The sequence below is a fragment of the Dreissena polymorpha genome, chromosome 9 (genome assembly GCF_020536995.1).
Source record: "Dreissena polymorpha isolate Duluth1 chromosome 9, UMN_Dpol_1.0, whole genome shotgun sequence".
Taxonomy (NCBI): domain Eukaryota; kingdom Metazoa; phylum Mollusca; class Bivalvia; order Myida; family Dreissenidae; genus Dreissena; species Dreissena polymorpha.
Window position 1 is genome coordinate 71770303 of NC_068363.1, and position 72089 is coordinate 71842391.

General features: G+C 34.7%; 2 protein-coding genes and 1 long non-coding RNA gene across 3 annotated transcripts in view; 1 reads left to right on the plus strand and 2 right to left on the minus strand.

Annotated features, from left to right (window-relative positions):
* Nucleotides 1-23106: 23106 nt before the first annotated feature.
* On the minus strand, nt 23107-34606 carry LOC127846418 (uncharacterized; the record flags this gene model as incomplete). The annotated part of the gene is made up of 4 exons (XM_052377644.1): nt 23107-24603; nt 24900-25118; nt 25770-25989; nt 34589-34606. Coding segments are annotated over 4 exons (720 nt in total), but the record flags the coding sequence as incomplete, so codon positions are not given.
* Nucleotides 34607-48581: 13975 nt separating this feature from the next.
* Nucleotides 48582-58575, minus strand: LOC127846157 (uncharacterized). Its single transcript, XM_052377333.1, has 11 exons — nt 58473-58575; nt 57444-57676; nt 54944-55057; nt 52581-52748; nt 51984-52120; nt 51239-51347; nt 50704-50787; nt 49797-49977; nt 49335-49424; nt 48875-48946; nt 48582-48713 (listed from the first exon to the last, which is right to left on the minus strand). Exons 1-11 carry the CDS (start codon nt 58573-58575, stop codon nt 48640-48642), a joined length of 1365 nt encoding a protein of 454 aa, XP_052233293.1. The 3' UTR covers nt 48582-48639.
* A 10789-nt stretch (nt 58576-69364) lies between these two features.
* Nucleotides 69365-72089, plus strand: part of LOC127846419 (uncharacterized) — a 10313-nt gene continuing 7588 nt past the window's right edge. Inside the window, exon 1 of the long non-coding RNA XR_008033504.1 lies at nt 69365-69521. This is a non-coding gene — a long non-coding RNA (uncharacterized LOC127846419). The remainder of the gene's footprint in view (nt 69522-72089) is intronic.

Genomic DNA, 72089 nt, shown 5'->3' on the forward strand with positions numbered 1-72089 from the left:
CTAAGTCAAACCAATATGATAAGATAAACTCTTGTGGTTAGTTTTATTGCAAAAAATCCTGTGTCAATGCCCTGTTTTTGGGGGAATCAATCTCCGACCGTGGAGCTCTTGTCATTTTCTTATATCTTGGGTCATGTTGTCTTTTTATTCAGTAGAAACAAGATATTGGTGAAGGCAAAAGTGGAAGGGGAAAACACGCTATTTACAAATAATATATTGGATGGCAGCACTTTTCAAATGAAAAGTACAGAGTCGTCACTGAGACAAAAGGAGGAGATGTACGAAGAATGGATTACAATGCAAAAGAAGATCTAACTGTGGAAACAATTATTGAAAGAGGTGTAAAGAAATATTTCCCAGAGGGAAAGAGTCAGTTAGGTTACTTGAAGGACATGGATTTGTCGCTAGGCAGTTTTGCTGGTGAAAATTTAGACGGATTTACAGAAGGAAATGCATGTTCTTTTCAAGAATACCAGAAATCTCGCGGGTTCTTCTCCTCACAGTACCATTTGTATATTAGAACAAAGCCAAAACAACAAAATTCATCATGTACTATGGAGGTTCAACAATCAGCTGGAAGTGTAGATGAGAGTGATGAAGAGGAATTGAATGTGGAAGGGACAGTGACAGATGAAGCAGATGAAAATGCTGAAGAAGACACAGCAAGAGTGTTTTTTGTTAACAACGCTATGCCTGGCAATATGAACCTTAAGTACAAAAGGAACATACTATCTAGATATGACAATAGTGAGTGTACAATTTCCTATGGCTCTATGAGACAATGTTATAATTCATCAGCGCATGAAATTGCATATGCAGATTATAACTGTATCACAGATGATGGATTTTTACTAGTGCATGTTGAACTAAGCTATTGTCAAGCAAAATTGTCCCCTACCGGCTCCACCATTGTCAGAAATTCCACCATTTTCAGAATTTGTTTTTTGGTTGCCATAGCAACCACAATTTTTGACGTAGGAACGAAATGAAATGACGTGCATAATGTCCATATTGCCGTCTATCCATGTTGCAAGTTTCATAAAAAATATTAAGAACTTTTAAAGTGATCACAGGATCCAGAAAACCACCATTTTCAGCAGTATTTCTAGTCTTTTTGTTGCCATAGCAACCAGAATTTTTGACGTAGGAACAAAATGAAATGACGTGCATAATGTCCATATTGCCATCTATCCATGTTTCAAGTTTCATGAAAAAATATTAAGAACTTTGAAATGTATTGCAGGATCCAGAAAAGTGTGACGGAGGGACGGACGGACGGACTCACGGACGGACTGACAGACGCAGCGCAAACCATATTTCCCCTCCGGTGAAACCGGTAGGGGACAAAAAAAATGATCGGATGTATTTAACTGAATTTAATGACGGGTCGTACCAATATTGCAGTTACACATCTTCTGCTAATCCAGAAATAATAATGCGGGGTCCAAATGAAATACATGGACTGAATGGTGGTGATTTAATGTTGGGATTGATAACACCATTGCACACCAGAAATTTACAGTATCAGTGGATTAAGGATGGCAGTCTTTTTCTTGAAGGGATGAATGCATCAGTTTTGAAAGTAACATGTACTGGAAAATATTCTGTTGAAATAATTATAGGTGAGCAGTTGTACACCTTTGATGCTGGGTGTAATGTAACAGAACAGTTTAATACAATGAAAACACTGACAAAATCAACCCAGTCATTGGCTACTTCACAGACAGTTGACATATAGTCATATACATTGAACACTCAACCACAGACAGGGAACACTCCACCACAGACATTTAACACTCAATCCCAGACAGGAAACCAACACAAAATTGAATACTCAGCCACAGACATTGAGCGCTCCACCACAGGCATTAGACACTCTACCTCAGACATTGAACACTCAACCACAGGCATTGAATATTCAACCTCGATCATTAAACAATCCAGCGCAGACAATGAACAGCCAGTCTCAGGAATGCAGCACTCAGCCACAGACATTTAACACCCAAACACAGAGATTATGCACATCAACACAGTCATTGGCCACTCCACGGACAGTTGACATACAATCATATACATTGAACACTCAACCACAGACAGGGAACACTCCACCACTGTCATTGGACACTCCAGCACAGACATTGAATAGCCAATCACAGGAATGCAACACTCAGCCACAGACATTAAACACCCAAACATCTTGCACAGTATCAAGAAAAAATTTGGCTGACATAAACTAAGGTAAAGAAATTGGAAGAGGGGGGTTTGGTATTGTGTATGAAGGATCATGGATAGGCACAAATGTGGCTATCAAAGAGATCAAGATCAAGCGGATGAAGATCGCAAAACAAATTGTTGATCGAGAACTCTGCGTCCATTCACAACTAAGGCATCCAAATATTGTCATGCTGATGGCGTTCGCTATTGAAAGTGATCGATTATACTTGATTTCTGAACTCATTAATGGTGTTACATTAGACAGCAGTCTATTTGGTATTGATGTACCATCTATGAGCATGTCTTTGAAGCTAAATGTTTGCTTGAAGATATCCCAAGCTGTTGCATATCTGCAAAACCCCATGCTCATACATAGAGACATCAAACCTGAAAATGTACTTGTTGCAAACGGGTTTCATGTGGTGAAATTTTGTGATATGGGTCTCAGTAAACTTAGACAACAAACAATATTATGACAACTGTGGCTGGGATTTGTTTATAGCCTGGAACCCCTGCATATCAGGCACCAGAGATCCTTCTTGAAAGACAAAGTGCACATGAAATGACAGACATTTGGAGCCTTGCATGTACTTCAGTGGAAGTATTTACTGAAATGCCTATCTGGAACAGCTCTGATGATTCAGTGCAGTACATAATGAGTAGAATGAAACTGAAGGCCAAACCAGATGCTCCAGAGTTACTTGCCTCATTGGCAAATACTGACTCTGAAAACGTTGAGAGTAAAATCTACAGGATCTTAATTAAGGGACTGAGCTACAGTAATGATGGTAGACCTCATGCTTTCCAAATAGTTAGCTATTTTCATGACCTGTTAGGCGACAAGGTCATTGGGCGATAAACTGAACTCTGACGTGCCCTTCAGTTAAACGTTGAGAGTATAATCTACAGGATCTTATATACGGGTCTGACCTACATTTATGGTGGTAGAACTCATGCTCTCCAAATAGTTAGCTATTTTCATGACCTGTTTGGCGACAAGGTCATTGGGCAATAAACTGAACTCTAACGTGAACTTCAGCTAAATAATGCCTTTTTTATGTCCCCCACCCACTATAGTGGGTGACATATTGTTTTTGCCCTGTCTGTTGGTCTGTATGTTGGTCTGTTGGTCTGTTTGCTCCAACTTTAACATTTGCAATACATTTTTCAATATTCAAGATAATAACTTGATATTTGGCATGCATGTGTATCTCATGGAGCTGCACATTTTGAGTGATGAAAGGTCAAGGTCATCCTTCAAGGTCAGAGGTCAAATATATGTGGCCAAAATCGCTCATTTTATGAATACTTTTGCAATATTAAAGAGAGCAACTTGATATTTGGCATGCATGTGTATCTCATGGTGCCGCACATTTTGAGTGGTGAAAGGTCAAGGTCAAGATCATCCTTAAAGGGATCTTTTCACGCTTTGGTAAATTGACAAAATTGAAAAAAGTTGTTTCAGATTCGCAAATTTTCGTTTTGGTTATGATATTTGTGAGGAAACAGTAATACTGAACATTTACCATGCTCTAATATAGCCATTATATGCATCTTTTGACGATTTTAAAACCTACAAATTATAAAGCGTTGCAACGCGAAACGATTGAATAATTTGGAGAGTTCTGTTTTTGTCGTTAAATTTTGTGAAACTACGAAGATTGCTTATATAAGGTATAAAATACGTTCAGCATGTGTACCCGGCGGAATAGCTCAGTAGGTTAAAGCGTTTTTACTTCAGGACTCTGGCAGGACTCCAGGGGTCACTGGTTCGAAACCTGCTCCGGGCAATGTTCTGTTCCTTTTTTTAATTTTATTCTTGATTTTTTACTGGGGCTTTAACGATTCAATGTTTTACATTTATCAATATAACGCATTCAATGAAAAAGTTAAAAAAATGCCAAAATCTGTGAAAAGGCCCCTTTAAAGGTCAGAGGTCAAATATATGTGGCCAAAATCGCTCATATTGAAGATACCAACTTGATATTTGGCATGCATGTGTATCTCATGGAGACGCACATTTTGAATGGTGAAAGGTCAAGGTCATCCTTCAAGGTCAGAGGTCAAGTATATGTGGCCAAAATCGCTCATTTTATGAATACTTTGGCAATATTGAAGATAGACAAGGTCATCCTTCAAGTTCAAAGGTAAAAAAAAAATTCAAAGCGGCGCAGAAGGGGACATAGTGTTTCTGACAAACACATTTTTAAAAAACATCATGTTATAAATTACCCCACCCCACATTATACCCCCTCTCAGCCCCCACCCACCCTACCCCCCCCCCAATTTTTTTAAACATCATCTAATAAATTACCACACCCCACATTATACACCCCTCTCACCCCCTACCCCCCCATTTTTTTTATTTCTCCTTTTTTATTTTTGAAAGATCGTCCAATAAATGAAGACAACCTACATTATACCCCCTGTCAACCCCCCCCCAAAAAAAAAACACCAATTTTTTTATGTCCCCCACTTCTTTAGTGGGGACATATTGTTTTTGACCTGTCTGTTGGTTTGTTGGTTTGTGTGTTTGCGTCAAACTTTAACATTTGCCATAACTTTTGCAATATTGAAGATAGCAACTTGATATTTGGCATGCATGTGTATCTCATGGAGCTGCACATTTTAAGTGGTAAAGGGTCAAGGTCAAGGTCATCCTTCAAGGTCAAAGGTTAAATATAAATCTTCAAAGCGGCGCAAAAGGGGACATAGTGTTTCGGACAAACACATATCTTGTTTCAAATAACCATTACATGGTCGGTTGATAATTGTACACATTTTACTGAGATGAACATGCTATTAGTATGACAAATCTGTTGTTTGTAAATCTACTTTTTTCATTAATTACCATGTTTGACATTAACATAGACTTCATTTACATTTTTGTGCATAACATTGGTAATATAATGTTATTTTTTTTGTTTAAATGGTTCAAGAAAAATATCTAGCAAGTTAAATGCATATACAATACATAGTATAATATAAATATTTCTTGATTTTGTAATTGTTAGTACTTTGCGGTTGACATTTTAAACATAAAGGAGTTCTAATACTTTATTTATTTTCATGTTAACTATAAAAGTTTTCATTATAATAAGTATACAATTAAAAACGTGATTGTATACTTTTTGTCGATAAAACCAAGAAAGGCCATTTCTTTGCTTAATTTTTTGTCATTGTTCACGTCTTTCAGAAAGTATTGCAGAAGAGGATCCATTTTTGATTATTTGTTTCATATTTGTTTTACATAAGGGTAATTTCTGCGGCGCAAAAGGGGACATAGTGAGAGAGAGAGAGAGAGAGAGAGACAGAGAGAGGAGAAGAGAGAGAGAGAGAGAGAAGAGTAGAGATAGACGAGAGAGAGAGATCTCGCGAGAGATGGATATAGACTCTGCGATAGCTCTGCTTCGCTATATCTCTAGTCTGCCACGCGATATGCGCGCTCGCGTCGAGCTCTCGCTCGCCGCTCGCTCCGATACATAGAGAACTAGATAGAGAATATACAGATACGACAGATAGATACAAGCGAGATACATAAGAGATAGAGATAGAGAGAGGAGACAGATAATCCATAGAGAGAATAGAGCTAATAAAGACTGAGAGAGATAGAGAGAGAGGAGAGAAGAGAGAGACAGAGAGAGAGACTGTGTATACAGTACAGATCACAGTTTCAATCCAATCTTTATGAACTTTGGTCAGAATGTTTATCTTGATGAAATCTGGGTTGGGATTGTATTTGGATCTTCTGGGGTCAAAAACTTGGTCACTAGGTCAAATAATAGAACAACCTTGTGTAGACAATAGAGGTCACAGTTTTCATCAAATATGTATTAAATTAAGTCAGAATATTTATCTTGATGAAATCTGGGTTGGGATTGTATTTGAGTCATCTGGGGTCAAAAAGTAGGTCACTAGGTCAAATAATAGAAAAACCTTGTGTAGGCAATAGAGGTCACAGTTTTCATATGAAATTTGGTCAGAATGTTTATTTTGATGAAATCTGGGTTGGGACTGTATTTGGGTCATCTGGGGTCTAAAACTAGGTCACTAGGTAAAATAATAGAAAAACCTTATGTAGACAAAACAAGTCACAGTTTTCATCCAATCTTGATAAAATTTGGTCAGAATGTTTATCTTGATGAAATCTGGATTGGGATTGTATTTGGGTTATCTGGGGTAAGAAACTAGGTCAAATCAACAACGACGGGAAAGACACCCTCGGACCAAAAGTTTCGGTTCGAGGGTGGGGAGGTGGCGAGGTGTCACTCCTTAATGTGGCTTCCTGTGAACGCTTTGTTCTCAGGGAACGGTCCAAACCCCGTGTAAACACAGATGGGGGAGAACACAATTTTTTTTAGTAGGAATATAAACATACTAATGCAACATTCCCAATCAATGTTTAAATTTAGCATTTGTTATGCGTTATTTTGCCATTTACAGGCGACTTTTCACCCAAGAAGAACTACATCGCAGTCCGCGCACCGGGGAAAAGGCCTGGTAAATTGCCCAAATATCAGCCACAGCGTAGTTCCTTATCCTGTTGTTCTTCTTAACTTTTATTTTAATTGATATTGAAATATATGTATTATATATAATATGTTTTTTTTACACATTTTATATTAAGTCCTAAATATTTAACAAAATCGTATAATCTCGCTTGAAAATTCTTATTGTTGTTAGTTTCAAAATTATTAAGCAGTTTTAAAGTTGTTTTGTTATGTTCTGTTGACTCAAGTTGATGGTATTTCTCCAACTGATGAGTCCCGGAAACACGTACGAGTCAACAAAACATTCACGGTAAGTAAAGTTTGTAACTTCTGGTCATAAGCATTATTTCAATATGACCTTCTGTCAGAGAAAGACGTATGGGAAGCTTTTAATGCTCCCAAAGGGTGGCATATAGTTTTTGAACTGTCCGTATGTCTGTCAGTCTATCTGTCCGTCCGAAAACTTTAACATTGGTCATAATTTTTGCAATATTGAAGATAGCAACTTGATATATGGCATGCATGTCTATCTCATGGACCTGCACATTTTGACTGGTGAAAGGTCAAGGTCATTCTTCTAGGTCAAAAGAAAATATATGGCTTCAAAGTGGCGCAGAAGGGGCATTGTGTTTCTGACAAACGCATCTCTTGTTATAACCTACTTAAAAGCAATTATTAATTAATGTATTTTTTTGCTAGAACCAGAACTTCACAAGTTTACTTTTTGTTATATTGGACAGTCTGCAAAATTAACCCATAGCCTGATAGCCAATGCGATGAAATCTCGGCTATGGCGACAGAAAAATTGAATATAGATTTAATGAATTGCGATGGAAAAAAAATCAGAGCAAATAAACCAATTTTTAATCAATTAAGGCATTTCAGGTGTAAATTCTTACAGTGACAAAGCTTGATTACTTCCCTTCGTTTTGTATCATTAGTGATCCCCCATATATGTTATAGAGATTGTAACGTCTGGCTCGTGTATTTAAAATGTAATACTTTTGGTTAACTGAACTTGCATTCTACTCAGATAAATGAAATAATAGTGCGAGGGTTTTGATAAATTAAGTAAACTGGTTGATTGTCATTATTAATAGCTTTGAAATAATGAAATAACAGAAACAGTGTTTATCATTCATATGATTAATAATGAAAATAAAATTTGCAAAATAGTGTAAAAAAAAAACTCTCAGTCAGATGTGATGGAATAAAAGTTTGAAACTTGGAATACTGATTTGTTTACCATCTAACCCCCCAATTGCAATTTATATTTAACGACTGTTGTCGTCCGTGCATGATAATGTCACTGTCAATTAATTTTTCTGGCTATGAAAACTTTCCTCTGGCTATTACAATTTCAAAGTTACATAGCCACATTGGCTATAAAGACAAAAAAACTTAGTTTTGCAGACTGATATCGGGACAAAACACACCAGACGTTCGGGTCCGTATATATTTTCAAAATCCGCAAATCTAGTTAATACACAAATTTACTAAATGTTTTCCAAAATTTAGCCATAATAAATGTTAAATCATGAATTTGGTGAGTGTCTGGGGAGTCTTGGAGAGTACTTTTTGGTCAATAAGATAATAGAGCCAATGTTGGCACTATTGGTTTTATTTTCCATATGTATACACTGATGAAATTGAACACTAATCATAACTTATGGTTATATAATTATTTTGTAGGTTGTTTAAAAAAATGAGGTATACAGTATGATGATCATATTAAGTCATAAGACAATTATTTCTAACAAAATAAAAAAGATGACATTATGTGTTTCGCTGTAAAAATATTTTACAGAGAAAATGGACTTCAGCTCAATGTCACCAATATGTGAAAGGGCATTTAAACATCATACATGCGTGATATACATGCTGGCGAATTCGACTGTACAGACATCTTCGATTCAAGATTTAAATATCTTGCTTATTTTGCATTTTTCTACACATGTTTCTCTTAACATTTATTTTATTTTGAATTTATAATATTTTTTTACACATTTGATCTAAATTCATAAATATTTGTCAGATTCATATCATCTCGCTTTAAAATTCTTATTGTTGTTAGTTTCAAAGTTATTAAGCAGTTTTAAAGTTGTTTTGTTATGTTCTGTTGACTCAAGTTGAAGGTGTTTTTTCAACTGACGAGTCCCGGAAACACCGTACGGGTAAAAAAAAACATTCACGGCAAGTAAAGTTTGTAACTTCTGGTGATAGGCATTATTTCAATATGACCTTCTGTCAGAGAAAGACGTATGGGAACCTTTGTTTGCCCCCAAAAGGTGTTATATAGTTTTTGAACTATCCGTCTGTGCGTCCGTCCGAAAACTTTAACATTGGTCATAACTTTTGCAATATTGAAGATAGCATCTTGATATTTGGCATGCATGTCTATCTCATAGACCTGCACATTTTGAGTGGTCAAGGTCATTCTTCTAGGTCAAAGGTAAAATATATGGCTTCAAAGCGGCGCAGACGGGGGCATTGTGTTTCGAGAGACACATCTCTTGTTATACCCTACTTAAAAGCAATTATTAATTAATGTAATTTTTTTTGCTTGAACCAGAAGTTAACATGTTTACTTTCTATGATATTGGGACGAAACACACCAGACGTTCGGGTCCATTATTTCCAAAATCCTGAAATATCAACTAGTTAATACACAAATTTACTAAAGGTTTTCCAAAATTGAGCAATTATAAATGTTAAATAATGAATTTGTTGAGTGTCTGGGGTGTCTTGGAGAGTACTTTCTGGTCAATAAGATAATAGAGCCAATGTTTGCACTATTCATTTTATTTCCCATTTGTACACACTGATGAAATTGAACACTTATCATAACTTATGGTTATATATTTTGTAGGTTGTTTAAAAAAAGAGATAAACAGTGTAATAATCATATAAGGTCATAAGACACTTATTTCTATAAAAAAAGGATGGCATTATGTGTGTTCGCTGTAAAAAAAATATTACAGAGAAAATAGACTTCAGCTCAATGTCACCAGAGTTGTTTAAGGGCATTTTGATGGTATTGCCCTTGACTTTTGCCCGTTTTGAAACAATGTCCTATTTGGAGAGGTTATTCTGAATTGAGTTCATTTCCAAGGGCAAAGTAAGGCCTTAATAAATAAATATTACCAAACTGAAGATTGTTACACTGTCGCTAATTTTAATGACATTTGATTGTTTAAGGCTTTAAAAAGCTAATTACCTGGCCGGAATAACAACACCTGGAATTAAGTTGTTTAGGCTAAAATATAAACAATCTCTGCAACAAGTACTGTATAGTTGCAATCATCAAATGCACAGAAAAAAATCGTTTTTCAAATTCATTTGAACTCCTCACTCGTTCCATCACGCGAAACCCTTAAGGTGTCGCAATACTGGTTATGATACACAATTAGAGGTTTGTCGATAGGTGCTGACAATTAATGGCAAAATACTAGTCAGCTCCATTCCGCCAGTGGCCGTTTTCTTTAAATGAGCCGTGCTCTGTGAAAAGGGGGTTAAATGCATATGCGTAGAGTGTCGTCCCAGATGTATAATCAGGGACGAACCTTTCCACTTTTATGATATATATAGTTTCAAGAAAATCTCTTTATAGCAAAAATCAAGATTAGGCGGAAAGTGTCGTTCTTGATTAGCCTGTGCGGACTGCACAGGCTTATCTGGGACGACACTTTACGCACATGGGTTAAACTCCCTTTTCACAGAGCACGGCCCATATTCATTATCTGCTTCAACATTTTGAGATTTCGTGTGAAGCTAACACATGACTATAGACTTTTCAGAAAATATATATTAATATTCCTATGGCGATGTATTGCAAATCTATTGGAAATCCTAGATAGGAGCGGACGTAAGATTGTAGCAAGTCCGCAGAATATATTGACATGCTCGGAAGTCGATAAATTAGATTTTCGCTCAAAAATAAATTATTTTTGACGCAACCATTTACTGTTTTTAGTTGGTCGCGCTAGCGAGCAATTAATGTAGAGTGAGTTGTGCAAGTCAGTCTGCTCTTAACTACGCTAGGAACGATAACCTTCGCATCTTCCTGTTTCTACCACTGGTACACTGCAGACAGCGAGTGTGTGTATGTAATCAATAGTGTTAAACAGTTTGTGCGACGACATTGGTCAGTCTAGTTTTTAACAGCTTGTGCGACGACATTGGCCAGTTTATCATTGAAATCTGTACATATTGGCTGCTTTCAAGGACAACAGGGCTTAATGCATGTCAAATAAATTATCCGCTGCACACTGATTAGCCTGTGCGATGCGCAAAAGAGGGTCTCTGGTACTGGGATGACAATTAATACATATGCATTAAGCCGTGTTATCCCAAAATGAAGCTTAAATTATCCTTTTTTTAATGATTTGAATACAAAAAGTGATAATAACGTCAAATACACCTCGCTGAGAAGGCAAATAAACAAAATCACTTTTAACTCAAATAAACAACCGATGAGTTCTAAATTTTTACCTTGTACCATTTTAGTAAACATCTTAAAGGGACCTTTTCGTAGTTTGTCCTTAAATGCTTAATATTGATAAATGTAAACATTGGATCTGTAAAAGCTCAATTAAAAGAAACAAGAATAAAATTAAAGAAACAAAAAAGTTAGCCTCAACTTAGCTCGAGCCACTGACCCATGGACTAAAAGTCTATCGTTTAGACCACTCGGCCATCCTTTCTCATACAATGAGAGATGTATTTTATACTTAATATGTATAAGCAATCATCGTAGTATGAAAAAAAATAGCGACAACAACAGAACTCTCCAAATTATAAAATCGTTTTATATTGTCATTTTTACCAAAACGTGAAAAGGTCGCTTTAATGTCCTCAGACTTGCAAATGAAATGAGTTCACTACACTGTCAGATCTTACAGCATGAATAACTTACAGGTTTAGTGGATGCTTGTTAGACTGGGGCCAGTAGATTTAAGCCCAGGAAACTCAAAAGGTGTTTACAGTTGGGCTAAAAAGCAGGGCAACTAGCTTTTTAAAAGCTTAAACAACTCAATCCAAATAAACAGAGAATACAAATTTGCGACTGTGGATCAATTGACCAGTCACCAAATACGCGATCGCTCCGCCCACTAAGTTGTGTTTTCATAAAACGCCTATTCCATTACTCCGACAGTCTTTGTTTGTCGGACCATGTAGCGGCAATAAACAACGAAATCTGATTGATTATAACGTGAGTTTGATTGACAGCTGGCGAGTGGTCAACTAGACCTCAAAACAAGACACGATATTAAAAGGCTGTCATGTCGGCAAAATTGTTGCTCAATTATTTAAAGAAATTAGATAAAGTATTAGATACACATAACAGAACATGTACATGATTCTAGGCTTGTTATTCTTTAGCAAGGCAACAAAAATTAGAATGATGGTTGCCAGTGCAGCAACAAATTGCGAAAAAAAGACATATTGTTGATATTTTGTCTAATTTACCCCTTTAACATAAATATGAGGATAAACAGTGCACACATATCTCGGCCTGTGCTTTTAGACACACTCTTATATATTTGAATGGGATGTGAACATTTGAAACTTGCGATATTAAAATTTATAACATAATTTTGAAAACAGAGTTGCGTCTAAGATTATGCAATAGCGAACAACTTCAGTGCCTTCAGCGCTTTGATTGAAACTGTGATAGATCACGGAAAGCTGGTGACATATTCCCTAGTGTGAGTTTTACTTTAACGTTTATATTTAGAGTTGGTGTTTATTTATGAATTCTACAAAAATGGCAACGGCTCATAACTGCAGTAATGCGTTCTCAAAAATGCGTCGGAAATAAAATTTCGTAGCGTCCTTTAAATCATTTAACAAATTAATAAAAACATATTGATCAAAATACAAATGCATGATGCTTGTAAAAAACGAACAACTCCCATGGATTGACTGCTGGGTTTCATCTCAAACAAGTTTGAAGTTTAGTTGTGTTTTAACGCAAAATGTATGTAGGTCAACGAACAATAATTTAAGATATGAAAACCATTCTTTCATTGAGGCAAACTTCGTGTTGCTCATTCACACACACTGAAGAATTCGAAGAAATTAGTCACTCTACATTTCAAAGTTAACTCGCCGAACAAATAACTCTCATCTCTTATATTGAAGGTAAGCTTAATACGTATGCATTATTTTCTAAACACCAAAATTAATTGTCTATCGAGTTGTAAGCGCACATATGTTATTTTGTGTGCTGCAATGATCTACAAACATTCAGCACACATAGTTTTCAGCATTGCATTTTTATGATTCTGTTTATTTTACAAGGCTATTAAAAAATAAACGCGGGAAAAGAAATTCAGACCTGTTTGTCATACACATACGTTGTTTGTCATATCAAGTATCTTCGGTCGTGATGTTGAGATAAAACAACAACTAAAATATTTATGTACTCGACGTAACTAGGCATAGCGATGTTAATAGTCCCCCAATACAATACGCAACACAATATTTTCTGGCGAGTGATGATGAATGCTGGAACGGGTAATTCATGGGAGCTTTGTTTTGTTGAATGGAAACAGTCGATGCAGTATACATATTTCATTTACTTCGAATTTTCAAACAATAATAAATAACCCTATAACGTCATACGACACACTACATATTAGTTTTGAAAACTATCAACTGTCATCGAGCTGCATTTTTAAGAGCGATCAAATTTCACATTATCACGATTCATACATTGGCAAAACCTCATCTATCTTGTTTCAATTAACTACTTCAGACGTTTTAATTCTTTTACAATCATGCATGGTGCTTTTGAATTGTTACTTTGACAGCCGCTTGGTTTGTCATTACATGTTTACAATGCCAATACCCAAACACTAACATTTACATTACTATTATGTAAATATGCAACATCATTGTAAAAACAATTGTGTCCAAGCACACAAATAGTTTACTCATTTGAAAAGGCTTTTTGTTTTTATTAAAGCTTCATAAATTTCGTTCAATGTTTATTGTATATTAATGTCATACATCAGTTACAGGTACACAATATGAATGTGCCGGTGGTATGTCCATTTAACTAGTGTACTATTTATGATAGGACATCATTTTGAACTATATTGAACGTTGTTTGAAAATTAAGACAATGTGAACAGCAAAAATCCATATGCTCGCCCATTGCGGTTAATTGAATATTTTACCAGAAGTGTAATGCTAAATCGGTCATTTATTAATAACAAAAATAAATGATTAAATATACATCGAGTTTATCATTTAAACATGAAGTAATAAAAACTCCGAAAATGTGTTTTAGTTATAACGGCATATGAAAGCCATAACGTGGCGTTATGCAAATAACGTTTCGTTATGCAAATAATGCTATGTTATGTTAAAAACGTTTAGTTATGCAAATGACAACTTTCAGCTTCAATTTTATTTGTGACAGGAACGGTTGCTGTTATGGCATGTTTCTATTATTCATTTGCAGTTAATTTTAAATTAAATTTTAAACGCAAATGACATTGCCGTATTGATGTAAAACAACCACACAGAACGACCGCAAATGTAATACCCCGGTTTGATTTAGGATAGGAACGCTCACATTGTAAGATTTATAAATAAAATATGAATGTTTCCTCGTGGGACTAAAACAAGATTATTCAACAGTATTTTCTGACAATTCCTGTAGCTCAATGAACGTAAATTCGAATCGTTATGCTTGGCTACAACCACTTGTATTGTCCTAACTATATGTATCTCCGTTAAACGCTCACATTTACTAACAATAATTTAATAATAACAATGCCATCGGGCATTTAATACAAATGTCATGCTTATTTTGCTGTCATTAACTACGGCCCGTGCAAAACTTTAAATCATAAAAGGCGCTTCTAAATATTTAAAGCAACAATAATCAAAACACATTATTTCAACTAATGTTGTGTGTAGTTGCAACTCCACACTAAGCAATTTCTACATACATGTACAATAAAACGGTCGGTAAAATTGACGATACAAGATTCGGTTGATATAACGACACTTTCCGCCAAAAATTGCTTTTTGCTCAGAAAAGACTTTCTCCAAACGTAAAACATCATAAAAGCGGAAACTGTCGTCCCTTATTAGCTTGTGTGGACTGCACAGGCTAATCTGGGACGACACTTTACGCACATTCATTAAACCCCCTTTAATCGGAGCACGGCTCATGTGCATTTTACGCAAATTGTTTTGATGGAGACGCAATGTGACAATGGAACTTCAGTAGCGAATGTTTTCATTAACAGAGCTGATCTATCTGGCGGTGTGAAGTGAGGCATTCAACAAAACCGATATTTAAACAATACTTTAAACAATACGATTGGGTTTCTTTTTCACGTATGACCTTGTTATATATTATAAATGTCATGCATTGTTCGTGGTTTGCAAACATTCAAATGTATGAAGTTTATTGTGGCAACACCAAGGCTGTATACAAATCTGGGTCACGTGGATAAATAACTAGGTCACCAGGTTATATATATATATATATATATATATATATATATATATATATATATATATATATATATATATATATATATATATATATATATATATATATATATATATATATATATATATATATATATATATAATTCGATGAGAAAAGTTAATTTTAGTTATATTCCCACCAGCTTCCATTGCCATTTGGGCTTCCGATTGTTAACGAAGGCGAATTTTGCAAAATCGGGATGTTTGAGTATCTTTAGGTCGATTAGGGACCAGACACATTCTGTGACCATCGGCATCATTCCACGTCTAATCCGGCTCATTCGGTTTTGTATCGGGCTGTTTACCGCAATGTATCTTAAATGACTCTGTGAAGATGTGCATAACATGAGTACACTTTCAAGATCCGCACGTTTTATATTGAGAGATCCCCGAAATAGCATTTTTTTTATCGGCAACCCAAACACAAGGCATCGTGGTTGAGGTGGACAACATCATTAACAGATATGCTTTAGCACGAAGACAAATAATGAACTTGATTCTATCGTTAAAGCTGTACGTGTTTATTATTATTAAATAATAACGTCGAACGATTGCCATCGAATTTTCTGAGAATTGGTTGAAAATATTTGACAGTTTATTAAGAAGGTGATTTACTGACACGGAATATAGCATAAGTATAAAATGTACGTAAATGTTCTATGTGCTGAAATGATATTTGTATGGTGATGTTGATGTTGATGTTCAGATCAACCATTGCATTTTGGAGTGGTTGAGTGTCAATAAACATTTGACAGTAACATTATAGAAAAATGTAAATATGATACTTGACGTTAAAAAACATTGGTTGTTTTCATTGCAAAAAAAAAATCACAGTTAATGCATAGCATGATGAAAATATTTGCAGAAATGTATCAGGATGCAAACGACAAAGTTGACAAAAAGGCTCAATATTTGTCAACCAATTCCATGTAATATTCATGATGTTCATGAAAGAACATTATATTATACAATGCCAGTACGTCAATGCGAACACATAAATCATATTTTATTCGTAGGATACAATGATCCAATTCAAAGTTGATGTTAAATTATTGAAGCAATGGACAAAGCACGTCAGTATATCCTAGTCTCTTTTAAACATAAATAACACATCTGGTTTGCCTCTTTTATTCCTACGCTGTTTCGTTTGTGTATTTTTAAATAAGTGTAAGGACACACTTTTAAGTATTCAGTGGAACTTTTGTAGATAGAGACCGAATGGCGGATGTATACATGATGACGGTGTGAATGCACGAAAACACATTAATTGTACATGCCAGGAAAGAGCTTCTTCATTCCTTGTTATAACGATAAGCAATATTTTGTCAATTTTAAAAATAAGACTTATAATATAGCAAAGCACTACATGGTGATTCATTCGTGAATTAACAGTGCGTTGAATTGCTCCAACCTAATGCTGAGAACCATGTTATAACTATAAAAACACATCACATAAATCTAATTGCTACGAAAATGTTACAAGAACACGAAGAGCAGCAGAAAAAAAAGAACTTGAAACGGTCGGTACAGCAACAACAGTAACCAACACAACAACAACAACAACAACAACAAAGCCAACTACTACTACTACTATTATTACTACTACCACTACTACTACTACTACTACTACTACTACTACTACTACTACTACTACTACTACTACTACTACTACTAATAATAATAATAATACTACTACTACTACTACTACTACTACTACTACTACTACTACTACTACTACTTCTACTACTACTACTACTACTACTACTACTACTGCTACTACTACTACTACTGCTACTACTATTACTACTACTACTACTACTACTACTACTACTACTACTACTACTACTACTACTACTACTACTACTAGATAGAAATGGTAAAACTTCCTGAAATACATTTATTATGTATAACATCAACATGTACATGTGTTAAATATACATGTACACTATACGCGTTCATCTCACTACACGTGATTAAAATGTAATTAAAGTTTCTTGTCAATGACCTGTTTTGTCGTTTTTGCTATTTTATCCAGATGAGTGCACATATTATTGGAGTTCAAAGACACAATTCGCTTTAAATGACATTTTTTTAATGTTGTGTCTATATATATATATATATATATATATATATATATATATATATATAGTAGTAGTATAATACTACTACTACTACTACTACTAATAATAATAATAATAATAATAATAATAATAATAATAATAATAATACTGCTACTACTTCTACTACTACTACTACTACTACTACTACTACTACTGCTACTACTACTACTACTACTACTACTACTGCTACTACTTATATACTTATATATATAATATCCATGATGTAACACTAGTTCCATGAATGTTTAAAAAATATCTCCACTGGCTCGGATGTGCATACATTGCAAAGTTCGAGGAAAAGTGTGAATACCACTTGACACGCCTCCTTTTCAAAATTTACATTTTAACACAATTTAATCATATTTGCATTGTGTGGACAGATATTATTGAGAAGAAGAACAGTGTACAAGAACTTGAACTCTGGTTCAAATATTACTTAGGTCATTGCCCTTAATTTACGTTCATTCTTTACTATTGTAAAGGCCATATTTCGTACTTGAAAGTTATTATGTAATAGATTTTATTGGGAAGAAGTGCACTGTCAAGAACTGTTAATATGCACATAATCTACCTTTTATTTTGATAAGTTCAACTTCTAAAACACCGTTAGCTTCAGTTCAAATGCATCTTCACACGAGGGAAATCTAGCTCGATGCTGTTTAAGGCGGTAACGAGGCTCTCCCGAGAGCTAGATTTTCCTGGTATGTACCGCAAAGTAGTGTTTGCTTGCTTTTCTTGCATATCGTTAAAAAAAGGATTTCAATCCTAAATTTTCATTTGACGTCATAAACGTGAGATACGTATCGTCATAAAATATTTATGAATAAAAAAACAACGTCATTTAACGCACAATAGTATTCTAACAACAGCGGGGTGTAAGATGGGGTTTTCTAGCACTAGTGAAAACGGCAGATTGCCCGGTCTGACATTCAAGAAATATTCGTTCTTTGCGACACATCCGACTCACGGAGGTCATTTTTGTTGGTTTCAGATCACCCGGTCACATGCATCATCCATCGGTAATCCAGAGTTAATAATTACATGTACATATGAATGATAAAATGTAGGAACGGGATGCAGAAGCACATTGGCTGCACTTGGTATTGTGAAGTGATTTTTTTCCATAATTTTCTCCGCCCATCGCCCACACACACGCACGTAAATGATTCAATGGTCTGGAGAGGTTAGAGGTACGAACCCGGCTAGTCTAAGAATCAATGTCGGTCAAAAGTTTATGTTCGTTGTAAATTTAAAAAAAAATGTTGCAGTCTAGCCGTACGGGAGTGCCGTATGGAGACTGACTGGCCGTACGGGATTCATTAATAAACCAGATATTAAGATAAATTATTTTTCGCATTCACACCGGTGCTGACAAATAATTTCATTTGTTTACTAGTTTCAATTGATTATCAAACAAAATAGCTTCTTTCGGATAACTTTTAATAGCATTATTCTGCGACTGTAACCGTCAATGCATCCATGGATACAGAAGCCAGAAGCTTATCATACCCGCCAACGTGTCACAAATAATTAGGCCCCTTGACTGTATATATCCTTCGTTGTAACCTATGTGCTTTTCGTTCTTCCGTGGCATTTGGGCTTAGATGCTTCATTATTTGCATGAGTTCAGTTCTTTTTACGGAAAGCCCATGATCCTTTGTGAGTCTTGTCCACATGGTCCTATAACCTATACACCCTCCACTAACCTTCATCTCCTGTTTTACTATATTTATTGTATCCCGCACCGAAGATAAATGAGTAGGGCGTCTCTGAAGATTAAAACTTCGTAAGATACGCTTTAAATGACGAACACTTATTTTGATGTTGTGGTGGCAGAACAAAAACAGGACTATTTCCATGTATTTTAGTCCTTCCATAAAGTATATTTTAATAAGTTCATTTCTTATGAGACCATTCGCAGAATTTGGAATATTTGACGGAACTACGCCCTCTACGCATAAAACTGTAGATGTATATAGAAACAGCTTGATGAATATAGCATTTGCCATTCTTTTAGTTTTAAGCAGCAGCACTGAACAGTTTCTCACCCTTTTGGATACGCTTGCACTCAACTATGTGATGATCTCTGAAAACAAACATGCATCATATTTTAACATCTTCACATTTTACACATCTTGAACGTACCACGATCAAACACTTGAGTAAGGTAATTATTCAGCAAATTTTTATGATTTCGTTCAGCCACTGTCCGAGGCCCATTTTCCAGAATTTTACCAGCCGATAATAAATAAACTACAAAAAGAAGGACCAGAGTCACACTAAAATGAAAAGATAAAAACGATTGCTACTTCAGAAGCAAGCTGATTACGAAGCTCGATCTAGCAAATTTGTTATTTGTTCGCTATCTGTATGACATTTTCCCAATTTAATTTTCCTCACTTATTTCAAATGCATAAACTAAAAACTATATTTTTATTAAGCTCCACTAGCTTACAACCACCTTCACAATATCAATGAAAACTCACGTCCTACGTCGTTCTTGAGTGCCGACGATAAAAATGGCCGATTGCCGCGTAAGACAGTAGCTCATAACAAATAAGTAATAACTAATAAGTAATAACAAATAACTCGTAACATGTAACAAAAAATGTCCCTCCAGGGTTTCCGTATATTTCGCATATTCGAACTATTCGTGAGTATGTGGTGCCGAACGAGTAAATGCTCCGCAGATTAAACCCGTTTGATCACTCATTAAAATTCCCATTCATCGCTATATGTCTCTCTTTCATAATGTTTACAAATTGATTCCATTTATAAAAACTAAATATTTTTAAACGTCTTATCAGTTATTGGTAGATACCGACCCAAACAAGGAATATTTTATTTAAATAAATCTTATAATTATTATTTGTTACGTTTTAAGCTAATATTTACTTCACGACAATTTAATCACGATAAGTCAAGCGTTTCATTCTAGTGCAAATATATAGGAATAACTTACATCAGAGCAATCCAGAAATATTGTAAAACACTGGCTTAAGGTAAATCATGCAGTTAGTGGAACATTACTGATTGTAATTAAATTATGTTTTTAGATTTATATTTGCACGCCACTACGTCTGTTTGAAGAACGAATTATTATTTAAAATATGTATGGATGATCAGCGTAAGGCATCGATGACCTTAGATTTGTTTCACATGGTATTTGCACAATTATCATTGAGTACGTTGATTGTACAGGTGATCTGAAACACACAACATCAAGGGCGTATTAAAACAAGTATTGTGATAACAGTGGCATAAAGTTTGATAGAAAAGGCATAGATGACTTAAGATTTGTTTCACGTGGCATTTACAAAATTATCATTGAGTTCTTTGATTCTAAGGCACCTGCACCACTGTGTTGTAATGTGTGTTTTGGGGCAAACTTTAGTAGGTAGTGGGGCTTATAATTTAGCCTGTCCGTGAAGCCGTCTTGCGGTCCGTCACACTGTTTTAATGTCGCGCTTAACACAAAAAGTATTGGTGCTAGAAGAATGAAATATTGCACACTTATTAAGCAGCATGCGAACTTGCGCTCCTATATATAATGGTTCGCATATTTTCAGGGCTTCATAAAGGATGGAACTGACCGGATTCCGTAGGTAACGGCTTCTAATAAGCGTTTTAGTAACGCATCATTTAAAAAAACAAGCCCGCTTTTTTCCAACACAATTTATTTTAAGACAGCAAACAAATAAATCAAGCAAGAACGCCTAATGGACATAAAGCGCTCACATGAGACTAAGAACACCAAATGTGAAGACTTGAGCTTTTGATCTAGTTTTTGCCCTCACTTGATACAGTTTACAACGTGACCATCATATTTTAAACATAAAAATTCTGACCAAGTAAAACCAAAACTAAGTCATAAATGTGGCCATATATTGGAAACACGTCTTGTTAAATTTGACCTGGTGACCAAGTTTTCAGACGAATCTGGCCCAGATTATTCAAACTTGGCCATATATTGTCAAGATAAAAATCTGACCGATTTCAGCAAAATTGAGTCAAACATGTTATTCCTAGAGTAATAACAAGGCTCTTCTAACATTTGTAACATTAGTCTTGTGCGCTAGTTTGTATGCACGTGACTTACACACAAACACGTTTTAGGTATTGCCGAAATAAGCATTATGACCACGTTTCAGCAAGATTGGGTCATACATATGTCCTATAGAATGGTTAAATGGTTTTTCTAACATTTGACCTGGTGACCTAAGTTTTAGACGCACGTGATCCAGATTCAAACCCGGCCTAGATATTTCTAGATAAGCATTCTGACTATTGTTCATAAAGATCGGATGACAAATGTGGCCTCTAGAGCGATAACGTACTGAAGGTTAAAAACCGCACGACGACGGAAACCGGACATAGGGTGATCACAATAGCTCACATTGAGCGCTTGACACTCAGGTGAGCAAAAATTGTCAAACTAACACAATAATGTAATGCACTCAGAGATAAGAAAATACAGGATTAGTATCATTCACAAAGTTAATGACATAACGAGCATTGAGCAAAGTGAAAATGTCTCTTTACTCGGTGTAAGAAAGGTATTACTATTAAACACATCATGCCAAGGTAGTGTACCTTTTTATTATAGAAGTATTCTACACAATCATCTGCGTGTAAAGTTTACGGTGCATATTAGACTCTTAAGTGTGAAACAAAACACTTCATGGCTATTAAAATGACTTTCACCACCTTTAAGGTACACACTTACTGCATGTCTTCCTGTTGTAAATCGTGACGTATTAAATAAGATATATTAGCTAAAGATTACATCAACAAGAGTCTTTGTGAGAGAACGTGCGCGTGCAAGACTAGTTAGGGTTTCCTTCTTAAATCAATATCAATATGTAAATGATTTAACTTAATGTCTAAATGATATTTTATATTTGTAATACAGTTGTTTGAAACAAATGATGCAAGATTCCTTCGTGATACCATTAAACTGTTTTGAAAATGTTAATCTGGAAGATATGCGAACCATGTCAAACATCGTTTTTCTGAAAATCATAACACAATTTATCGTTTACTAATTGAATAATTTACATTTTTTCGAATTCAACTAGAATATTTCAAAATAAGGTCATTCACGTGTATACGTCCGCGTTTTCCATAATCTTATCAGTAGAATATATTTACAAAGAATATTTAATGATAAGCAAATTCATCAAAGTTGAGATTCACAATCATTGTTTACCATCACTGATTTGTTAACAAAAGGACATAAACATGACGAAACATATAAAAAAAGGTAAAAACTAATAAACATGCTTTCGTGATTTCTTTCAATCCTGTTACAAAACGTCTATACTATACTGCAAAGCTCAAAATCAATGTAAAAACAACAACATAAAAACAACAACAATTCGTCTGTCAGTCTTTCATTCAGCCACTAAAAAAACATATTGCTCTCTTTTGTAATAAGTAAAAGTGTAAAATTATGCATCTTACACGTGTAGTTTGTGATTATTTCTGCGCCCTTGATGCACGAGGACTATTGGCAATATGATCCATGATGGTGCAGCTGAAATTTCACTTAACCCATTTATGCCCAGTGGACTCTCCCATCCTTCTAAGTTGGATCAATATATTTCCAAAAGTAGGGGTGTCTGGTATGTTTATTTCTATATTTAGAATATTTCTTACAGAAATTTCTTTAAGCAAACAGCGCAGACCCAGATGAGACGACGCATTATGCGGCGTCTCATCTGGGTCTACGCTGTTTGCAATGTCCTTTTTTCAGGACGCTAGGCATGAATGGGTTAATGTTAATTTAATATTATCACTGCTTACATTTCTTGACATAATTGCTTTTTAATATATCGCGGTTACTCGATAAATAAACAACAGCGACTAATAAGACCTATTATAGCGACTACAATAGTCCCACTTGAGTATTAGCATCGCATTGCAACATCACAACATCAAAACGCTGTTTTTTTTATGTTTTGTGACAAAATCAACAAGATGTGGCTACTAGTTATGTAGTATTTTAAATTGCATTAGAAAGTAGCAAATCTACTGCTATCGGTTGCATTCAACGATGAAGTAGAATAATAACAATTTAATTTGAAATAATTTAACTTTTTTCGTTTGTATTTACTTTAACATGTTTTCTGAGAACAACACAAGTTGGGATTGTATAATGTTTGAAGAGTAAAAGTATACCTGGTGTCAACCCAAAATAATTTGCTATGGCCGTTCCAAGGCTGTGTTTGAATTAGGTTCGATTCATATTTGTGTTTTAGAGTGTTTTAGTGTTGTATTAAAGGGATCTTTTCACGCTTTGGTAAATTGACAAAATTGAAAAAAGTTGTTTCAGATTCGCAAATTTTCGTTTTAGTTATGATATTTGTGAGGAAACAGTAATACTGAACATTTACCATGGTCTAATAGAGCCATTATATGCATCTTTTGACGATTTTAAAACCTAAAAATTATAAAGCGTTGCAACGCGAAACGATTGAATAATTTGGAGAGTTCTGTATTTGTCGTTAAATTTTGTGAAACTACGAAGATTGCTTATATAAGGTATAAAATACGTTCAGTGTACTCGGCGGAATAGCTCAGTATGCTTGAGCGTTTTTACTTCAGGACTCTGGCAGGACTCCAGGGGTCACTGGTTCGAAACCTGGTCCGGGCAATGTTCTTTTCCTTTTTTTAATTTTATTCTTGATTTTTTACTGGAGCTTTTACGATCCAATGTTTAAATTTATCGATATAAAGCATTTAATGAATAAGTTAAAAAATGCCAAAATCTGTGAAAAGGCCCCTTTAATGGCTTTTGTATTGTGCCCGCCTGTTTGAAATTATTCACTTGCCTTGACGTAAAGGACTTCGTAATATAATAAAGTGTATCTACTGTTTGTGAAGCTGCATTTGTATGTATAGTATTGATAAAAACGTTAATCGCATTTGTTTTGTTGGAAAATTGTGGTGTTTCAATATGCTTAACGTGGCTTCAAAACACATGACATCTCAATTGCCGGTTTATGTTTCAAACAACTGTGCCCTTGACGTCTCTGTTATGGCAATACTGTTGACAGCAATGACGTCAAAGTTGACGTCTCCTTGCTTGAATGCCAAATCATCGAACTGACTGCATGTCAATGTCGCTTTGTTGTAGTGGGTACTGATGCAGTTCTTCGTGTTGGGACACCTTGATGTGCAGTCAAGTTTTGACCTGACATTTCCGGATACGTCGATTGCAGTGCCAGTGTGAACATATCCTTTAAAGACCTCATAACGAACGCCTGAAGAATAAGAACATGTAAAAAAATGAGAGAATTCATAATAGGCTGTTTTTACACATACGAAAATGTTTTGATAGCGGCATAGTCGCTGTCTCTAGTCTTCTAGGCACTGGTTAGTTAATACATTTATCCTCAAATATACATTTAAATGTTTGGATTAAACGTGTTAGTGTTTTACGTACTGTGACTGTTATATCACCGACCAATTGCATATACCTAATGTGTTTTTGTTAATATGAAACTGAGAAATAATTGTTTTTTCAATATCTTACATGTTTACACAATGTCTGACCTACCATTGGATGCAGCATAAGGAACACCTTCCACCTCAACCTCACACAGAGTGAGTACATCGAGAGGAGTTCTGCGCGTAATCCGTACCCACTGTCCGAACACCGGTGTATCTAGCTCAAACGTGTACGAAACGTCCACCTGTCCCGGGTGAAATCCTTCACGCGACTGAAAACCGCGCTCCGAAAACCCGACGTAAAGCTCGACGTCTGTAAGTCTATACCCTGAAATACATAAAACAAAAAACACTTAATACAAAGCGGTCGTGTGCGTGTCCTATAGTATTTGACTTTCGGAATGCCCAATATTAGGGTATGCCACTAAGAACTTTCGTTTCTTTTTATTACTTTGAAATCAACACGTCTTATAAACTGCTTATATTTCAAACTCTGGATATTTCCGCCTTATTGCTCCGTTTTGCTTTGAAATTAGCATATTGCCCATAAATGGACATATGGTTATTCAATGTATAGTTTTAATATTTTTGGTTGTTTGTACAGACACGCGCAACGATGGACCAGTCCTAAATAGGCAAATTATATCACTCCAGATGCATACTTGTGACATACACACTACAAATATGTGTAGGTTTCTTGTTAATCGTTATTTTCTAAACATGTTTGAATTTGATGCACCGCAAAGGGTTGTGATAATATGCACAACCAAAAACGATATTGTTTACAAAATAACGACTTAAAACATATAAACAAGATTCCAATACAAAACATTCTATTTTGATACAACGATTAAACGATCATAAATGTTCTCACTGTATAAATATACTGGCTATAACAATTTTCCACACATCAAATGAGAACGCACGACAAGCACTTCCATGAATTATGAGTTTCACCAAATTAAAAGTACACACTTACTAAACGATTGCCTGTTGTATATCTTGACGCTTCGGATGAGGAATATCTGCTGGAGATTCACCCACCATGATGTGTTGTAAGACAACGTGTGTGCGCACGACTTGTTAGTCTCACGATCCGGTGACGTGTTCCCGTCAACGGCAAGGTCTGCTGTAGACGGTAGAGTTCCATTCCATGTGTCTGTCTGGTAGGCAGGTTTTCCAAGAGCAACGTTAACAGCGTCTGTTAAACAAACAAAGTTGGGTGAACGGTAATGTCGGCAGCACTACAAAAACATGTCGCTTACATCATATCGGTGCATCTTCATTGAAAAAGAAAACGGTGATAAAACACGCCAAAGAACTTTGGTCACTTAGTGCTCGTAGTGAGTTTCTGAAATCACAAGTTTTCCATTGTCTGTCGTCTCGGCTCTTCTGTCGGAAGGTAGATGTTTATTCGACAATACAGAAATGTGTAAACAAGTGAACGCCTTTAAAATAGTATCTTATTTGAAAGTGTACATACCAGTGTGGGCCTCTACAATGACTCTTCCATGTGTGACCCCGTGATCGCAACTGACCAGCGGAAGAGGGGCACACACTTTGTTTTGACTTAAATAGCAACACTGCTGTAACATTAATGGTTTTAAGAACCCCTAGGTAACACATTCTTGTAACTGATTTCAAGTTATGACCTAAGTTAATACAAGTTTCTCCCGTTTTCAAAAGTATTTAAAAGACCGAGTGTCACAATGCTTGGGAAATAAATGTATCAAGTATACCTCTCGTGTCATATACAATTATTTACATATGGTTAAAAGATAACCAAATTTTATATGTAAATATAAGATAAGTATACAAAATAACACAAAACGATAAAATAATATCATGAATTAATAATATTTCATTGACCAACGCAATTTCATACTATTGTTCGCAAATTAATTGTGATTTCTATAATTTGCAATTTTTGCATTACAGTAATAATTCTAAGTTTCCAGACAGTTAAAATAATTAATTATTAAGTTTCCGAAAATGAATACATACAATTCACTTTTTAAAGTTAATGTCAAAAAATGTAGAGACATTATGAAAATATACCTATTTCATCTTCGTTAATATGTTTGATGATGTGTTACAGATAATTACTCCAATAGTGAACTTTGACCACAGAGAAAAAGATTAGCATCACTATACGGTAGAGTAAACCTTTAATTATTACAATTCAATTTATATATACTGCAAATGTGCTAATTGATATAACGTTGGTTTAATTATTGTCTTAAACGCCATCATATTTACTGCAATACAACTGGAGCCTATATGTCACACTTCAGATTTTGATCGGGAGCATTTTGTCTAAGATAACTTTACTGAACAGAACAGAACAGAATAGTTTATTTCGACTTAAGCATATACAGCTCTTCGTCATAAACATACATAAGCAATAACAGCATGCGTTATATTAAATACAAAACATACATCATTTCGAAGAAATATCAATTTAAAGGAATGAAATACAACATGTTTTAGTGAGGATTTCACATGGATGAGGTTACTACATAGTGATTACAAAATGTAAAAATGTAGTTTATTAATTGCAACACGTATAACATAATTATAAGCATATTGTCTGTGTGAAAAATATATAATTTATCCTACATATATAAGACATTTTCTCGCATTTTAAAGCATTTTAAACAAAACATGGCTAGTTTTCTTAGCACTATTTTATTTGAACTATTAAGTAGTTCTATAAACTTGAACATATTTGGACGAGATCTATAATACTTTGGAATGAATTCCTTACATCAGCATAGTAAGGACATTTAATAACAAAGTGATATTCATCTTCGATATCATTTAGGTTGCATAAAACACATTTTCGTTGATCTCTGACAATGTTCTGGTGTTTACCCGTTTCAATAATTAATTTGTGAGACGAAAAACGTAATTTAGCAATGATATTCCTATGTTTTTTATTTTCAACAATATTGGTTATATATGCCAGATACGCAGATCTTTCAAATATTGGTTTCAATGTCTTATATAAAATAATTGAACTAGATGATGTTACACTTACATTCCAGTTAGTAATATACTGATCTCGTAATCTGTGTTTTTTAAGTAACGGAATTAATTGATTAGGGTTCACGGATTCGGGAAATAGCCATACATCGTTAAAACCGGTTTGTCCCGTACTCTCGATGACCAATTGTTTGTGTTATTTTTTCGTTCAATTTCTAGTCTCTGTGATAGTAAAATGTGTTTAAGAATACAATTACTCTGTTTTACTGTATATAGTTTCAAAAAGGATTTAACGATTCTGACATATCTGTCTAAATACAAGGGGAATCGACCAACTTCGGCATATAGCGATAATGAGTTTGTTGACATCTTTACATTTAATATTCTTTTACAAAATTTACGATGAACGCGCTCAATGTATATACTGGTATTACTAAACATTTATTAACTAGCAAAACACTAATGTTAAGAAGTATTCCAACGACCATAGCCGGTACTAAATGACAAGAAACAGTTGTTCTTGAAATGATACAAAGAAAAGCTATGATTACATTAAGCAGATTTTATTGGTTGCCTTACGAAGATCATTGTGTGTATTTTGAAGATTACGACGTCATTCCGCGCCATTATATGTGGTCCGAGAGTTTGTCCAATCACTCATAAATAAATCACCCGATCCTGTTTTATTACCTACTACTAGTAGAAACTTATTAGACTTTTTAGACTACTACTACTAATAATAAAAGATGCCTATCCTACCGCGGTAAAATTTTAGTACTACTGCCAACACTAATAAAAGAAGATCACAGTTTGCCTGAATTATCTCGACCAATCAATGTAAAGCATTCATTACGGCATCAAAAATGGCAGCATGCAGTTCTGTTGCAGTACCGGCGGTATGTTCTAAATTTCTATATTTTCATCACGATTAAGTGTTCGCTTATCTACATGTTTATTAGTATTTAGCGACTGAAGACACTTACGATTGCTTTCACTGAAATATTATTTCCAGGAATTTTTTACTAGCAGCAAAACATGTCGACATCGAGAACGCTGTCTCTACAGCACGTGTAGGCCTAACCTTCATTCATGTTGAATTAAATTAAATTCATAGATTTAATATGTGTTTACCGATTGTAAAATAAACATTTTTATGTCGATATATATATATATATATGTTATTATGACATATTTTGTGAAATGTGCGACTCGATTTAGCCCCCCCCCCCCCCATTTAGGTGTTTCGCTGACGATCGCCACTGTCGCTACAAAATGACAAAAGGAAAGAGTTGTATCAAAGTAGCAAATTTATTTTTATGCTTTGACGTTTTATGGAAGATATAAGTGAATTAAAACAATGAATAATAACAGTAAAATTCATCGATAATTATCACTGTTTTACTGTGAAATGACGTCATTTTTGTGACGAAATGACGTCATTATTTCAGCAAAATTCTCCAGTTAAATTCGTTAACATTATAAACAAACGTTAAAAAATAATAAAAAAACTAGAAATGGCGTGGCAGAGGCCGACGCGTATCCCCACGCCGCATGTTTGACCCAGGGGCGCCCCAGGGTTGGTAATGGGGGCCATGCATAGTTGAGATTGACCGTATTGTCATAAGAGATGTTCAGTATCAATTTGAAGTAAATGGGTGTAGAAATGAAGAAGTAAATGTAAAATAACCTAAAAAATGAGTAAAAATCTCTGACCCGGCCCTACCCCAACCCCCATATCTTTTGATCCAAGGGTCAGATCAAAATTCAAAATAGTGCACTGTGGCACATACGGTATGCTCATAGGTACCATGTGTGTAAGTTTCAAGGTTCTAGTGCTAATAGTGTAGGAGGAGATAGTGGCCAGGACGGACGGACATACAGACGGCGGAGATAACCACATAATAGATTTCAAAATCTAAACGCGGACCCTAAGGTCAAGGTCACAGTGGTCAAAAATTTCATGCGCATGGAAAGGTCTTGTCCAGATACACATGCATACCAAATATGAAAGCAATATCTGAATGGAAACAGTAGTAATGGGCCTTTTTCGAATCGCGGTCGCAGATTTCGAAACCTGAAAACTGACACCAAGTTCAAGGTCAAGGTCATAGGTGTAAACAATTGTGTGCGCGTGGATAGGTGTTGTCTAGATACACATGCATACCAAATATGAAAGCAATATCTGAAGGGACACAGTAGTTATGAGCCTTTTTCGAATCGCGGTCGCAGATTTCTTAACTTTAAAACTGACCCTAAGTTCAAGGTTAAGGTCACAGGGGTAAAAAATTGTATGCGCATGGATAGGTGTTGTCTAGAAACACATGCATACCAAATATGAAAGCAATATCTGAAGGGACACAGTAATTATGAGGCTTTTTCGCATCGCGGTCGCAGATTTCGAAACCTTTAATCTGACCCCAAGTTCAAGGTCAAGGTCACAGTGGTAAAGAATTGTATGCGCATGGATAGGTGTTGTCTAGATACACATGCATACCAAATATGAAAGCAATATCTGAAGGGACAAAGTAGTTATGAGCCTTTTTCGAATCGCGGTCACAAGAAAATCTCTGACCTGGCCCCATCCCAACCCCATAACTTTTGATCCAGGGCTCAGATCAAAATTCCAAATAGTGCAGGGTCGCACATATGCTCATAGCTACCATGTGTGTAAGTTTCAAGGTTCTAGTGCATATAGTATAGGAGGAGATAGTCGCCAGGACGGACGGACAGACGCCGGAGATAACCACAATATCCACAGGCTTTTCAAACAGCGTGGGGATATAAAGAAAATTTGGAGATTCGGTGGAATATCGACTTTAATTCACTAGTGATCACAGAAAATATATTTTCTCACTTGTGGCTGCGCCACTCGTGAAAATATTATTTTCTATGATCACTCGTGAATTCATATCGATATTTCACCGAATCTAACAAATATCCTCTATATATTACCATGACCGTAGACCATAAAACACTAAGCGCGACTTGTTTTCTATAGAAAAAGAAGGAACTCAAGTGTGGGTTGTTCTGCAATAATCATGGGCGAAGATTAATGTTTCGAAAATAGTTCCGAATAAATAAAGAAAATATTGCAGTAAAATGCACGTGCAAAAACCCACTCTAAAAGAAATATAATAAATGTAGCGTGTATATAATTCAAATGAAACCACAAATTGTATATTTAGTGATAAGTGGCATAACCAACTACAAATAATGTTATTTGTTAAAGAACGTAATTAAGAAAACATTAATAGCATGTCAGCTTTTTAGTAGCATCAATAAACGTGACGTCATTGAGTTTCTACGATTTTTGTAATCAATGAAAGTGACGTCATTTGCAAAATATTTAAGAATGAAAACGACGTCATATATTTGTAGAATTCAATGCCGTCACTTAATAGTGAACTTTGTACTAAGAAGGACGAACTATTGAAAAAAGCTTGAACCAAATCAATCAGAATCGTGTTAGAATAGAAATAATAATTTTCTATGATTGTTTGTTGTCAAATAACCTACAGTAAAGGAGTATAGATGCATGTGATCAAATCCCTCGTGCTTCGCACTCGTAATTTAATTCCTACGCATCTAAACTCCTTAGTGTTGGTTATTTGACAACAAACCATGATAGAAAAAATAAAAGTATATTTCTGTCATTGCCGAAAAGTGTATTATTCATTTTTTATTTTTCATATTAAAGAAATTTTTTTAATGTAATTCAACATCTAAAGCCATAAATAAACTATGAAATTAACTTAAATAATTTCGGAGATCTTCATTAGCGAAACTTTGTAACTTTTCAGATCGCTGAAGATTTATTGACAAGTACATACGTGCAAGCTGTATATAATTAGCAGGGGTTTCACTGGGTCTAAACAGTTTTCGCCACTAAATTCGTTACTTGTAATAAGTCGGAGCCCATGTTTGTCAATAATAACAGCTTTCACAATAATTCATGTTACATTTCCTAGTTTATATATACATAGAAACCAAAGATTCCCTTTGTGTTTTAACAGTAAATTGTCAGACATCTTTCCAAACGTTTTTATGCCTTTCATGCGTATTATTTTCCCTCATTTACAATACACACCTTCAAATATTTTATAAAAAGTATTATGTATATCAAGGAGTCATTTACCAGAGTGTTAATAAAATTTATTTTCATTTGTAAATAATTGGTCATTTCTGAAATGTTAATAGTGAGTTATTGCATGTTATCATAACTCGGGTTAAACTTGATTTTCGGCTAAGGGGCATAAGGTACAAATGCGCTATACGATAGGTTTACGCAATTATCTACTTATCCAAATCAAGCACTTATTTCAACATTGCAGATGAGAATGTTAAGAATTACCCAACTGCCCCGAAACATCTACCCTTAATGTGGAATACCGCTGTCAACCATAATTGTTTTTAAATTAAAATTAGAACAATGATTTTTTTTACACTAGATGCATATTTTCAGAAAAGGCAAAGGAAGGACTTTTCAGAATTGGAGTTGGGGGTGCTGGAGGCAGCATGGCTGAAAGGCATGACTTCTACCAGAAAAGAATGCCAGCCTAAGATCCTTGAAGTGGCCACACAACTTGAAACTACATCTGAAAGAATTCAAGTAAAATACCAACCATTTAGCTAACAATTTTACATGACTATGGGTAGTTTTATACCCCCACAAACGAAGTTTAGGGGGTATATAGGAGTGAACTTGTCTGTCTGTCGGTCGGTCCGTATTAAGTGTCCGCTCTCTAATTCAAGTTGTTTTCATCCGATCTTCACCAAACTTGGTCAGATGTTGTATCTAGAGGATGTGTAGGCCAAGTTCGAACATGGGTCATGGCAGGTCAAAAACTAGGTCACGGGGTCACTTAGTGCGTTTTAAACATTGATCATTTACACATTGATCATGTTGTCTGCTCTCTAATTCAAGTAGTTTTCATCCGATCTTCACCACACTTGGTCAGAAGTTGTATCTAGATGATGTGTAGGTCAAGTTCGAACATGTGCCATGCAGGGTCAACAACCAGGTCAGGGGGTCACTTAGTGCGTTTTAAACATTGAGCATGTTGTCCGCTTTTTTTTGCGAAGACATCATGCAAATATTCTATGTCAATGCAGCATGTGGGGGTTTTAGTCACGTCTGTGACAAGTCTCTAGTTAGCTTTTGTAATCGCCTGTTTGCTGTCGTGTTTCGTCAACATTTAACTTGTTAACACTCTTAAGGCCACAATTGTTTCCAATCTTAATGAAACTTGGTTAGAATATATTTCACATGATATCTTGGCTGAGTTCGAAGCTAGGGCGCGTAGTATTAGAAACTAGGTCAAACTAAAAAAAACTATATTGTTAACAGTCTAGAGGTCAAATTATAGTGACAGTCGGAACACTAATGCTGATGATGTCTCAGTTGAGTTTGATATTCCGATTCGTCGAAAAACAGGGGACCGACAGATTTCATTTTATGGCTATAGAGAAACCTTGTGAACACTTCACATGTTATATTTAAAGTAAATCTTTATTTAACTTTACAGGGCTCAACATTAAAAGTTGTCCTATTGCCCCTGGCAAGTAAAAGTTGGGTCAGGGCAAGTTATCTTATATTCTAGTTGTCCGCCCAGGCAAGTGCAAAAAAGAACAAAGAGCATTAAATTTAGACTTAAATTAGACTTTAATTGCTGTAATCATTTTATTAAATGTTCAAAAATAAAAAGGTTGTGTGGTGTATCATTTTGATGTTTATTAAAAAAATATGAGGTTTACAGTTAATGTGATATTTCATGTTTGGGCAAGTGGCTTTACGTTCAGGGCAAGTTGATTTTCTAAGTACTTGCCCGGCAGGACAAGTTGGTTTTTAGGTTAAGCCCTGCTTTATTAAAACATTTTTTCTTTGGAAATGATATTTCAGCCAAGTTTTAAAAATGGTTGTTGCTCGTTGGAAAACATGTACTCGTGACATGTTTTGAACACTCTGGAAGTCACATTTTAGTGCTATCTTCATGACCCGTAGTCAGAACATTTGTTCTTTTAAGTTTGAAACTGGGTCACATGAGCTTAAAACCTAGGTCATTAGTTCATATTTATGAAAAAGCTTGATAGCACTCTTAAATCCGCATGCTTTGTTCTACTGATATTTTCCGTGCAAATAGAAAAATGTGCATAGAAATCAACTTAAAAAATATGTACTTTATTATTCTTAATTCGACCGTTTCACTTTATTTCTCAGTTGAGTCTCGTAAGGCCTAGGGTCATCTAGTTGTATTACCTTTCAAAAGGGGCAGGTCCGTGCAAATAGAAAATACTAGTAACTAATTTTACTAGTTACACATGTAGGGATGTTTGTAAACGAGTTATACTTGGTAATCCTTAAATAGTATTAATTTCATGGATATGTAGTTATTATAGTCATACAAATTTATCATCGCTTTTAGGCATGGATTGGCAACAAGAGGTCAAAAATGAAAAACACCAACTCAACGTTCAAACAATACCAGAGAGATAGAAAAAGAGTCTACAAGAGCGGGCCAAATGCATACGCCATGTTCGTGAGCACTCAAAAACGAGGTAATGTCGCTGTAATTTAACGTTTGAAATCAAAAGTATATGTTATGTATATTACAAATATTACTTATAGACTCCACTTGTTTTGTAAGTAAAGAACATACAATACGAAAAACATGTATGGATAAAATGTGGCAAACATATTTTAAGTTCCATATATGAAGAATGTTAAAAAAATCTTTTGTGAACTTGCTTACGCAACGTATGTAGGAAAAGTGCAGTTCATCAGAATGAAAACTCTTGCGTAATAATAACAGTTATATATATATATATATATATCAATATACAATCAATTACCGTTTATTATATTTGAATGCTTATCTTTATCTGGGCCTTTACTGACAATGATTTCAGGTATCAATATTTGACTAAATTCAATGTTAATGCACGTATGAAGCTTGCACTGATGAGAATACGCTCAAGTCTGGCTTCGATACCATAAAATTTACTGTAAATTTTTGCGCATTAAACTTTGTTGGGGCTCAACACCTTGTAACCCTTAAACATACGCTTTCACAAAATTGAAGAAAAACACTTTAAGATAAAATAAAGTCTTAATAACAGGTTCAAAGGATAAGAAAGAGTTCTTCAAGGAAACGTCCGAAGCCTGGCGAAACCTTGATGAGCATACAAAAAAGCAGCTAACAGAGGAAGCTGAAAAAATCCGCCACAAACCACACGAGAAGGCCGATATTAAAGAAGTTGTGAAACAACAGATGCGAATTATATCAGATGCAGTATAATATATATATATATATTATCTTGATTTTTAAGAATTTGCATATATCATTTTGCATAGTATGTATGACACAATAGAAGTAGATGATCTGTAGCTTTTTAAATATGGTAACCATATGCTAAATCTGCAGTTTATTCAACGATGATTTCCGGACGTGTAATTAATTGTCCTTAGTATATAGTTAAAATTATAATTATAACAATATTCTTAATAATTGTTGTACAGTTGTATTCTACGTTAATTTCAGTATGTTGTTTGAAAAGAACATTAACAAAATTGAAGCATACCATTAACACAGACGGTATTTCAATGTTGAAGGCTAACTAATTTTACACTGCACTATTCAGAATAATTTCACCATAATAGACAATTTAAGAGGACGTGAGTCATTTCATGTAAAACACAACATCATAATTTCCGGACTTCTTTTTCAACACCCAATTACCTGGATGATAATTTATCTTAAAATGAAGTAAATTTATTGATATATTAAACATTTTTATGTTAATATTGTACTTTAAATATCGCTATATTTGTTATTTTTTGTTTTGTCTGATACGCAAAGTAAGCAAGTCGTATTATTCCGATGTCCCATCTGTTATGCAAGTAATACTTAGCACTGGTCTATTAATATGAATGATTTGGGTATGAAACCCAAATTTGTGTGTAATTAGAATTTAAAATTCACGTAACTGAATAATTATTGTGCAGACAATAGCAAATGCTTAATCTTGGAAAAAAATCATACGATGAAGCGAAATTAATCAATTAGAAGCCGTTAGCTTAGCTTTGTAATTAGAATAAGTTATAATTGTAATATTTTGTACAAATAACTAAAATAATAGAAGGCAGCTATAACTCTTCAATTTGACCTGTATTTTTACAGTCTGCAGTATTGAACTCGGTTGGGTACCATTTTGGTGGGATAGGCATGGATGCCAACGGAAGCTCAGTGATTGCAGTAGGGACTGAAAAGGCCCTGAACTTCTTCACGCCTGTTTCCATAGAAAACGATTTAAGGACCTTTCTGAACATCACAGGTACCGGTTGACATCTACTGAATGCATCAGAAACAATCTATTGCTGGAGGATTAAAAATCACTTTTAAGGGACTTTTTGATGGGGTATTGTTCGGGAGCATCACTGCCATAATTATCAATTTGTAATATAATCAGGTCATCAAAGTTAGCTTAGCTTAATAGTTATGACAATATAATACCCATGATTGCATTTTTAAATTCCATTCTTGTAAAAATACGTGAAATATCCCGTATTTTTCCACTTAATAAATAACATTGTCGCTTTACAATATCATTGTAAAATATTGACACAATATACACATTTGGAAAATAGCAACCAAAAATCATTTGGTAACATAACTCTGATAAGTGATGTACAAATTGATATGACATTTAAGCTTTTTTGCGTATTTTTAATTAATTGGGTGTTATTTTTCATTCGAATGTTTTGAAGAACATTTTGTTTGTAAAGCTCCACTTACATGTATTTCCAATATCTTCATGGAAATTTTTTAATTAAACCTATTGTTGTATGCATGCAGTATTAAAAGTAAAGTAGCCTATCTAGTTGCTGACATTGAGATGTCTTCCTTTTTATATATGATCACAGCTGTTAAATGATCCATTTGAAGTGTGGTCTGTATCGAATAGAAGTTACAATGTTTTTTAAGAAAATTACTCATACAATCATGTTAAAAAGGAAGACATCTCAATGTCAGCAAACTTTTCTGGATCCTGCGAATACTTTAAAAGTTCTTCATATTTTTTCAGGAAACTTAAAACATGGATAGATGGCAATATTGAGATTATGCATGTCATTTCATTGATTCCTACGTCGAAAATTCTAGTTGCTATTGTAAAAATGTATGTTAAAAATACTCACCGGTAATTTTACTGACAATGATGGAGTTTCACCGGTAGGAGACCATATTGCTTGGCAATCTCTTGTTTTGTTGTGTATTTATTCAAACCATAAGGACCCTTCTTCATAAAAAGTTGTAAAACTTCTTATAAAATAATTGTGTTAAAGGCCAGCACACAGCTGCCAGTGCTAAGACGATGAAAAACGACGACGAGTTGGTGAAATTAGGGCAACAAGTTCGTCATAAGTTTAATGAGTGTTGGGGTATGTAAAAAGAAAAATCCTTTCACCACATTGCAGTACTTGTACATACATATGTTAAACTTTAGAACTATTAAGATAGAAGTCTGTATTTAACTACAAATAATTACTTTTATAATTTATTATGTGTGTGTGTGTGTGTGTGTGTGTGTGTGTGTGTGTGTGTGTGTGTGTGTGTGTGTGTGTGTGTGTGTGTGTGTGTGTGTGTGTGTGTGTGTGTGTGTGTGTGTGTGTGTGTGTGTGTGTGTGTGTGTGTGTGTGTGTGTGTGTGTGTGTGTGTGTGTGTGTGTGTGTGTGTGTGTGTGTGTGTGTGTGTGTGTGTGTGTGTGTGTGTGTGTGTGTGTGTGTGTGTGTGTGTGTGTGTGTGTGTGTGTGTGTGTGTGTGTGTGTGTGTGTGTGTGTGTGTGTGTGTGTGTGTGTGTGTGTGTGTGTGTGTGTGTGTGTGTGTGTGTGTGTGTGTGTGTGTGTGTGTGTGTGTGTGTGTGTGTGTGTGTGTGTGTTTAAACCCTATTTACTGACGCTCGCTTGCCTAACAAGCCTACGCTTATATACACGCTCTCGAGTCCGTTTCCTTGGTGTCTATGGGGGAGATCTGAAGAACGCTCCCACAGTGGGGATCGTACCCGTGACCTCCCCGATCGCTAGGCGGACACCATATCCACTACGCTAAGGCGATCTATGTTTGTTAGTTTTTTAATTGCTATTTAAAAGCTGCATACATTGTTTGATTGTAATTGCAAGTTTAACAGATCATTATTTAACAGGGACCGGGGGCAAGGGTAATTGTATTGGTTCATGTTGAATATAGTCTGTTTCGATCATCAAGCATTTTTGTTTAATTACAGAGAAAATCACTGGAATAAAGAGTCTTCCATATGCTCTTGTAAGGAACCAACATGTGCAGGTGACCTTGCTAGGATGTGAGGGGGTTACATTCAAGGAACCAAGCTGGTACGGCAAAAAAGACCTGCGATATTTGCTGTCACAGTTGAAGGCGTTTGATGTACAGTAAGTTAATATCCTCTAAACAATCACAATTAATTGCAACGCTGTATATGTGAGTTAATGCATACTGCTTATTTTGTATAAAAACGATAAATGTATTTAAAACTCAAGAGAGTTCATGTGGATAGTATCTATGATAAATGATCCCGATGTACTATTTTTTAAATGTATATGCATTGTTGATTGTTTCATATGTGCATATGTCATATAACAATTCATTTTTCAGGTACCCCACAACTACCACGGTGCCATCATCAGCTGAACTAGAAACCAGGTATCAAAAAAACTGATTGACATTCAAGTGTTACACGCGATTTATTCCTTAATGATAAGATCCATTGGCGACGACCAACTACCATATTCTATGCAAAAATACCAGATATTAAATATATATGATAAATATATATAATTTAACTCACCTCTGTGTAATTGTTGAAAAAACATATAATCACCATAAAACAAGGCATGAGGTTAAAATATCGAATGAATACTATTTCAGAAAATGTTCCGAGGTCCTTGAAACAGCTGAGTCTGTCTACAACAGTGATAATGTAATCAGCCAGTTTGCTGAGCATGAAGGTATTTTGAACCCATTAATAGGATAAGAGGCATTTGTTACCTCAACTTTTCGAAACAAAAAAAGCTTTTTCTCTCGCAAAGGCGTGAGCTTCCAAACAAGTTTGTCTGTGACAAATTTAAAGTTTAGGAATAGTTTAATTGATTTCCTTTTATATTGAAACATGGTTATGACTTTACTCCATAAGAACTATATTGAAATAAGTGATAACTTGTTGTTTTTTATATATGTCAATAGGGACACGTGTATTTCAATAAGGTCGCCGACGTGTAATGGATATGGTGTCTGCCTAGAGACCGGGAGGTCATGGTTTCGATCCCCACCGTGGGAGCGTTCTTTGGATCTCTCTCAAAGACACCAAGTACTGGTTCTAGGCCCAGGAAACGGACTTGAGAGCGTTTATATAAGCCTCAGGCTTTCGATACAATCGAGCTAAAATAAATAGGTTTAAAATAATAGGGACACGTTAAAAAATGCAATCCCCCCCCCACTCCGGTAACAAACTGTCACAAAATCTTGGACCCCACCCCCTAAAGTACGTCACAAACTCACACTGTCAAACATATTTCTTTTTAATTAATACCTATTTCAAAGTGAATCTAAAACACAATTTACTATTAAACCGTATTAAAAGTTCACTTAAAAGAACTTTCACATTATTAAATTGACTTTACTACTAGAATAGTTCATTGTCAACAGTTGTCACAGATTTTTATTGAATACCCCCTCCCGCATGTCACAAACTGTCACACTTTCTTACAACCCCTTCCCCATCCAGAGCGTGACATACTTGTGTTTCCGACAGGTACATAATGGGCAACTAAGCGCGCATGTATATGAAATTGAACTGAGATTTTGTATTTCGCATTTACATCTTATGATGGTCTTCTTCCTATTTTGTGACATAATTTCCGTATGTGACATGTTCCCCACCCTGGCGATGTTGGTGTTTTTGTAAGATGTGCATAGTCAATAATTTAGAAAACTATACATTCAGAAATGATTTTGACATGCATGTCATAACACAGCACTGTGGGGGTTGTTATAAATCGTTGTGTTTTCCTTTACTTCTAGATTCAAATGTTTCGGGCATGTTGGAAAACATATTCAGTGAAGTGGAACAGTCTTCTGGACTTGAAGCCGTTACAGAACTTGGTAATCGTTTAAATTGCTTCCATTTTTTACTGTAATGCATGGGACCATAAATCAGAACTTAATAAGCTTTATTTCCTGTATAATAATTACTCATTTTAACATAGTTGTAAGCGGGCTATGTTGGAATGAAGTTATTCATCATACTTTCGGTCAGGGATTTTTTAAATCCCCACTTGGGTGGGAAGCATTACAAATTGCAATTGTCAGTCTGTACATATAACGTACGTCAAAAAGCTTTAGTTTTCCTATGGAATGTACACATGTAGCCCCAAAACATTTAGTTTTGAATCCCTCATTAACACATGGTACTACCATCGGTACCATGCAATTTACTTGGCTGTGCATATGATTGTAACAATGTTCTCAACACAAGTGATGTCCTTCCTCCAAAATATTGGAATTTGCAGTTTTATATGGTAGTTGTTCAGCATATTCAATTATCAAGTTTTAAAAAATGCAAGTGCAAGTGTTATCTTTCAATTCAAGTTTCTTTTATTTCTTTTGCGACAAAAAATACACATACTTTTAACTTACAGAGGCTGAGCAAAGACTCACAGATGTAATGGTTGAAAATTTGAAGGATTTACAGATGTATGCAAAAGGTTAGTTTATTACCATCTCAAATGCAAACAAACGAAGAGCTACTTTGTGTCATTAAAACAACAAAAATCATTTCCCAAATCGAGAAAAGCGATGCAATTTTTACAAATCCAAAGGGAACCCGACCCTATTCCCAACATGATGAAATGGTTTATTCCTCTATGCAATTTTTTATACCCTTACATATTTGTCACTTGATTTTTACTGCAGTCTTGTGATATTATGTAAACATTAATAAATGCTTAATAGAGAGTGTTTTCCAAACCAAAATCAGGAATATCTCTTTCAGATAAAAAAGATGTCACACAGATGAAACTTGGTCCTAACAAGAAAAAGAAGCAAAAATTGACAGGTAAAATGTGAAATCAGATTCTGAGAAACGTACACAAATTGGAGCTGAAAGATGCCATTTACCCACTCGGAATTATATTATCTTCAAATGATATATTTTACCACAATGTGAAATTAACTCGTATGTTGTACAAACGTACATAAAACAACATGATAAAACACTGCCGGCACAAAAGTTTCTCTTTAGAAAGTGTGCTGCATCTGAAGATATATGTAAAATAGCAATGTGCTAATAATTATGCAAACCTAGCATGGGCTTTAATTTCGCCACTCTTGTTAGGTTCAAGATCACTGTTAATTATAATATGAAAACAAACGGTTTCTTCTCAGAAACTTGACTTATGATGGGAAAATGTTGGTATAAAAGTTTAAGTCTACCGGTTAGTAGCTTACCTATATCGCTTAATTGGGATTCCGTTTTTGACCATTTGGTCCAGATCAATGTCACGTTTCCTAAATATGCAACAACTGTATCCTCTCAATAACTTAAATTAATATGATGTTATTATTTTGAAAGTGTGCATATTGGTCGCTTACATGCCCACATTAATTGAGATCATTTGTGATCAATATCTATTTCTGACTTCTAGAAAGTAGAGAAACTGTGCTTTCTCTGAAAGTGTGTGTGCAGTAAGCACACATGCAGGCTAAGCTTGGAACTGTACGATTATATAAATTAATTTAAAAACGTAATTATTCAAGCTCCTGTTTCGTGTTACTGAAGTCTTTTGGTGTTATGTAAACACTAATAAATGCTAATTAGACCGTTTTCTCCAAAACCAAATCAGGTTTATTTCTTTCAGATAAAACAGATGGCACGCAGATGAAACTGGCTCCTAAAAAGAGAAGAAAGCAGAAATCGTCAGGTAAAATGTGAAATTTGAGTCTGTTAATGAAATTAAGTGAAGAACGTAACAAAACTTTGAGCTGTAAAATGTCATTAATCCATTCGAATTTTCATTAACTTTAAAGCGTTTATTTTACCAGAATATGAAATATCATCATGTGTTATAGCTTCTTGCATATAACAACACGATACAATTGAAAATAGATATATCATGCTCATATTTAAGTTACTGTCATTGTCACTGTTATTTTTTTATGATTGTATGCAACTATAAGTAACATTCATCATTCTTTTCTAAGAACAGCTATGCCAATACAGTCGTTCAGATTATTTGTATTATGATTATACTCTATTAACGTGTGTTTGAGTAATGCTTCATTTTTCAATTGATATGTATCGTAGTATCGATATGGCAAATTGTTTCTTTTTTTTTCAGAAAAGCTATACACTGTTGATAACTTGATTAAAACAAAAGAAGAAAACAGACGACGTTATTTTTTAGTAAAATGGAAAGACTATGAAGAACCGACATGGGAGCCAGAAGAGAATATTTCCGAAGAATTAGTTCAGAATTTCATGCTGTCATTCTCTTCTTGAAATGAAACAAAACACAATTTTTTTATACATTATGCAGAAACCATTGTATGTGTCTATATTGAAGAGCAACACAGCATGAAAGTCTGATTTATTGTTAGGAAATATTCACTTCTGGATACAACTTTATAATGCCAATTGCTACAAATATGATAATTTGAATGGTTTTTTTTCTAAGTGGTTTGTTAGTAAGTACCTTTTCACAATTCAGTAATACTATATTACCCAAAAGGCTTCTGTTCAAAAAGATTAGTGCACCTAAAAGGCTCTAATTGTATTGCACTGTATTTGAGGGCGTTACAGACAATTATTCGTTACGTTATAACCAAATCAAAGCTAGCACAGTTTATTTTAGTTATATTGAATAATTTTAGGCTCATACTACAGTATGTAAAAGCCCTTTTTGTACTATGAGGTACAAGGCTTACCTTTGTAAGTACCTTTCTGCATATGAAAAGAAATCACATGAATTAATAAATAAAATAAAGACAAATATCTTACCATCATTAATACTTAATTGTGATAGGCCTTAAGGCAAAGATTAATTAGCAAATTGAATTTTTTATAGGGGCCATTTTTATGCTCCCCCAAAAAAAATTTGGGGGAAGCATATAGTCGCCGCTTCGTCTGTCCGTCCGTGTGTTCGTCCGTGCACAATTTTTGTCCGGGCTATTTCTCAGCAACTAATGACCGGAATTCAATTAAACTTTATGGGAAGCTTCACTACCAAGAGGAGATATGCATATTATCAGCCGGTTCTGGTCGGATGATTTTTCACAGAGTTATGGCCCTCTGAAATTTTTCATTGTACATATAGTGCAATTCTTGTCCGAACTATTTCTCAGCAACTTATTACGGGAATTCAATTAAACTTTATGGGAAGCTTCACTACCGACAGGAGATGTGCATATTATCAGCCGGTTATGGTCGGATGATTTTTCACATAGTTACGGCCCTTTGAAATTTTCCATTGTACATATAGTGCAATTCTTGTCCGAGCTATTTCTCAGCAACTTATCACGGGAATTCAATGAAACTTTATGGGAAGCTTCACTACCAACAGAAGATGTGCATATTATCAGCCGGTTATGGTCGAATGATTTTTCATAGAGTTACGGCCCTTTGAAATTTTCCATTGTACATATAGTGCAATTCTTGTCCGAGCTATTTCTCAGCAACTTATCACGGGAATTCAATAAAACTTTATGGGAAGCTTCACTACCAACAGGAGATGTGCATATTATCAGCCGGTTATGGTCGCATGATTTTTCACAGAGTTATGGCCCTTTGAAATTTTATATAAACTGTACATATAGTACAATTCTTGTCCGGGCTATTACTCCCCAACTACTGACTGGACTTCAATGAAGTTTTATGGGAAGCTTAACTACCTTGAGGAGATGTGCATGTTATTATTGGGTTCTGGTTAGATGATTTATTTAGAGAGTTATGGCCCTTTGAAATTTGTAAGTTGCTAAACCATCCATCGTATTATTATTTTGTCCAAAGTTATGCCCCTCAAGACGTTACCTTTTATCTGAATATATAGTGCAATATTGTGACAAAAAAAAACTTTGGGGAGCATCACCCGTCTCCGACGGTTTCTTGTATAACATATTGTTGATGTTCAAGTTCAACAGAACCTGAATCATAGAATATGCCAAGTAAAACAGTTTCGATGAAGTTTATTACAATTACGAATGCCATCACAGATTGAATATTGAGACAGGTACATGGGCTAGACCTATGTCGATTCCATTAGATCAAAGATTTTTTTTTAGAATTAACTCGAAGGTAAGTTTCGTTTTATTCTTGAATGTTAATTATATAAGAAACTGAGATCGAAATATATTCTATTGTTTACAGACAAAGACCAAATATGTACACATATATCAAGCTACTTACGTCCATTAATGGGCAATCTTTGCTGATGTGCTTTGTACTGCAGATATATTGTTGTTACTCTTATTGTATTATGTATTGTTATGTATTCTTCATATTGCTATGCAGAAAAGCATGATAGTGATACTGTAAATTTTCCAACATCATCTGTTTGCAAAAATGTTAGGAGTATAAAACATTACTATGGTAAAAAATTATTTACTTGTCTTCCTCATGTTTTTACAAAGACTATTTGAAAATAAAAGATATTGGTATCAATATCAAAGTAAAGTTTGGTTGAAACGTGTACAATATTTAAAATACCCAGTATCCTAATCTGTCGTTAAAATTATAAAATACTTTACAACATTTTCTATTGCTTGTCCATAAAAAATTTCGAGGCTAGCTTTGCTTTCTATGTGATTTTACTATTATTTACCTTTTATTAATTGTATATGCAAATTTGTGGTGTATGTATGTTTCCTGATGTAAAACTTTGTAACCTGTGCGAGTTGCTTTTGTTTGTACGTCATATGTTTAAAAATTTGTATAAATCTTGCGTACAGACAATTAGTTGTTGTTATCTGTCTTGCCTTAAATAGACCATCTTCTAACTTATTATACATAATGCCTTCAAGTATAATGACTTCAGTTTAAGGATCAACCCCGGCATCTTCTGGTCACTAAGCGGACACCATAGTCTCTATGCAACCGCCACCTCACTAAGCATTAAGTTAACGAGTAATGATTTTGATTTCGTTCATCATCTGATATTGATCGTAAGAACTGGAAGGTGTAGGTTCCTAAAAATATAACTTGCGAATGGTACAATATATTATCAAAAGGTCTTTAGGATGAGGGTACTGCATCAGGCTTTTTCTCTAATCTATAATAATGGGTAACCCGACTATATGTGTGCCTTACCATAAAGCTGTACTTCTGGACAAAGAGAATATCTGGCTTTTTTGTGTCTTGACAATGTGATCCTAAAATCGTTAAAAAGTATACTGTAATGATATGAAAGAGATTAAAATTCTAGTATGAAATGTGTCCACTTTATCAAATTCTTGTCTTAAAATGGGTCCAGTTTATCAAACTTCTTGTATTAAAATGGGTCCACTTTCTCAATGGTATCGTATACAAATGGGTATACTTTTTATAAAAATCTTGTATCAAAATGGGTCTTATTTATCAGAGTTCCGGTATAAAAATGGGTCACATTTCGGAAGTCTCCCTAAAATTTGGGAAGTTACCCCCCCCCACCCCCGGGCATTTAGTAGTATCAATTGTATACTTGTATAAAGAGTTATCGATGAAGTACGTTGACATGCTTTAATCTTGACATTGGAAAATGTGTTTTGTTAATATCCGCACGGTTTCAGTCCAATAAGTGATCTTTTAATTAAAACGATTTAAGCCAAACATGACAATCTGAAATGGACTAAAATAAGGCGACATCTTTAAGTCTTTCGGTGCTTTGATAACAAATCATTAAGCTGCTTCATTTTTTCAACATTACAGTGAACAGACACAACTTCTTCACCCATTCAATACACAATTTCGTTCTTTGTAACTTATACTTTGAGTGTTTACCATAAGAACGTATTTATATAACTCTTCATTATCTGGAACTGTATTTTCAAGCAATATCCGAATTAATCTTACCCGAAATTACTATGTTAATGCCAATATATTTAGCTTCGAAAATAGAAAATAGTATAACAAATTAATACCAAAAAACTATTTTAATGTTTAATAAAAGAGTGGTCTACAATATAAACCCAATATAAGTCATCGGTTTGCACAAAAAAGCGTAAGAAATCCAAATTTCATATGTAAAGGTTATATTACACTGATTTATCACGCTATTGAAAAATTAGCGTGAACACTAACTGCATTTACTAAAACATTCAAACAGCTGCACGAGTGCTATATATTTAATGTAATAAAAGAAAGTTTCTTTATACAGTTAAACATAGAAGATAATGCCTAATCTGTGTGTTCATGTGTGTTGGTTTTAGTTGAATAAGAGTTGTCGCGTATTACTCGTTACAAGGCCGTGTCTGACCTTTAACGGACACGAACATCTGGTAGTGGGGTATCCCCGCTACATGACTTTCCCTGCAGAACTAGAATGAAACGCAATAACGGACATGAACATCTGGTAGTACAGTATTCCCCTTACATGACTTTATCGTGCAGAACTAGAGTGATACGCAATAACGGACATGAACATCTGGTAGTAGGGTATTCCCCTTACATGACTTTCTCGCGCAGGAATAGAGTGATACGCAATAACGGACATGCACATCTGGTAGTCGGGTATTCCCCTTACATGACTTTCTCGTGCAGAACTAAAGTGATACGCAATAACGGACATGAACATCTGGTAGTACGGTATTTCCCTTACATGACTTTCTCGCGCAGGAATAGAGTGATACGCAATAACGGACATGAACATCTGGTAGTACGGTATTCACCTTAAACGACTTTCTCGTGCAGAACTAAAGTGATACGCAATAACGGACATGAACATCTGGTAGTACGGTATTCACCTTACACGACTTTCTCGTGCAGGAATAGAGTGATACGCAATAACGGACATGAACATCTGGTAGTACGGTATTCCCCTTACACTACTTCTCGTGCAGGAATAGAGTGATACGCAATAACGGACATGAACATCTGTTATAAGGGTATCACCGCTAAATGACTATACGTGCAGAACTAGAGTGATACGCAATAACGGACATGAACATCTGGTAGTACGGTATTTCCCTTGCATGACTTTCTCGTGCAGAACTAGAGTGATACGCAATAACGGACATGAACATCTGGTAGTACGGTATTCCCCTTGCATGACTTTCTCGTGCAGAACTAGAGTGATACGCAATAACGGACATGAACATCTGGTAGTACGGTATTCCCCTTACATGACTTTCTCGTGCAGAACTAGAGTGATACGCAATAACGGACATGAACATCTGGTAGTACGGTATTCACCTTACACGACTTTCTCGTGCAGAACTAGAGTGATACGCAATAACGGACATGAACATCTTTTATAAGGGTATCACAGCTAAATGACTATACGTGCAGAACTAGAGTGATACGCAATAACGGACATGAACATCTGGTAGTATGGTATTCCCCTTACATGACTTTCTCGTGCAGAACTAGAGTGATACGCAATAACGGACATGAACATCTGGTAGTACGGTATTCCCCTTACATGACTTTGACGTGCATAACTAGAGTGAAACGCAATATCGGACATTAACATCTGTTAGAAGGATATCCCCACTACATGACTACACGTGCAGAACTGGAGTGATACGCAATAACGGACAAAAACATCTGGTAGTATGGTATTATCATTTTGCGTCCCCCAGTATGTCGTGAATATTATATGAGATTTTATACGTAACGTTTAATTAACAATTGCCGCGAATTAGCACGTTATTAGTATTATTTTACGCCATATATATTTGTTTTGTTGTTTACGCTCAGTTCAGTTAAAGGATCAAACCTGAACAGTCGTGTTCTGCATATGAACTCACTCAAAGTACACCATTATACCTTCGTTGAATATTCCATGTATATATTGCATGCTCAGCACAAAATCCCTTTTGATATATTGTACCGTTACTAAGTTATAAGTGTATAAGGTGTCCTATATATTGGTTGCACTCTATCCCTAACCTGTGACATAACTCAGGGACTGTTTGCATAACTATATCAAAAAGAACACAACTTTTATTTAAATGATTTTCTTTTCATTCAGGTTTATTTTTCATACATAGATTCACAATACAAAATTATTGCAAGCAATTAATAACATGACTCAACATACATACAATTCAGACTATGCAAAAACATTGTTCATAAGTGTTAAGCTAAGTTTTACATACCTTACTAATTACCTTTAAGTACTCAACAACATCTACAGTATCACAAAAACAAGCTGATGCAAAGCGACACCATACACACAAATAAAATCATGAACATAGGAAAGTGCTATATCTAAAGCTAACAGGGTAAATCGATGTGATATGCTTATTTAAACTTTCGATCTGAGTTTATTTAAAATTGACAATGATTTCAGAAACACGCCTGACAACAAATATAATGCACCATGTGCAGAAGATATATAAGGACTTCTTACGTGTGTAGGTGTTCAGTAGATCGATATACACTTAACAATGTATTTCATATATAATAGTCGAGCTAACAAACACAACAAAATCTCCCCAAAAAACATTCTGAGAAAAAATGGGTTAAGTGTTATGATTGAAAACTCATTATTCTTGCACATCACAACTTCATTTATTTTTTATTTATCCACAAAGAGACTGGATGCTAACTTATAACATTACTTAGAATCTGTATAAAATAACGTAGTAACAAATGCATTATTCCTATTAAAAGTACCTGTATTTTGTTAGCTCCTCCAGGACTAGACAATACTCTTCAGCAGGTGACAAGGAGTGATTTTCTGTATTAAAATGTGCAAATCATTAAAACACAAAGATCATGTTAAGCAAATTATGTGGCTTGTAAACACTTATTGAATTTCTGTTAAAACAATTGAATGCTGCGAGAAAATGAAAAACTCACTAAGCTACTTATGAATCAAATAATTATCATATAACATACCAGTTGATTTGCTGCGGATACACACAACCCGCTCATAATCTATCCATTCCTGTAGACATTCAGTTGTTACTCCTAATCAACAGAACAATTTAATAAATATTTGTGAACTTACACAGAGAAAAACAATAATTATTTTAAATTCATCTACATTATTTAAATGGTTCATTTTGTTATCGGGACATTTATAGTTTTGTTTCTTCTGATTTAACATAAAGTCTTTCAATTCTATATTGTTATGCACAAACATTTTGTTTTTTTTAATATTGGGACAATATTTTCTGAGATGGCAATTAGTCGAATTATGTCAAGCCAGCAATTAAAGGTGTTCATCTCACAACTGGTATTGACATGTGCATCATTTAATTAAACACTGGAAACTGCAAAACAAATATGTGATGGTAATTTTATATAATGACAAAAACACTTGTAGCAAAATCTGCATTTGTCCATGTTTTCTTACCTGCAAAAGGTTCCAAAATTTCTTGAAGAGCCTCCTTGCTTTTTTTTTCTATATCCTCTGCTCTAGCAAGCTTATCAGGGAGGGAGAATCCTGAATAAGAAAATACCCAGAAGTTTAAATTGTCACAGAAAAATAGCATCCATTTTTAAAAAAGAAAACACCATTCATGAGAATTTGACAGTCAACACTTCTAACGACTTCGATGAGGGAACAGTAAACTGCTATCTATCCTTTCTTTAAAAGATTGGTTCAAATCAGTGGTAAATACTAGCACATGGAGTTTCGTCTTCATCAGTAAGTAAAAGTTAGCGTTTTTCTTTTCATTATGTCCACTTTGTTTCACATTATGTTACAAGACTGACAATACAACCCTTTATCTTAGGAATTGTATTATTTACAAATTCAGCTAGCAAGCCTCTGTTGGTTATGCGAGAAATCAATTAAAATGTGCACTTCACATACCTAACTTATTTTTCATTTTCTGACCATAATGCAGCAGGGCATCGGTCAGTAGGTCGATTCTGTTTTCTGGAGTCATTTCTTTGGTTATCTTTGAAAATTTTCCTAAAAACGACCAAATCCTTTCCATTCCTTCTCCATCAGTTAATCCAAGGCCTTCTATTCGTCTAGGACTGTATAGAATCTATTCAATAGCATAAAAACCAGTATATGCTCATATAAGAGAAAACTGACAATCATCTTTAAGAAATCCTGTGTACAGGTCCTTGCTTGTAAAACAAAATAAACAAATGAATGTAATGTCCAATTTTATAACTAAATAAAGTAAATTGCACAAGTAAATTATTGCAAATTAAAGCACTTTTTAAAACATAATACATTTAAACATTCAATTATGAAAGCTACTCTGATCTTAATACTTATTGGTTGATCTGGTATAATTTAGGCGTAGTAACAGTTTAAAAGACAAGATAACTAAATAAATTTTAATAGAAGTGGAAATGTTTGTCAAATTAATTAAAAGTTAACTCATATTTCTACCACATATTTTGATTATTATTAATTGTTTGGTAGCAGTGATTTGCAAATATAAATAACATACATGAATTCAGGAGTATAAGTTGTAGTGCGAATTAAATATTATGTGAAGGTATGGGTTTTCCTTGTTTTTATAGCATGGTCTGAGGGGGGTTTAAAGCATATGTTTTTTTTTATTTGTATTTCTATGGTTCAACCTTTATTATGAAAAGTTAATTTGGGTTGATTTGTGGAAAAAAAATGATGACACTAATTTAATATTTTTGTTTTCTCATTTTGTGCACACTATGCAAAAAGAAATGTGCATATTATATTGTAACTGTTTAGCCTTAATTTTTACATTATTATAAAATAATATTCTATCATGACGTACCTGACAGTCCACTTTGTGGCCATAAGCATGGAAAATTGGTATGGCAAAACTGGTTCTCTCTAATACAGCATTCTGGTTGTTTTTCTAAATATTAAATGACAACATGTTGTTTTATTTATACATTTTAGTTCTTATCAATCAAGATTTAGAGTTTTTACAATTGTGAAAACAATAACCTGCACAGGTTTCTCACAGAAATAACAGCCATGACAACGGCTAAATTCAAGGGCACATAACTCAGAAATACATATATCAGTGCGGGACTTCTACATCTAAAAACAACAGACAAACCACCCACAAAATTACCAACTGCCTGATCTTATATACACCTGTCAAAGTCTGTTCAATTTAATAACCTGATGCAATGAACAAATATTTTGTTAATATCTGAAAGTTTAATTTAGTGATGCAGATGTTGGTCAAAACATAAAATGAACATATGAATGAGTCCATTTCTAGGCAAATTACAAAATTGAAGATCATTATTCATCAGTCTGACATAGTATAAATAGGAAAGACATAAAAGGTATCATACCTTCAAATGCTGATGTAAGCTGCATGCAATGTCATACATCAGGTATAATTTCCCATGTTGGCCATCTTCTTCCAAAAGTTTGTTTAAAAGGAAAACTGAGTACCCAAGCCTGAAATAATAATCTGAATATAAAATTATTCAATACAGTCCTCTTTTTATATTTAAAACAAGGAATGTGTTTGTGAAACACTATGTCCCAATATCTTTGACATTTGACCTTGAAGGATGACCTTGACCTTTCACCACTCAAAATGTGCAGCTCCATGAGATACACATGCATGCCAAATATCAAGTTGCTATCTTCAATATTGCAAAAGTTTACATTAAATGAGCGATTTTGACCCATATATTTGACCTTTGACCTTGAAGGATGACCTTGACCTTTCACCACTCAAAATGTGCAGCTCCATGAGATACACATGCATGCCAAATATGAAGTTGCTATCTTCAATATTGCAAGAATTGCAAAAATGTTAAAGTCTGACGCAAACAAACACACAAACAAACAAAGCAACAGACAGGGCAAAAACAATACGTCCCCAACTATAGTGGTGGGGACATAAAAATATACATGTTTAATACAGTACATTTTAATCCTATGTATATAATTTTATAAAGTTGATCATTACCGTATAACAAATGCTATTTACCAAAAGTGACAATAAAGTTACAATACGTGTACAATGTACATCAATTACTAGATTTAGAATGTTTAAATCATTTTAACGGTATTTTAGAACAATACCTTTCACCATGCTTCAAACTGAAGAACATTTTTGGACACTCGTGACGACAAGCACATCCAAACACAGCAGTCTCTGACAACTTCTTGTTTTTATATTTGGATCGCAAGTTATTGCCAGCTTGAAAGTCACTGCAATTCTGAAACACAAAGTATGTGAACAAATAAATGTTAACATAAAGATATTTTAAGCAATGTCGTACATTTTATTATCTTTGGTTATGTTGTAAACCACTTACTTTCCATTAAACATAGTATTTTGTTTTCAATGTAGTTTTATCAGGATAACACAATATCATTTATAAAATGTTTGAAGATACAAATTGATGTGCCGGAATTGTGTTTCTTTATTTATCTTCAAGTTTAAGTTTGCACATGATGTTTCGCAGGATAACAAACACTTATTTAACCTCTTTTTCTAAAGAAAAACAATCAGGCAATAATAAATATTAAACTTGGTGCACCATTTGCAGCCATCAGTCTATGGTGCATAAAAAGTAAGGGATCAATGCCAATTAATGCTGCAATTGTCAACAAATTTTACATTATAAATGTGCTTATACAAATCAAATATCAATATTAATACATAAATTCACAAACCATTTCTGGTTTCTTTTTGTCAGCAGAATATTCATCAATAAATAAATCTACTGCGTCTTGATCTACAAATAGCCGATTGTTGTGCTTAGGGTCTGACCAATTTTTTCCAGAAGATTCTTTACGAACTAATTGGAAATCTGCATCACAGCAGTAGATCTTAGCGGACGACTGAAAAATGAATGTATATGTGCGTTGAGTATAAAGAAGTGAACAAAACAGGAATAAATATGTTCTTTGTGATTACATTCTAATCCCATAAAAATCAGATCAAATGAGTTCCTTGATAGAACAATTAAATTATTATCTACTACAAAATAAAATAATGTACAAAATGATGAAAGCCTAAATTAATATTGTTGTTTGATAAGATTCTTTTCAAAATTTTATTTAAAGTTAAGACGATCTTTTAAAGCATCAGAACTTTTGGAAAAATAATAGCATCATTCAAGCTACCCCCCACCTAAACCCTAGACCACTGACAAAAACAAACAAGAGGGCCAAGATGGCCCTACTTCGCTCACCTGAGAAGAGTCGGTTCATTCAATCTTTACCAAACGTCAAACTTGACCTATATATTGTTCAGACAAACATCCTGGTCAAGTTTCATCATTATTGAACCAAAACTCTGGCGTATATAGTGTTTTTGTTTTTGTAAGATTTGACCTGGTGACCAATATTTTGAGTTGACCACCCTTACCAAACATCAAACTTTGCTTATAAAAATAAGTATTATGACCAAGATTCATAAAATCTGAGACAAATTTGTGACCTCTAGAGTGTTTTCAAGGATTTTGTATAATATAATGAAAATTTGGACAATCTAAGGGCAATAATTATGGCATTAATTATGTGATTTTGCTCATTATCAAAATTGACTGTGATCTTTCAACAACTTTGATAAAGAATGCTTGAGAAATGTGAATGCAAGAGTGTTAATAAACCAAATGTGGACGGCCGGACGGCGGACAAAGACCAATCCTAAAACCTCACCTGAGCAATCAGGTGAGCTAAAAAGTGTGTTTCACCGATCTGAGCCATTTTCAAACTTGTCTGAAAAATCAATAAAACCAATGTATTGAATAAGTTTCACAATGATTAGGCAAAAAATGTGAATTCTATAGTGTTCGATCACAAGGTTTCTCTCTAGTCACATAAGGAAAACTGCCCCCCCTCCCTGGCAGCCATGTTTTTTTACTGATCGGGATCATTTGCGAACTCGTCTGAGATATATATATATAACCCTTTACCACTTAGATACGTATTTTCACGCATTTGTAGTTCCTTATAAAGTAATATTTAATTGAAGACCTTTCTTACTAGATTAAAGTTTTTAAGACTTCATATCTAAACCATAGATACTGATGAGCAGCAAACAGCATAAAACATGAACAGGCTGCGAGTTACTCTCAGGCTTTTCTGGTTTTATGCTGTTTGCACATTGCCTTTTTCACTTTGCTTCTAAGTGGGAAAGGGATAACCAATCTTTTCACCAAGTTTCATGATGATAAGGCAAAAAATGTGACTTATAGAGTTTTCACAAGCTTTTTTAAATAGATAAATATAAGAAAACTGCCCCCCCCCCCCCCGGCAGCCATGTTATTCAACTGACCGGAACCATTTTCAAACTCAACTCTCATATCAAGGAAAAATATGTTCTGAGCAATTTTCAAGAAAATTGGGTCAAAAATGTGACTTCTAGAGTGTTCACATGTTTTCACTATATACATATAGAGAAAAATGCCCTGCCCACTGGCAGCCGTGTTTTTTCACCGATCTGGACCATTATCGAACTCGTCCTAGATATCAATAAAACCAATGTTTTGACCAACTTTCATGATGATTGGGCAAAAATTGTGAATTCTGGAGTGTTTACAAGGTTTCTCTATACCCAAATAAGGAAAACTGCCCCGCCCACTGGCGGCCATGTTTTTCAACGGACCGGAACCACTTTTGAACTCAACCATCATATCATTAAGACAAACAAAGTTACATGAAGATTGGGCATGAAATGTTACTTCTACCGTGTTTACAAGGTTTTTCTTTTTTGACCTAGTGACCTAGTTTTTGACCCGGCACAACCCAGTTTCAAACTCGACCAATATTTCATTGGGACAAAGCTTCTGACCAAGTTTCATGAAGATCGGACAATAATTATAAATGTGGCCTCTAGAGTGTTTATGAACAAATGTGAACGGACGGAGGGACGGACAGACGACGGACAAAGAACGGTCACAGAAGCTCACCTGAGCAATCAGGTGAGCTAAAAAGCAAAGTATCAATTCATTGATTAATTTTTACTTTAAATACTGTAATTGTAAAAGGGTGTGATAATTTTCTGTTACAAACACTATTTAATACATTACCTCATAACAAGCTGGACATTTGGATCCATCATCGTGGATGTTTTCCGTTTGGTAGATAAAATGTCGAAATTCATCGGCTGTTCCTCCTACAAGCACTTTGTACAAATCTTTGACCTAAAAATATAACCGCGATTTGTCCCATTTATTCAAAATTTATTAAACAAGATAAAATCTACAGACAAAACCAACAGTTAAAGCAAGCTGTAAGAACTTAAAATAAACGTTTAAAGGTAAACTAAAGCATACACATAAGGCAATTACACATTGCAATTAAAAATAAGGCTTGTCATAGGATCTGACATATGCCCCCAAAGTGGAATATTGTCGGTGCAGTGTGAACTTTTTTGTGAAACTTTTCCAGATGTTAAACTTTGTTCTGTGTTAGCGACTTCAGTATGGTGTTTCCACTTACATACTTATATTCAATCATCCATCCATTCAGCATAATTCCATGCTGTCTGCTCTTAATCAAATTGAATTTGATAATTTTCATATCAAATAATAATGTATGTTATCTATAAAATTGTTAATAGCCACTATAACACATAGGGTCTTTCTGTAATTATTTGTGTACAATGGTGAGACATACTTTTAAAGGGTGGAGCATAAAAATGGAAGGGGGATGGTACATATTTAACAGAGAGGGGCACAAAAATGGAAAGCTCCGCCTCCTGCTTTTCTGATACTAGTATAGCAAATCATTCACATGAATTAGTAAATCAAATATTTATACTTAAATTATTTTGTAAACAAGCTTTATTTTATGTATTAACTACATATAAAAATATTTTATCCCATTTTCAACGCGACATTGACAGTATAACACGTTGTGGAATATACTAGCCTGTCTTCAACACTGTGGAATAAACCTGTCGCGTGCAAGGACTACTTTTCAAATGACGTCATGCGATATGCGCTAAAATTAGGTCGATATTGTTTGGTTCATTGATCGAATTTTAACTTAAAAATTAAGAATGTACAACAAGCCATACACATACCGCACAATTCATAAATAATCTGCCATGTTTGCTTTCCTATTTAATTCACGTTAGGCATAGAGCTGTGTAAACCATAAGATGGTAAAAAAAGCATCACACTGGAATTGGGAACGTCCCATTTTGTACACGGGTATTATCTACTCATTTATCTGTTGTGTACTGGAATGTTTTCCATTCTTTGTGTATTTATATTTTAAATTATTTTCTTGTACAATAAGGGCATTTACCACAGATAAATAAAACATTGTGCAAATTTAAACATTATTATGTTTGCATGCAGAAATCTGCAAATGCAACCGAGTTTACCAACGGCTATTATTAGATAAACTGCTCCAGTTTATTTGAACAGCAGTAATGTAGAGTACATGACGTAGCGTGTGACGAAGAAGAAGTTAATTGAGTTCATAAACTCTTTTGAATATAGTGATAGGATGACATAAGGGTCTTTATTTAACTATGCTAAAATAATTATTAAAGACCCTAGATGCAAAATCGTCAATTATTGAGTTAAATGGATTATTAGATGGATTTTAAAGGATAATTAAAGGTAAGATACTAGTTCTAACGTGTTTTGGTTTTTGTTTGTACTTTTGTCGTTCCCTGTTATCGGGGAAATGATTTTAACATGGGCGCCATTGATGCATCGGATCACACACGGCATACCCATAACATTATATAAAAAACACGTTCTGCGCGTCCTTAAATTCGTCGTCCGAAGTCGGAAAACGTATTGCCCTGTATATTAAGTCAAATAAAGTGTCAGTCGCTGCAATTGTCGGTTTACTCGTCAAAATTGTCAAGGTCGTCGATAGCTAAAGAAACTTCAGCGTACAGTTTATACAGTATTGACAGACCTGTACAAAGTCGCGCCAGTCAAAAATCATAAAAAGTGACATTTAAAGTTATGGTAGCCAGAACTAGGTCATCCATGGTGTACATGTATGTTGACATCGACATAATTTTGTCAGGAGCAATCGCCGCCATATTGGATTTTGATCATTTTCTTTCGAAAATAAAATAAATTATAGTAAAGTAAAATCTTCTTTTCGCGGTCATAATGAATTACAATTCGCATACTGCGTAAAATTGAATCGAGGCATATGGTGATATTTTTACTTGTTTTACAGTTTGTGTGTGAATTTTTTAAAGACTATTTTGCGTACCAGAACAAATACATGTATATCACTATGCATGGTTACATTTGTTAGATTTTAAGCGCTTTTAAGACTGAATTAAAATTATTGTTAAGGTTATTAGATCTATTTATGTTAAATGTCATGTTGAAAAATATCATGGGATAAATGGAATACTAGGATTAGCGTTGAATACAGAGAAGTTTATGTTGCTCGGATCGAACACCGAAAGCGCTCGCCAAGGCTCGTGCTTCCGGCGTTCTAAGCCTCGCAACATAAACTTCTCTGTATTCAACGCTAACCTAGTATTCTCTATATACTTTTGTGTTACTTCAGAAAAATTAAAACAAAAATCATGTACAAACATACAGGGTGATGAATATATGTCTTCATGTGCTTTGATGTCCTCGCGTCTAATGCAGAGCAGAAACTTTTAACTGACACCGAGCTTTCAAGAAGAAGACCACATAACCAGCGCATGAAGTCAAAGTGAAATGTCACCTTTGGAAATTTGGTTGAAGATGGCCACAGGTTGAACCTAATCAAGCGTACAGCTTCAACTTCACACTTGCAAAATTGCAGGGTCTTCAAATGCTGTCGACCTTAAAAAAGATTACAAGGTTTTTAAAAAATACTTGTGGTTGTTTACTATAAAAAGTGTTTTAGTAATTGCAAATTGGCAAAACCATGATTTATTGGGATCATATAACTCACTTAAACTTGCAACTTAGTTGTAACCATGCTAATGTGTAATCAGGGGCATTTCCAGTTGTAATAATCAGTTACTTGGCTTTTTAATGACCCAGTTTGATACAGGGTGCATATATTAATATAGGCGAGAATGTAGCTAGATTCCAATATAAGTTGACTACTGTTTAACACAAAGTAACAGGACAGCAAAACAACCTGCAACGAATCTTTCGTACCAAGTTACAATATAGGATAAGAACAATGATCAGCGTGAGACATGACAAGATCAGAACAATTATCAGCATGAGACATGATAAGATAAGAACAATGATAAGCGTGAAACATGATAAGATAATAACAATGATCTGCATGAGACATGATGAGACAATTACAATTATCAGCATGAACCAGGATAAGATAAGAACAATGATCAGTGTGAGACAAGATCAGAACAATTAGCAGCATGAGATATAAAATATGAACAATTATCAGCATAAGACATGATAAGATAAGAACAATGATCAGCATGAGACAATATCTGAACAATTATCAGCATGAGACATGATAAGATAATAACAATATCACCAAGAGACATGATAAGATAAAAGCAATTATCAGCATGAGACAAGATAAGAACAATTGTCAGCATGAGAAATTATAAGATAAGAACAATGATGAGGGTGAGACATGAGAGGATTACAAAATTACCTTTATCATCCACGACCACAAGTTTTTTCAGGTAAGTAGTGCTACAGGAATGGTCATTCAATTTCCAAGCCTCATCATCATCAATGAAAGAAAGGTAAGCCATGTTCTGTAAAAAAGGGCATTTAAGACAAATGCTCAATAAGCATTTAAAAACACCTCGCAGTTTTAAAGTTCAAGATAACAACAGCTTCTGAGTTTGATGGCAGTTGGAACTGGTTGGTTTTGAAACCATGTATTGAAAAAGACCACATTTGTAATGCACGTATTTGTATGAAGCTCATGTAATGATAATTTTCTAAAATGGTACTTTGAATATCTCTAAACACATTCAAAGATTTTTTAAATACATGAAGTCATACCACTTTAAGAAAGTACACTGTCTTAGATGATTTATGTTCAAATTCAATGATTATTATGATAAATGCTTTCTCTTGTATTTGTTAACATTGTACCTTCCAAATTTCAAACAAATGCAGATGAGGATGTTTATGCCTCAACCGCAAGCATGTGAGGCACGTAGTCTCCCATGAACAGCAATCACAACACCTGTACAGTTCATCTGTGGAGAGACAACAATCAGCACATTGTCGCTTATTGGGTGTCTGCATTTGTACATAAGCAGACATAATTTCTGGAGATATACTTTTCCATTCTTCAAGACGTTTGGCCTTTTCAGTATCGTATCTTCTATTTCCATCTGCAACGCATACATATCTTTCTTTAATATTTTGAGGAGTTTCGAGTTGACAGTAAATATTATTGATTATAGACAAATAAGTAGACCTCAATTATTGTATTCTCAGGTATTCCAAGTTTTTTTCCATGATTTTGTGAGGACCCTGGCCCACTAACATTTTTTTTGAGTTGCGAACTTTTCAATTTTTTTTTTTAAATGAGTCGCAAAATTCTGAAACATAATTGTAGTGTGTGTTTTTTTTTATATATTTCCACACACCCGTGGTATGGGGTAATTTCCCACTTTAATTAATATCATGGGTATTTATCGTACGATTCCCTTATTCTGAGCATGACCTAATTTAGATCACTTTGTTTACATTAAGATTGCGGCTCTCATGATGACGTCACACGCATGCGTTCTGAGTATTTTGTTTTACTAACATTACTACGCTTGAAAATATAAACTACAGACACAACTAAAATAAGGAAAAAAAAGTTTTATTACATTTAAAATTCTTACTTCAACTGAAATAATCTACTTGTATGCCGATTCCGTTCATTTTTTTGCTACTCATCAATAAACTTGCACAGAAATTGCAGACCACTGCGCTTGTGTAAACACATAATTTCATGTATTTGTTTTATTTTAAAGAAAATTCTTTTACTTTTTCACAATTCCCAGAAAATGTTGCATGGAAAAATCTTTGCAGGTACATCACGAAAATAGGTGACATCCCTTATCCACATGTTCAGTGGGTATACCCTGTCTCGATTTGATATTTTTATCAAATCTTTTAATAGTAACATATATGCAAAAATTTTATTTGAACAAATTGCGAACGTTTTTGTTTTTCCAATTCTTGAGCACTTTTTGTGTGTATATGTTGCTCAACAGAAGATCTACAGATAAAACAGAAACTTGTTAAATGGTAAATAGAAGTTATAAAAAAGTTAAATTAATCTTTCAGTTTCTCTAAATTTGTTAAGTGATTCGATTTTTCTAAGTTTAATTGACATCATGCCTATTGCAATCTAGTACTAGAGCTTTTATAATGTAACCTTTTGACTCAAGGTAGACAACGCGTGTAGTGTATATTATTTGCAGATGTGCATGGAACTATCGACTTTGCGTAGTTTAACACGCTGTAAATAAACAATTTTTACATGGATTTAATGGGAATGAAATAAATTGTTTGAGGTACATTTTTATTGCGGCAATGTTTGAATTAATTCAGAAATTATTTTATTTGTTTCCTTAACCGCTTGACTGAAGGTAATTGGAAGATATATTTATACTAGCTGTGTGATCTTATAAAGTAATGTCACAGGGCCCTCGTTTGGCCGTTTTTGGGGCCAAAAATCGGCCCCATTCCCCCCTTAAAAAAGTATACTTTTTTCCCCTATTTCAACTAAAAATTCCCCCCTCCCAAAAAAAAAATTTTTTTTTTTTTTTTTTTTTACTTTTATACCTATGTTGGCAGCTGGTATCGTGCTATGAACCTTTGATTACATGTATATTTATGTAAATTACATTAAAATATAGCAATTTTAAGTGTTGAATAGTTGTGATAAGATCTTCTAAAATTCCCCTTTTCGCCCAAAACAACGCGAAATTCCCCCCTCTAAGGGCCCCGGCCCCAATCCCCAAAGTGTAGCAAGGGCCCTGTGTCAGAAGTTGTGCGACTATAATGGGAATTAAAAACAAGAGCAATGCATAACAGGTGCCACACTCGGCTACGGGTGCAGTTCTGAATAAATGAAAGCTTGTCAGATTTTTTTTTTTTTTTTAAAGGTTACAGTGACCTTGACCTTTGACCTAGTGACCCCAAAATGGGTGTGGCGTGTAGATCTCATCAAGGTGCATCTACATATGAAGTTTCAAAGTTGTAGGTGAAATCACTGATTTTAGAGCCAATGTTAAGGTTTTAGCATGACGCGGACGGCCGACGTCAGACTGCGGACGACGAGCTGGCTATGACAATAACTCTGGTTTTCTCCGAAAAACCCAGAGCTAAAAAATGATCCAAATATCAGTCTGGAATAATAATCAACTTCAGATTTTTAAATTTTCCTTAATACTGTATCATTGGTTTTGGAAAAATTACTTTGTGAATAGATATATATGATCACACACACCCATAAACCAAGGACAGCTGACAGGTGACTAGAGCCGGCCTTGGACGGAGGCTGGAATTAATCTCAATCAATGCACCAATTAGGTTGTTGTTTACTTACCAAATGTAACCAAAGTATCTACGTCTGATACTGAAATGCTACTTGTAGCACAGTTAGCAATTAAGTTTGTTTCTGGATTCTCATTCTCAATCTGAACTTCTGCAAGTTCTTGTGATTGCGTTCCAAGCTTTTGCCTACTGCCCCACTTCTCGGTGACATGTACTGTTCGCCGGCTTTTCCCCTTGTACACAGTTTTAATAGAATGAAGCTTTCGCTTCCGGATCATTGGCATGATGTTTAGTTAATTTAGGCTGATCACTTTATTATCCCATAATATTTGTATTCTATAATTAAAATAACACAGACACGTTTCTCCCGCGAACCCCGGTACGTCAGCATTATCAGACGATTGACTGTATAAGCGCCTTTCAGAAAGGTTCAATTTGCGGCTAGAAAAGACTTGACGTAAAGCTGAAGCGCAATCGAACCACTCCAATAGCTTTAAAATGCTTATCACTGCGCAGGCAAATTTATTTAAAAATAATATCATTTGTAAAAAAGAACAGCGATATCTCGAAAATATTTATTCATAATACTACATAACCGGAAACTATATATTTTATATAGTTATTTTAAAAGTAGCACTAAACTGAATTCTCGTCATAGGTATCAAATTGTGCGTAAATCGTGTAATCTGCTATAATTTATTGAAACCCAACATCCAGAGTTCATATTCGTTCGAGCATTTTAAAGGCAGGAAATACAATCAGCTATGCAATAACGGCATAATTCCTCACACGTGGCGCACCATTGTCCGCCAAATGAACAAGCACCGTTTAGCGACAGCATCTTTTATTAGTGTTGGCAGTAGTACTAAAATTTTACCGCGGTAGGAAAGGCATCTTTTATTATTAGTAGTAGTAGTCTAAAAAGTCTAATAAGTTTCTACTAGTAGTAGGTAATAAAACAGGATCGGGTGAATAAATAACTTACTAGACTCACAAACGTTGGGAACATTTTTAATAATAGCTGCACTTTCCAGCTATTTAGTTGTAACTGAAAGATTTTCAGTTTGGTGTGGCCTTTAGTTATGGGGGAAGCCTGAGTACCCGGAGGAAACCCCACCTGTCCGGTATGGTGACCACCAATTAAACTCATGTTCTTCCGGGAACGGGGCTTTAACCCGAACTAACTACTGCGATAGCTGGACAGCCCTTGCAAAGATCATTTCAACTGCTTAACTTCTTAAAGAAATCGGATGAAACCATTACGTATCTTAATTGCACATGCCTATTTACCCAAATAAGGCAAACGTAACTGTCCACTGACTTCTTTTATTTATCTGCCAAGTTTTACAACCGTCAGCCGGTTGTAAAAAACACATGTATGATGTTCGCGGGATTAACGCAAATAAGATTATATCTGATAAAATGGAACTATCCGAAAATTCAGAGTCATTAAAATAGGAAAATATCAGTGTAAACAAACTAATAATTTTGGCTAAAAGAGAGGGTTGCCGAATATCTAGATTGTCTGAAAACTTTTTATTATGGTAATTCAAAATTATAATGTTGATATAGTATGTATATAAGAAACATGCTTACCTGATTTCTGCAAAAGAACGGATACCTGAACAATATAACACACAAACAAATTCCAGCCTTTCATTTTTCGTCCTAACCACTTCGTATTCCGCAGCACTCGAATAGCTAATTGCAATTGAAATAGCATGGGCTCGTTGTGCCTAATGTAGAGTTGACGACGCTTTAGGATCCGACCAATCGTGATACATCGACTATCTGTTGAATCACCCGTAAGATAAGTCTCGTGTCTATTCAATCGTCAAACATCGACTATCTCCGGAATCCTACGTAAGATAGATCTCGCGTCTAAAATGATAACCATCTTTCCTTGATACACCCAACGCGTGCGTGGTCCGCTTTGTTATAGGGCTGTATAAGCCAACTTTTCGGTCGCTTTTCTTATGAAAAGTGAAGTATCGACATTTGTGCTGCATGTTAACCTTATATAAAAAGAGTTAATTTATTTTATGTCGCCATATAATGCACCACTTATGAAAATGATTGTGCGGTCTTTTAAAAAAAAGATGATGTACCATCATCTAGTGAATCATCTATGCTGTAGTATATGCGGTGTATTTAATATAACGTAAGGCGTATTTGGTTAAATGGTGTATTCATTCAAACCCAAGCTACAAGTGTACAACAAACAATAAAGCATAATCATGTAAATATAAGATTAACAGTAGAGACAACTCTTACTGGAATAAGTATTAAGTATAACACAGTAATGTCCCTTTTATTATTTCTTGAAAATATGTAAGACTCAATATATTAATCAAAGCGCTGAAGGCACTTAAGTTGTTCGCTATTGCATAATCTTAGACGCAACTCAGTTTTCAAAATTGTGTTATAGCTTTTTATATCGCAAATTTGAAATGAACACAACCCATTCAAATTTATATAGAGTGTGTCTTAAAGGACAGGTCGAGATGTGTGTGCACTGTTTATCCTCATATTTATGTTATAGTGATTAATGAGACAAAATGTGCGCATTGCACAGGCTAATCAGCGTAAACAGGCTAAACTTATTTGACATGCAGTAAGCCCCGTTTTCCCTGAAAGCAGCCAATATATACCGACTTCAATGATACACTGGCCAATGTCTTCGCACAAGCTGTTAAACACTAGACTGGCCAATATCGTCGCACAAGCTGTAAAACACTATTGATTACAAACACACTCAATAAACCGCTAAGTCATTTAAACGTAAACAGCGGGTTTAAAGAGACTACAATCCACAAGACACACTGGCTGTCAGCAGTGTACCAGTATAAACAGGCAGATGCGGTGGTTATCGTGCCTGGCGTAGAAGAGCAGACGCTCCTAGCGTATGGCATGTACGTCATTCGTCGTCTGCATAATTTTACTGCAATAATGCTGTCGTTCATGCAAAGCGTGCGCTCTCATTGGCCAATATCGATTGTCCAATACAACGACGCTCCGCCTAGCGTAGTTAACAAGCACACTGACTTGCAAAACTCCCTCTACATTAGTTGTCCGCTAGCGCGAACAACTAAACACTTACTGAATTTAAAAGTAAAATTATTTTATTAAAAAACTGTTTTTATTTTATTTTAAAACCGAGCAACTGTTCACCAAACTTTTCTTGTATATCGTCAATTAGGTGGAACTTAAAATAGCATGTACTATATTTTACAATAATTTTGCAACTGTAAATAAATGATGATTGTTTTCAACCTAAATTAAACTCCATCTTTGCTAGAGTTTGCTGCAAGACACAAACTCAAACCGACGCAATACAATGTAACATAACAAGACTCAAGCGAAACAGATACTACTGCTGCATATCCTGATCAGGTAAATACGTCCCTTACAAATATATAGAGTCATATGACTTGTTTAGTGCATTCACTGTAAGGTGGATTACAATATACTATAAACATGTTAATTAATTATGCATATAATATATATATATATACCAATACATTGCATTTATGGGTTGTGTACAAAAAACCTTTGGTTTCAATGGCAGATAGAACATTTTAGTTTTAAGTTACAGGTGTTTTCTTTAAAGCAATGTTTACACAGAGATTTCGGTTTAAACCCCCATGCTTTACATAAACCGTTTAAAGGCGTTGACGACAGCTTAACTCTTGTTCTGTTTATTATTGCGTTGTTCTGTCCTGTATTGTAGAGGAGATTGTTTACTCGTTATTATAACATTATCAGATTGTATATAATAATTTCCCTCAGATAATGTTTCTGGATTTCAATATCGCTACAATTAAGCATTGAGGAAATTAAAACTGGTTTTCCGGCCATTGAGATAAAAAGCAATGACATACATTTTCCCGGGAATGAAACAATATATTCTGCGTGGTCATTTTTTTTTTGCATTATTTTTTAATATGTTGAACGACTTTAAACTTTGAAAACAACACTTTACCAATAAAACTCTGTTCGTTTCATGTAAATGATGTCAAAGACACCATACGTATAATAATAAATGATATCATGCGATTAATTGTTAATAATACAATATGAGCAGGTATTAATTATACCATATGTATTTAATCTGATTCTATGCAGAGCAAGTAATGTTCGTAATACATTTTAAAGGGATCTTTTCACGCTTTGGTAAATTGACAAAATTGAAAAAAGTTGTTTCAGATTCGCAAATTTTCGTTTTAGTTATGATATTTGTGAGGAAACAGTAATACTGAACATTTACCATGGTCTAATATAGCCATTATATGCATCTTTTGACGATTTTAAAACCTAAAAATTATAAAGCGTTGCAACGCGAAACGATTGAATAATTTGGAGAGTTCTGTTTTTGTCGTTAATTTTTTTGAAACTACGAAGATTGCTTATATAAGGTATAAAATACTTCAAATATATGTACTCGGCGGAATAGCTCAGTAGGCTAAAGCGTTTTTACTTCAGGACTCTGGCAGGACTCCTGGGGTCACTGGTTCGAAACCTGGTCCGGGCAATGTTCTTTTCCTTTTTTAAATTTTATTCTTGATTTTTTACTGGAGCTTTTACGATCCAATGTTTACATTTATCGATATAAAGCATTTAATGAATAAGTTAAAAAAATGCCAAAATCTGTGAAAAGGCCCCTTTAATAAGATTTTTAACATAACATAGATACACTGCCAAACTAATAATAAACATTGTCAGAACGAGGTTTTTTACTTTTAACATAACACGAGGGGGGCAAGACATTATCATACAGATGTTTCTTACATCACACCGGTTGGGATAATACACCAGTATATCTATTTTCAATAGTTGCAATTAAGCAGACAGTTTATGTGTACATATGATATTGTGCAAAATGTTTAAGTGATTTTACACACGACCCGAGCGTCATTGTCGGATATCGAAATGTGTTTGATGCGATTATGAATATACACGTAAATTGAAGATGTGGAGTTTGTAAAAAAATGAACAGACACCAATCACTCTTAATATATAATTGCCAATCGTTTTGTGTTGTTCGTTGGATTTGTTCGTCTTTAAGAACGACATTTAAGTCATATCAGAGTAATATGCTCACAGTAGAATCTTGACGAAATAACCTTCATTTATACTAGTATACACATGTAATGACAAATTGACAAACCTTATACACGTAAATTAAAAAAAGATCGTGTCGGGCTTCCATCATGAGTTAGAATTAGGATATCTGAATCCAATTCTTTATACGAACGGACGGACCGTGCTTTGTATGCATCTCTGGAAATCGGAACACTATACAAAAATTGGTGTGTCTGCATTTCTGGAAAGTTATGGCGGGACACATCTGTCGTGGTCATTACAGTCATGCCAATCGGAAATAAGATCATCAAAACTTGACCAAACCTGCTCATGGTTCAAACAGAAATCTCAAACCTAAATTCAAGCACTTTTCAAGGACTTTCCAAGACCAAATATTCATTTTCAAGTCCATAAACTGTACGTTAGTTTCCTTTAAAAAAATGCCTTTTCCATTTGCTTGGATTGGTCTTTCTTGTTTAAACTTTCATCAAAAGACACTGAGTACTGAGACACTGAGTACTGTCCACTATTTAAGTTATAGAACTATAAAGTACAGTTTTGAAATGTTCAGCTAGCCCCAAAACAGCCACATAATTATGCTTTGCTATGGTACTGTCATGGAACACAACTTGAAAAAACTTTGCAATGTTTTTATTGGAATTAAAGGATGGTTGTGTGCAAACGGTATAAATACCCACAATACTTTCGCGTTCAACATATCATTTTTATTAAACGAATTTGTCTATGGATGTCTGCGAGTTTGATACTACAGCTGAAAGTTGCGAAGGTCCTGGAATTTGAATCTTCTATCTGCACACTCTCTGCATGTGGCTGTGCCTTCCTGGTTCGACACAGATGGGCTGTTGTTTTTTATGTCTGTTTTAGATTTAACAGTTTTAACAATAGTACCTTCCTGTTTAACAAAAAACACATTGCAGGAACCCTGTTTGCTTCTCAATTTCATGTTTTCTTTGAGGGTTTTCACTTTCTTGTGGCTTTTCAAAGCGCTTTCCCCCATACCCCCGACATCAATGGTCTTCATACAGACCCAACAATGTGCTTTTCGAATGTCATTTGTTTTCTGTACCCAGGAATATTCAGTTAACCACCCTGGTTTGAAACGACACTTCCCCATTGCTGCGTTTTCACTCGCAAAAATTGATCACAATGGAGAACCTCTGATGTAGCACACATAATCTGTGACATGTACACATAACATTTCGTACTCAACTTTTTGCGCGAAGGAATCTATGATACATTTTCGTAATATTTCCCATAAGAACGATTTAAGTTTATAATTAAAGCCATGATAAAAGTAATTTTGAGCAGAAATAAACAATTTCAAGGCTTTTTTACATGAACTAAGCACTTTTTAAGCACTTTTTTAAGACCAACCTTTGTTCAAGAGCTTTTCAAGCCTAGGACTCGTTTTCAAGCACTTTTCAAGCCCTGTGCGAACCCTGCTGCTTGTTGTGGAGGTAGACGGCCCCACCACCACTTTTCTTTTGAGACTCCAAAAGAGAAAATGAAATTAATTTCAGCAAATACATTAGTGATATTGTGTTTGCTAAATCATCAGCACAAACCGTCTATGTTTATTGTAGTCATTTTTCAATACATATGCTTTTGTGTGAAACACTGTTTAGAGTCTTTATCACGTTCATTACAATAGTGTGTGTTAGTTGTTAACAGGAAGATACGATGTCTTTACATCATTGTAGGACAAACCTTTATTTTTGCATGTAGTATTTCTATTCGTATCGATAAAATCAAATGTCTGCAACAATGTAGCGTTTTACATCCAACATGACGTTTTCCCTTGAAGCGCATTCGGACGATCTGAATGTTTAACATGTATGCATCTGAGTTTGAAAAATAATTTTAAAAAGACAATTTATACTTGATATATGTTCCGTTTCATGTCGTATAGCCATCACAGAGTTAATATTTTGTTGCTTTTGATTATGGCTTGCGAATACATTAGGTCCATGGATGACGTATGAGCACCTTAAAATCGGCTTAAACCAACAATGCTGTACATACACTTTTCAAAGACAGGGACCTAGTTTTTTTGTGTTATGCTTTGGTCGTGTGTGTAATTGTTGAGCAATGGTCACTTGCCATTAACCTCGAAATGTTGATAAACTTTCTCTTCTTCTTGTACAATCGGAAGCTAGACCTTCTCGTAGTGCTCTTGTCTACAATCTTTGGATACTTTAAATATGTCAATATGTTAATGAGAATTTAGTAACATATACTACATATCACTGTATTCGCGTCAAATCTTTGATACTAATTGAAACCCTGAGACCATTTGTCTACATTACAACATGTTTAATATGTAATAGGAGAACAAATGATTCCAATAAAATCAGTTTCGTTATCTTTTAACTATGTCAACCATGTATGTTAAGGAGGGTATAGACGGCTTATTAATAACAAATACGTATAATTATATACCTTAACACAGTGCATTTCACCATTACATGTATAAAGATTTCATAATCATTTGAAACATCTCCACAAGCGGTATATTTATTAGAAATACGTAGAATTATAAACCTTTACACAATGCATTTTTCCATTAAAAGGATTTCATGTTTGTTAAAACACATACTTATTAATATGTATAGAATTGGAGTGATATGGATGGATGGGGAATGGTCATTAATAAAAGTAGTTGTAGTTACTGGTGAAAACATACTTGAAGAAACGGCCTATTCAGTTTAATCTAAGAAAAGAGCATTTGTGTTATTCAAAGTCCCCATAGTATAAAGGCCCATGTGAATATTGAGAATGGCCATACGTCAAAACTGTTTAAATATACAAGTATTAGTGGTGTTGGTGCTCTACTGTCGAACAAAGCATAAACGTTGGTGCATGAAGAAAAGGGGCATTCTAGTTGACTGTGTACTGTCTTGAGGACGGATTGACATAATACTGAAGTGTAGCAGGAATGACTATTTCACATAACGAAGTCTATTTTGTAATTAAGTCTCCAGTCTAATTTTACTTATTCTTTTGTAAATGTCATCTTGTAACCAGTCTTTGCTAGTCTACTTAATTTCGTGACCATTTATTTCTCATGGATTTCATGGTGTTTTTAGTTATATAAATGGGAGGCCCATACAATTACTTCTGTTTATGTTTAATCTAGTGTGTAAAACATTTATTTATTGTAACTTTATGTGTCAAGTTGAGACAGGGCCTCTAATGGGCAATGGTATATAAGCCTGTGATTGCTATGTTATTTTGCTTTTTCTCACCAACACTGAAGGCAGCTCCTGCCTACGTTAACGAGAAAAGTCAGTAGGAACTATTTTATTTTTAGTGGCTTAAATTCTAAATATTTATTTAGTTTATTATTATAAAGAGTCTGTTGAAACCATCCTGGTATATTAGTGTATTTTAATATCTATTCGGTTCTATTATCCAATCAGTCAGTTAAAACATTTAGTCTGTTGGTGTGTATTCTAGTGTTTAGTATTGTACTTCCAAATAAACTGCGTATAATGGCATTTGTTTTATGTTTTATTACACTACTAGTGTACTTTAACCTGGGTTTACAGGTAAACCTGTTACATTTTGGGGGCTCGTCCGTTCTAAAACAAATAAACTATATTGTCATAAAACTTTGTGTTTAATTGGAGGTACATGTAGGTTTACATATATGTACACGCCACAGACAAGTTAGTGCATTCATATATGCACTGACAGTCGTGTTCTGTGTAATAGACACACAATTGAAGTGTATCATCAGTTGCAGATCTTTTGTGAATACAAAAACAACACTGGTTCATTGATTATTGAAGCGTATCATAAGTTGTAGAAGCTTTTGTTAATACAAAAACAACACTGGTTGTAACTTTATGTGTCAAGTTGAGACAGGGCCTCTAATGGGCAATGGTATATAAGCCTGTGATTGCTATGTTATTTTGCTTTTTCTCACCAACACTGAAGGCAGCTCCTGCCTACGTTAACGAGAAAAGTCAGTAGGAACTATTTTATTTTTAGTGGCTTAAATTCTAAATATTTATTTAGTTTATTATTATAAAGAGTCTGTTGAAACCATCCTGGTATATTAGTGTATTTTAATATCTATTCGGTTCTATTATCCAATCAGTCAGTTAAAACATTTAGTCTGTTGGTGTGTATTCTAGTGTTTAGTATTGTACTTCCAAATAAACTGCGTATAATGGCATTTGTTTTATGTTTTATTACACTACTAGTGTACTTTAACCTGGGTTAACAGGTAAACCTGTTACATTTTGGGGGCTCGTCCGTTCTAAAACAAATAAACTATATTGTCATAAAACTTTGTGTTTAATTGGAGGTACATGTAGGTTTACATATATGTACACGCCACAGACAAGTTAGTGCATTCATATATGCACTGACAGTCGTGTTCTGTGTAATAGACACACAATTGAAGTGTATCATCAGTTGCAGATCTTTTGTGAATACAAAAACAACACTGGTTCATTGATTATTGAAGCGTATCATAAGTTGTAGAAGCTTTTGTTAATACAAAAACAACACTGGTTAATTGATTAGTAACAGTGAGTGTATACATTATTGGGAGCACCGTTTCAAACTAGTAAATAGACATAGCTATACAAGTCTATAATTATTAAATTCATTCACTCTTAGTGAATTTTACTTTTGATTAATAGCAATAAAAGGAAGTCTTACCTTCCTATTACACAAAGTGAATGACAATGAGTGACTCTATGTCATGGTGGATCCCTTTGGGAGAAACAAGGGAAGTTAAATTCTCTGGGCATTCACAGCCAAAAGCGTCAACGAATGATGATAACATATCACAGTGTTCATTCAAGAAACTCCCACACACAATGGCTGCTACGTCGTCAATGCCAAGAATGACTAGGCAAACACTAGCGTCAAACAAATACCAACAAATATCTGTGTCGGACAATTACCAACAAACACCTGTGTCAATCACTTACCAACAAACACCTGTGTCCACCACATATCAAAGCACACCGATTACACACACATATGAGCAAAGCTCTGATGCACACATAAACATGATGCATAACAATACAAACAACCCTCAGATTAGTACACATATGCATCCAATGTCTCACACACAACGCAGTAGACAATCGCATGCAATGTACACAAACACATACAGCCCACATGCGGAAACACAACTTCACCCAATGTATCACACACATAAAAGTGGGCAAACAACTCTCATGCAAAGCAACACAGTCCCTGATAATATGACATTTGGAACTTTACAGCCCAGGAACGCACATAGCTTACGCATGGACACAGACATTGACCATATGCCACACGCGGAAACACAACTTCACCCAATGTATCACACACACCACAGTGGGCAAACACCTCTCATGCAAAGCAACACAGTGCCTGATAATATGACATTTGAAACTTTACAGCCCAGGAATGCACATAGCTTACGCATGGACACAGCCATTGACCATAGGCCACAAACTCAATACAGTATTATAAATCCTACTATGAGTGACTGTGGTCCAACTTATACAGCTATGCTGAACAATCATGCATATGAATCAACACCTATCGCACATCCTCAAAATATGTCTTTACGCCAAAACCACAGCACGCAAGATCAAGACCGCATGTCAAAGCAAACACCACATAGCATGCGAAAAGCTAAAGAACC

Excerpts from the sequence above, each read along its gene's own strand:
- LOC127846157 (XM_052377333.1), bottom strand. The coding sequence starts at position 58,575 with ATGGCTTACCTTTCTTTCATTGATGATGATGAGGCTTGGAAATTGAAT. Across the intron at positions 51,348-51,983 it reads AGTTTGAAGCATGGTGAAAG|GCTTGGGTACTCAGTTTTCC; the intron begins GTATTGTTCTAA and ends TTATTATTTCAG. Across the intron at positions 49,978-50,703 it reads GCCACAAAGTGGACTGTCAG|ATTCTATACAGTCCTAGACG; the intron begins GTACGTCATGAT and ends GCTATTGAATAG.